Genomic DNA, 65,240 nt, shown 5'->3' with positions numbered 1-65,240 from the left:
GGCGCACTAGCCTTGCTCTAGCCTGCAGAAACTGAAGCCGAGCCAGCTGGTTACCAGCGCTCCTGCTCCTGTAAGCTGGGGATGATTCGGGTCTTTTCTAACCTCAGGACACAGTGTCAGTCATCTGTTAAATCTGTTACAGAATGCTGGGTTGGAGAAATTCCTTTAGTTCAAGCAGGCACTGAGGCCGGGTGAAGGGTCAGCAGAAGCAGTTTATTAACGTCGACGGGCCCAGTGGAATCACTTCCCAAGACTGGGCATCTGATCCAGGTTTTTTACAATATTTATGGGTTCATCAGCATCATGCACTGACAGCCGCAGCATTGGTGGGCTTGGTTGCAGCCTGCGGGACTCAGGACCACCCATGAGAAACTTGAGACCACACTTATGGGGAACCTGAAGCAGAGATTTGGATGACTGCCCGGATATGCCAATACCTGTGGGGAACCAGACTGGGGTTACAGTAACTAGAGATTAGGACATCTGCCCTCCTCAGGGGTCTTGTCTCTCCCTGGTCTCTGGTCACCTCCTAACTTCCTCTTCACATCTTTGACCTGCCAGATTGGGCACAAATCCTCCAACTTGACATTGGCTTCATTTTATTTTTCCAAATGTTGTCCTCCCACTGTTTCTATGAACCCTTGCCGTCTGGGTAGCAGGTGCTTGCAGAACCAAACGTGTGGCTCTTCTACACTTATAGTTTGCATGACATTCCAAAATCTTGTTACAAAATTTAGGAGGCTGGCCGGTGCCATGGCTCAATAGGCTAATCCTCCGCCTTGCGGCACTGGCACACCAGGTTCTAGTCCCGGTTGGGGCGCCGGATTCTGTCCTGGTTGCCCCTCTTCCAGTCCAGCTCTCTGCTGTGGCTGGGGAAGGCAGTGGAGGATGGCCCAAGTGCTTGGGCCCTGCACCCCATGGGAGACCAGGATAAGTACCTGGCTCCTGCCATCGGATCAGCGTGGTGCGCCGGCCGCATCACGCTGGCCGCGGTGGCCATTGGAGGGTGAACCAACAGCAAAGGAAGACCTTTCTCTCTGTCTCTCTCTCTCACTGTCCACTCTGCCTGTCAAAAAAAAAAAAAAAAAAAAAAAAAAAAACCAGTAAAATTTAGGAGGCCTCATGAATACTTTCCACACTGGGGATAAGGTAATAAAGTTATTTTATTTCTTGACAATGCTTGAAGTACAATATATTCATATAATTATATGTTGTAAATAAATCCTGTTGGGATGTTTTGGTATTTATTAAGAATGTCACTTGCAGTTCTTATTTATTTACAGAAACAGGAATGTTAATGCAATTTGAATGCCCAGAAAAGGGGACAACTGACACCTGAAAGGAGGGATTAACCTTTGTTGTACCCAGTTTTCTTTTCAATCCTACAGACTTGTTCCATGCAACTCTCCTTTGGCAGTCAGGAAGTCTCTTCTGTGTTTGGGAGGGGGTCCCATGACCACTGCCTGTTTCAGTGGTTTGCTGGACAGACTCCAAGGACAGTGCATATAGTAGTATTTTTGAGAAAAGATACAAAGCACAAGCAGCAAAGAGAAAAGACTCATGGGAATGGAGGTCTGGCAGAAACAGTGCAAGCTTCCAGGGGTTCCCTCTCAGTGGAGTCACACAGGACAGAACTTCATTCCTCCAACAACATTGTGTAACAAGTGTGAAATTTCACCCCAGGGAAGCTCATTAGCAACTCAGTGCCCCGTATTTATTTATTTACCAAACCAGGGACTGATCACATAGGCAGCCTTTGCCTGGCATGGACCAAAGTTCCAGGTTCCGAGAGGAACCATATGGGCACTGGTTCGAGTCCTGGCTGCTCTACTTCCAGTCTAGTTCCCTTCTTTGTGCCTGGGAAAGCAGTGGAAGATGGCCCGAGTGCTTGGGTCCCTGCTACTCATGTGGGAAACCAGGAAGAAGCTCCTGGCTTTGGTCTGGTGCAGCCCTGGCTGATGCGGCATTTGGGGTATGAACCAGCGGATGGAAGAGCTCTGCTCTTTCTGGTCTCTCCTTCTCTCTCTGTAACTCTGACTTTCAAATAAATCAGTCTTTTAAGCAGATACTACTAGAACTTTGTCTATTTTATGGCATTTATGTAATTTTTCTTTGTATCACAATAATTTACATACCTTTCTCATTTTGACTGTGAACTCCTTAAACTCAGAGACTGTAAATATCACAATATTTATTGAATTCTTACATCATGAAAGCGCAGGATACATCAAGGGGAAGAAGTTCTATTCTCAAGAGGCACACAGACTAGAGAGGAAAATATTGCTATTTTCCCAATGATTCTCATTTCTCTAATGCTACCTCTGTGTCCTACAACTCCACTTAATCCTGACACTAAGAGCCTGGCATTATCACAGACCCCATAAATTAAGGATTGAGTCCCATAAGACTTCCCCCACTTCTGACACCAACCACAGATGGAATCCCCAGGTTACCTGCATTTCTTCCTGGCTGAATACAACCATTAAGGTCCCGTGACCCTTGCTAAGGTTTAAACATTCCCTAGTGACTCACATTACTCAAGAAAGCCCTACACATAGGAGTTTATTATATAAAGGATGCAAACCAATAACCAGATGGAGAGGTGTGTAGGGCAAGGTGCAGAAAGGTCCCAAACACAGGAGTTTCTGTCCCCATGGAGTTAGAGTGTGCCACCCTCCCGATACATGGTCACCAACCCAGAAAGCTCTGCTAAGTCTGTTATTCAAAAGATGTTGTTGAGGCTTCATTGCATGGGTATGATTCATGAAACCACTGGCCACTGGCGACTGAACTCAATCTCCGCCTCCCTTTCTGCTCTGAGAATAGGGGTGGGACTGAGGGTTCACAGTCTCTTCTCTCATGGGTTGCCAGCACTTCTCTTGAAATGATCTGAGGGCCCTCCTTGAGTCATCTCATGAGCATAAACTCAGGTGTGATAGCAAAGGGTTCCTTATGAATAACAACATACAGTCCTATTTTCTAGAAAATCCCAAAGATTTCTAGAGTGTTATGCCAGGAATCAGTGGCAAAGACCAAATGTGTGTATTTTTTTGTTATGCCACAAGCTCCCAAGGTACCAGGAAGACTAGGCCACTGTATCCCCACGAAGTAACATTTCAAGAAGATAAAAGACCCAGAAATTTGAAGGTCCCTCTACTTCATAATACAGAGGGACAAATAAGGGGCTACCTGGCCCTGAACAGATTTTATTACATTCCAAAAAGTTAGCTTTGAGTGCCCAGAATCCTCTCCCATCCTGTCTCCTATAAGCAAGGGGTTTTCTCCCTCTTTTTAAGAAGTGTGGGGGAGACAGCTGCTGCTTTCTCCTGCATAGAAGCAGAGGAAATCCACTTTTCTCCATTCTTCATCTGTGGTGAGATTTTGAAGTTTGTTTTTATAGGAATGACTTTCACTACACTGCCCTGGAATAAGAACTGGGGTGAGGGGAACCATATATATCCCTTTTACATGACCAATAATAAGCTGTCTCTGATCTAAACACCTATATTCAGGATGAATATGCACAGAGGGTACAGGAGCAAGTGGGGAGGAGGCATCCAGTTCAGACTTCCTGGCCCAAGAAGAGCTGGAGAATACAGTGTATGTGAGAGTGACAAGAGGTCCAAGAAATAGGCAGGTGTGGGGTTCTAGGGAAACTTGCAGGCCTCTAAGAATTGGGGAGCCATTTAAGAACTTTAAGCAAAGTCAGGGTGAAAGATGAAGTGATTATTAAAATAATACAAGTGAGAAATTAATCTCTGAATTTACAAAGCGGTAGAAGGGCCAGGGAAAAGGGAAGCAGAGCGGACAGGACTTCTACCCTGATGGACCTGTCAGAGGAGGTAGCAGACGGTGTAAATTCCTCATGGTCTCTTTTCCTCAAGGTCAAATCTTTATTGTGGGGGAGGCTGAAAGGGCAAATAAAGGAGGAATAAACAAAGTGGCGCATAAACACAAGTCCTCCTGTAGGTTTGCACTTTACTGAAAGAACAACCAGGGCCAGGCATCTGGCCTGCTGGTTAGCATGCAGCCTGGAATGCCCATGTCCTAGCCTGGAGTGTCCTGAGTTCAAGTCCTGCCTCTGCTCCTGACCCCAGCTTCCTGCCGGCGTGGAGTCTGGAGGAGAGTAGGGATGACGCAGGTGACTGGGCTCCTGCTACCCACATGGGTTTCTGGCTTCCAGGTTTGGCAAGAGTTGGGAGCCATTGTGGGCATTTGGGAAATACCTCAGTGGATAGGAGCTCTGTCTGTCTGTCTTGTCTCATTCTGTCTCTCTGCCTCTCAAACTTTAAGAATAATCATTTAGGCTGGCTCCATGGCTCAATAGGCTAATCTTCCGCCTGCGGCGCCGGCACACCAGGTTCTAGTCCCGGTCGGGGCGCTGGATTCTGTCCCAGTTCCTCCTCTTCCAGTCCAGCTCTCTGCTGTGGCCCGGGAGTGCAGTGGAGGATGGCCCAAGTGCTTGGGCCCTGCACCCCATGGGAGACCAGGAGAAGCACCTGGCTCCTGCCTTCGGATCAGCACGGTGCACTGGCTGTAGCGCGCCAGCCACAGGGGCCATTGGGGGTGAACCAACGGCAAAGGAAGACCTTTCTCTCTGTCTCTCTCTCACACTGTCCACTCTGCCTGTCAAAAAAAAAAAAAAAAAGAATAATCATTTGGCATTAGGGTTATAAAAATCACTTTATTTCAAGTGTGAAAATATAAGAAATGTATATAAACTTTAATGGTACTGAGGCATCCAAAGTTTAAGTTCTAGCTTTATGAATGTACTTAAATTTAATTGAGACAATATTTGTAGCAGGCATAAATATAAAGAATATTAATCCTTAAGAGGATTCAAAGGCAGGAGAATACAATACATTCTGTCAACGCTGGAAGGCACAGAAATGTCACTTTTCTGTACACTTTCTGTGCTGTAGACTCCCGGGCACTCTGCTGTCTACCAGAGAGTGGTATGGGGGACCATTCCGGCAACCTCCGTGCTGTTGGCAGTGACTGGAAATGGCCACATGACCCATTCATGACCAATGAGACATGAAGAGAGCTTTGTTGGGAGAACCTGAGAATGTGTCCAAGTCGAAGTAGACACAGAAGTGACAGCTCAACCTCTTCCCTGGGTGGCTGCCAGGTCTCCATGGGGCTGTGGGACACCTCCCGCCACCCTGCTGCCACTGGGAACGAAGCCAGCACTAACCCGGGCAGAGCTCAGAGAGGGGAAGAACACCGGGGCTTGGTTCCACTCGGGACCACCACGATGCTGGGGCCTACCCCAGTTGAATACAGGATTACAAAATTCCTTATTGTTTAATCCCATGAACAAGGGTTTCCTGTTACTTGCAGCCAAAACTTCCCAACTGAAACAAGAACTAAAGGTAGAGAAAAGCTGACAGATGCTTCTCAGGTATTGGGTGTTTTCTAAACACCTCCTCCTGAGAAACCAGTATCTGCAGTCGTATTTTTATTTCATTTGCAGTAGGCATAATTCTCCCCTCTGAATTGTCATTAGCCATTTTGAAACCATCGCACGTAACCATCTGTACTCACGTGACTACTGCTGACACAGGACAGAGAGCAGAGGAACAGCAGCAAATAGGTAGTTCTTCTCTTACAACCAGTCTCCAGGACGTGGCTATAAACATCTTTCCCACAGGAGACCACAGAGGTGTCACATGAAGTGAAGAATCTGACATCTTCCAATAGGGTTTGTTTTTTAAATAAAAACAACTAATCACTTTTTGAAAACTAACATAGCAAACCCTTCACCTACTTGCCTCCTGGCTGTCCTGGGTGCAGTTGTGTACATTTTTCATAATCTCAAATAAAAATAGCACATGCACAGTGCTGAGTGTAGTGGTTGGTATTATTAGCTATTATTATCGGCAGCGTTCTACTTAGAGGGAGAGTGTTCTAGATTTAGAGAGTCTAAATCTAGCGCCGAGAGTGTCCCAAGGCCTCCGAAGCGCCCACTTGTTAGTTTGTAATCCCTCTACTCGGCTTCCTCTAGCATGAGTTTTGCTTTACCCAGATCAATGCACTTGAATGCATTCAGTCTCAGGACTAACACATGCCTTTCATTGTCAGATGCAAGCAGCGACCTTGGCATTTCTTATCACAAAAAAACCATAGGAGAAAGGTGGCAAGCCCAGTGAACTTCCTGGGCGGAGAGGTTTTTCTGTCAATACTGGCAGGGTTTGGTCATCCACCATCCTCAGAGTTTGGCCATTGAGTTGGACAGATCTGCAAAGGGAAAGGTGGGAGTGAGTTAGCCAGATCATGCCAGTCCCCTGCCCCCTGTGAAATCCAGATATTTTTTTTCAGAACCAAACTGTCTTTGTGTGGCAGCCTATATTGTGTAACTTGTATTTCAACACTATGTCAGTTAGGTACTTGATCTAGATGATCTTTTTTTTTTTTAAGATTTTATTATTTATTTGAGAGGTAGAGTTACAGACAGAGAGAGGGAGAGACAGACAGAAAGGTTTTTGATCTGTTGGTTCATTCCCCAAATCAAATGGGCGCAACCGCTAGACCTGTGCTGATCCAAAGTCAGGTGCCAATGGCTTCTTCCGGGTCTCCCACAGGTACAGAGGCCCAAGCACTTGGGCCACCTTTCATTGTTTTACCAGGCACAGCAGAGAGCTGGATCAGAAGTAGAGCAGCCAGGACATGAATCTGTGCCCATATGGGATGCTGGTGTCGCAGGCGGAGGCTCAGTCCACTACACCACAGCACAGGCCCTATCTAGATGATCTTTAAAATAGAGTGGAGTGGTTGTGACAGAGACCACATGGGACACAACGCTTGAAATATTTACTATCTGGCCCCCTGCAGAAAAGGAAACACAAGTAATCTATCTTAGGCAATATGATGGCAGGATAAAAAGGTTAAACACGGTCTAACTTCTGGAGCTGTGGTAATTTTCTTTGATGACACATAATTGAGAATATTTTTATGTAAGAGATAACATGTGAAGCAGAACATACATTCATTAATTTAACATACAAATAGCAGTGGAATTTCCACCTGTGGGACATCTACAACCTCTCTCCTGGGAGGTATGCATCCATTTTCTTATGTTAGTAAAATATTTTGGTAGAGTGTATATTGCTAGAGTGAAGCAAAAAGAATTTTGTTTTGCTAAAAACACAGAAAAATTTGGTTTCTGTGTATTTCACTGTTGGAAGGCAAATTCAGAAATGAAGAGAAAATGTTGTAAGGGTAAGGGTCCTTTTTTGGTTTTGTTTTGGTTTTGGTTTTGAATTTGAGAGACAGAGGGTGAAAGAGACAGGGAAGAGAACGCTCCTATCCACTGGTTTACACCCCAAATGCCTGCAACAGCCAGGACTGCACTGGGCTGACTCCAGGAGCTGGGAACTCAATCTAAGTCTCCCAAATGGGTGGCAGAGACTGAGCCACTTAAGTCGTCACTGCTGCAAGCTCAGATCCTATACTGGCAGGAAGCTGGGATCTGGAGTGGATCTGAGACTTGAATCCAGGCTCTGAAATGTGGGACACAGGTGTCTGAACCACCAGGCCAAATGCTCATCCCTAAGTGCTACTTTTTATTCATTAATTTGATCATTAATGCATGTTAATGACAACAAATTAATTTGATCATTAATGCATGTTAATGACAACAAATCCAACATGGATAATAGCTTATGTGTAAAAGCTTTTGTTCTACTGATAGTTACTTCCTTAATCCTAAATGATACTTATATCCTTGTCTTTTTCTCAAATCATCTTTATAAAGGTTAACACATTTTTATTGCTGAAAGCTTATTTACAATTGATCAATACCAGAACTAGATTTGTCGTATATGTAATCCATGTAGTATCAGCAGAACTTGTAGCAGTACCTTTCACACAGTAAGTATTATAAAAGTATTATCTATCACCATCATCATTATTCAGATAAATACATTTAAGAAGCATAACCTGTTGTGATAATCATTTTCAATATTTTGATGTATATTAATTCCATCATCTCTTTTCTATGTACATATTTTTACTTAAACAAAATAGGTGTGCTGTACATATATTTTTTAAAGATTTATTTTATTTATTTGAAAGATAGAGTGACAGAAAGAGAGATATCTTCCATTTACTAGTTCCCTCCCTAAATGGCCATAACAGCCAGGGCTGGGCCCGGCTGAAGCCAGGAGCCAGGAACTCTATCCGGGTTTCCCATGTGGGCAACAGGGGTTCAAGTACTTGGGCCATATTCTGCTGCTTTCCCAGACACATTAGCAGGGAGCTGGATCAGAAGCAGAGCAGCCAGAACTCAAACGGACCATCTGATCTGGAATGCCAGCTTAACCTGCTGCCCCATATTGCTGGCCTCCTCTACATATTTTCTTTTCTTTTTTTTTTTAAAGATTTTATTTATTTATTTGAGAGCTACAGTTACAGACAGTGAGAGGTAGAGACAGAGAGAGAGGTCTTCCTTCTGTTGGTTCACTCCCTAAATGGCCAGAACTGTGCCGATCTGAAGCCAGGAGCCAGGAGCCAGGAGCTTCTTCTGGGTCTTCCACAAGGGTGTAGGGGCCCAAGCACTTGGGCCATCTTCTGCTTTCCCAGGCTATAGCAGAGAGCTGGATGGGAAGAGGAGCAGCCAGGACTAGAACCAGCGCCCATATGTGATGCCAGCACCACAGGCAGAGGATTAACCTACTGCACCATGGCACCAGCCCCTGCATATTTTCTTAAAACTTGATTCTTTCTCCCTTAATATATCTCACCTTAGCTCACACTACTCAACATACATTCAATACATCATTTTAATGGCTGCACGGGATTCTATGGTGTGAGTATAACTAGCTTATTTACCTAATCTTCTGATAGTAGATATTTTGTTTCAGTGTGGCATTATTATATGCTTTTCATTCTTAAAGATCTCTTACACCTGGTCCCCACCAGGTATCAGCAAGCAGAAAAACTGGTTTCCCTTTAACCTTGGATGGATGCTCCGCTTCCGGGTTCTGTAACTTAAGATACACTAATACTACCCCGAGAGGCCAACAAGCCTTCAATGCTGTTATACTCAGAACCACACAGTGTGGATATATATATATATTTTTTAATCACACCAATTTCTATATGGGGGAGGGGATGCAATGCCATGACAATGATTGGGAAACCACAAACAAAAATATGTCTTGCGAATATCTCTAAATGATAGTAGGAACAGTCTGTCCTGGGTTATTCAGAACCTTGCAGGAGTACACACACAGTTTCATAAATGCTTTTGGAGGAGATACTTTGCAATTTTGGAGGGTGTTTTGGAGAGGGTGTTTATAGGGCTATCTGATCACCGTGAATCGTTGTGGGTAAGGTGAGGAACATGGCAAGATACTACTCCACATGCTGCATGGTTTAATCAGCTATAAACAGATCTTTAAATATGCCACAAGTATACTGATGTGAGCTGGGGGTATGCTGATTATCCCCACGTCAGGCTGGGAAATGAGAACAGGGTTTCATTGACAGAAGCATTGTGTTTCATATTTTGAAGTCAGTAACATGATAAAGAATAAGAAGACATGTTGGTCAACTTGCAGACGAAACAAGGTTTTAAGGAATTAGCAAGCAACAAGTTGGACGTACTGGGGATGCTAGGCAAAATATATTGGAGAGAAATATAAAATGTTGCTTTTATATATTTTAATAAATACGTTTGCTTAAACAACTACTGGGGCTGATGTGGTGGCGCCACAGATTATGCTGCAGCTGCCTGAGACAAAGGCATCCTGTATGAGTGCTGATGGGAGTCCCAGCTGTTCCACTTGCAATCTAGCTCCCTGCTAATGCCCCTGGGAAAGCAGTGAAGATGCCCCAAGTACTCGGGTCCCTGACATGCACATGGGAGACCCAGATGAAGCTCCTGGCTCCTGGCTTTGGCCTGGCGCAGCCCTGGCCATTGCTGACATTTGAAGAATGAACCAGCAGATGGAAGCTCTCTCTTGCTGCCTCTCTCAATCTTTCTCTCTCTCTCCCTCTCTTTTCTCCCTCTCTCTAACTTTGCCTTTCAAATAAATAAAATAAATCTTAAAAAACAAAAAAAAAAATTATGATGCAGGACCCTCTATAGGCAGGACACAAGTTGTTCAAATGAAAAATAATTTAAAAATGATCATTGTTTAATCTTCTGCAGTCTTTTTTTTTTTTTTTTTTTTTGGACAGGCAGAGTGGACAGTGAGAGAGAGAGAGAGACAGAGAGAAAGGTCTCCCTTTGCCGTTGGTTCACCCTCCAATGGCCGCCGCGGCTGGCGCGCTGCGGCCAGCGCACCGTGCTGATCCGATGGCAGGAGCCAGGTACTTATCCTGGTCTCCCATGGGATGCAGGGCCCAAGTACTTGGGCCATCCTCCACTGTACTCCCTGGCCACAGCAGAGAGCTGGCCTGGAAGAGGGCAACCGGGTCAGAATCCGGTGCCCCGACTGGGACTAGAACCTGGTGTGCCGGCACCGCAAGGCGGAGGATTAGCCTAGTGAGCCGCGGCGCCGGCCTGCAGTCATTATTAATATGAGCAAGTGTATAGCTCACATATTCATTATACTTTTTATGGGATGATATTTTTTGCCAAAAAATTTTTTTCTTTAAGGGACAGCAAGAGCAAGAGTGAAAGAGAGAGAAAGTATATTCATCTGGTTCATTCCCCAAATACACACAATGGCTGGGGCTAGGCCAGGAAGAAGCAGGAAGCCAGGAACTCAATCCAGGTCTCCCACATGGGTGGCAGGGCCCCAATTACTAGAACCATCAACTGCTGCCTTCCAGGGTCTGCATCAGCAGGAAGCTGGAGCTGGGAGAAAAGCCAGGACTGGAACCGAGACACTCTGATATGGGATGTGGGTGTCCCAACTGGTGTACTAATCTCTAGGCCAAATGCCCACCACTGTTTTTGCAAAATTTTAAAGAGATGAAAAAAGTAATACACAGTGACCAAAGAGAATTTAGGAAAAAAGGATATCCATAATTTCACTGATTTTCCAATTGGAAAGCATGAAATGAGTGATGAAATACAGCAAGAAGAAGAATCATTAGAGAAATTCAGCATATTTAGGCTGGAGGGGAGACAAGCCGAATGTCACTCAAATACAAGAGTTGTGCTGGAGAAAATGAGAGGCTGTCAGGGTCAGCACTGTGGCATAGTAAGTTAAGCTTCCACCTGGGGTGCCGGCATCCCATATGGGTGCCAGTTCATGTCCTGGCTGCTCCACTTCCGATCCAGCTCTCTGCTATGGCCTGGGAAAGCAGTAGAAGATGGCCCAAGTCCTTGGGCCCCTGCACCTGCATGGGAGACCTGGAAGAAGATCCCTGCTCCTGGCTTTGGATTGGCTCAGCTCCTGTTGTTGTGGCCATTTGTGGAGTGAACCAGCGGATGGAAGATTTGTCTCTCTATAACTCTAATTCTCAAATCAATCAATCAAAAAAAAAAAAAAAATGAGAGGCTGTGTTGCTCCAGCCTAGAGGTAGCAAACTCAAATGACCACGAGGGTCGAGGAAGTTAAGCTGTTACTCACCTCCTTCAGAAAAGCTTCTTCCTCAACAGCATCAGATACAAACATACTAAAAACCAGCCATCTCACTGAATAGAGAAGATCATCTATCACCCAAAGGTGCATTATTTACAAGAGGGAAGAAGGAAAATGGCTACTTATGCCATGATATTTATTAAAAATATGCAACCCATTGACAATATCCACGAAGGCCAGTATGGGGAGGCACGTGGGCAAGTCCTAGACACTTCCTTTTCCTACAAGAGGCTCTATGATTATAGAATAGTGAAGTAAAGCCTGGAAGGGGGGAGAATTAAGGAGTGTTGCCCATTGTTAATAAATGAAGGGACAGGCGTTGGCTCCCATGCTAATGGCCACTGAGAACATCTGCCATGTAGCATTTGAAAAGAGGGTAGGAGAGGATGTGAGAATTTTGTAGTCTTCATTTATTAAGTTCCAATAATTTGAGAACACTCATGATGGCAACCATGAGTTCCCTGCAACACACACTGGACAGGACCCTTGCAGTGTTTAAGAGCCTCACTTTTATAAGATGTCTTCAGTGGTTGGGTTTTTGTTTGTTTGTTTGCCTTTTTTTTTTTTTTTTTTTTTTTTTTTTTTTTTGACAGGCAGAGTTAGACAGTGAGAGAGAGAGAGAGAGAGAGAAAGGTCTTCCTTCTGTTGGTTCAGCCCCCAAATGGCTGCCAAGGCCGGTGCGCTGAGCCAATCCAAAGCCAGGAGCCAGGTGCTTCCTCCTGGTCTCCCAGGCAGGTGCAGGGCCCAAGCACTTGGGCCATCCTCCACTGCTTTCCCGGGCCACAGCAGAGAGCTGGACTGGAAGAAGAGCAACCGGGACAGAACTGGCGCCCCAACTGGGACTAGAACCCAGGGTACCGGTGCCGCAGGTAGAGGATTAACCTAGTGAGCGCCAGCCTCAGTAGTTGGGTTTTAAAACCAAAATGCATTAGAACCAACTTCAAATAATCCACCTAGAAGTACATATCTCAACATTTCCCCCTTATTCTAACCAATAAAAAATTAACGCTGTAAGATAATCATATCCAGTTCATATGGTAAAGTATTTTGCACCAATACCATCACATATCCCTTTAATAACAATTATGTAGGCATGTTTTGTTTTAGTAATTGTGTTACCAAGGAATTTTAAGTCTTTTTAGGGCCATTAATCTAAAAACATTGAGTGGATCTTGATATTTTAAGTTATTTTTAAATGTAAACTGGTCTGTAAGATAACTCCTAGTATGTGTTCATATGCTTCTTCTTTGGACCCTCAAAAAGGGTTACACTTGTGTTAATAAGTATTCATACATTTGTGTTAATATACTTGTATTAATAAGTATTCATACATACATTTCCTAAATACTGAGGACTGTTAAAACTTGAAATGACTGACTTGTTTTTTATTTGCTACTAAAACTCTATTCCAATCAACACCAATAAAAGTGCTGAAGGTTTGATATGAAGAGGAAAAGTCACTTACTTGGAGAGTAATCCATCAGGGCCCAAAGGCTTCAGAAGGTATTTATCCACTTGTTTGTTAAATAAATGAGATGGTAACAGCAAGCGCTTGGTGACATTGTGGAGGTTCAAGGCATACAGAGTTAGATCGCCTTCTTTATACCTTGGGCTAAAAGCAAATAGGTTAAGTCAGGAAAAAAAATCCTTGCCTAATCTAGGCAGTGAAGAGCTCTATTGCAAAGATCATCCCAGTTCTCAGCACAAGGACAATGGCCCTGCTAGCACTCTCCATCACAGATGACCACAGATCACCCACACAATAAAAAACCTGCACTGCCCCTTCCCATCATCTGAGGTCTGGGCTGCTTTGCCAGGCTGAGCGGCTAGCAAGCCAGCTCGACCCCACATCCAAACATGGGTAAAACGTGACTTTTGTGGGTTCATGTCAATTCAGACGACAGACCGTGCACAGTCCGTGCAAACAGGGGCTTGTCCTGGACTTACAAAAGACTGAAACAAATAAGAAAGGTAAAATCTATTGGTACTTTGCAGAAAGTGTCCATTCAAAGCATCCTCCTCCTCCTTCCTTGTGGGGCTCACAATTCCGAGTTCCCACCCAGCTGCCAGAAATGTGAAATGGCAGATGACTTTGAAACCTGGAATTAGTATTTTTGCATCATCCTATCAGGAGTAATAGATTGACACTAAGAAGAAGAGAAAAATCTTTGGGATTTTGGAATACTTTTTGCTACTTAAAGTCAGAGCATGGGGCTACAAAAATCCCATGACCTCTCAACTCCAAAAATTATGGTTACAACTTTTGAAAATAAGATTGTTACTGTTCCCTTTCTTCTTCCCTACCCCTCCTCTTCCTTCTTTTCCGTTATTGAATTTATCAGGAATGATGCAAGAAAGTAAATATGAAGGCATTTCTAAAGTTCTTGGAGGGCTAGCACTGTGGCATAGTGGGTAAAACTGCCACCTGCAGTGCTGGCATCCCAAAAGTGGCTGCTCCACTTCCGATCCAGCGCTCTGCTATGGCCTGGAAAAGCAGTAGAAGATGGCCCAAGTCCTCGGGCCCCTATACCTGCATGGAGGACCTGGAAGAAGCTCCTGGCTCTGAATGGACCCAAGTCTGGCCATTGCAGCCATTTGGGGAATGAAATAGTGGATGGAAGACACCCTCTCTTTTTCTCTGCCTCTCTGTAACTCTGCCTTTCAAATAAAAAATAAATCTTTAAAAAAAAAAAGCAGCAAATCCTCCCACACCATGATATTTAAAAAAGAAAAAGTTCATATAATTATTGATTCACATTAATTCAGTCATTTATATTCAATGAGTTCATTATTCATATTTAAATAGCTACTTTTTATATTTGTTGTATTCTTATTAAAACTCAGTAGGAATCTTTGCTGGACTACAAATGCCTATATTTGAGCCAAAACAATTTTTTTTAGTTAAATTTTGGTATCATATCACTATAAATAAAAAAAAAGGAACAAAGAACAAACAAGGACAATGATACACAGTATAGACAGAGGCAGCACAGTGTTCAAATGGGAAGTTAATGTGCTTATTAAAACTACTCAACTGGTAAAGTCATGTTTCCTACTTACTGGTTGATATTTGTGCAATGAAGGTAAACTCGAAGTCTGCCTCTCTCTGGGCCTTTCACACTTGCCATTAACACGGTGGTGCCCACCAGTTTCTTGAACAGAAGAGAGAGCCAATAATCCTGGTTGTGGTGGTTGGAGAGGGGAAGGAAAAAAATTTATATTATTGTTATTTAAAACTTATCTTTACTTATTACCTCATTTAACAAGACCAGTGGACAGCAAATAGTTATCCTACGAGGGATGTGACTGGTAACACAGGGGTATTTAAATAGGATTTGCCTTTTTAATTTTAATGTTTATTTTTTGGTGCATGAGACCATCATGACTCTGAGGGCCCATTCTTGTTTGTTCCTTTCATGCCTGGGAGTCCATGTTTCCATAATTCAGAGAACCACAGTTAGGAAGAGATATATGCCAAGAATGCAATTCATTGCATAGAGAATTTAAATATTCTTGGTTGTCTTTCATTCAAGAATTAAAGCAAAGCTCCAAGCAGCACCTTTAAATGCATATACTCATAAAGACATAAAGACCAGTTTTTGAAATAAATCTTCTAAGGGACAATTTCCTTATAGCTGCACTAATAAAGCCACGTCAACAAGAGACAGGCACACATTCCGTGCATCGCGTGCTTCCTGATGGAAGCTCACATCACCTATGAAGAATTCTCGCAAAAATCAATCAAACAAAACAACCCGGAGTAAGTTCAAGCATATAACCACCAGTGTGCAGGAAAGATGGGGGAGAAAGGCTAGGCCAAATGATAGCACAGGAATACATTTAGCAAAATCGAGAATATGGGAAACACTAAAGAACAAATTGCCTAATTCTCAAGATTAATAAATTCCAAGGGGAAAAAAAACAGAGGGTAATTTAAAGTTGAACAGATTTAGGAGACCTATCAGCCAAATGGAATATATGGACGTTGTTTGGATTCTGACTCAAATAAGCAAATCATTCACAATATTTTGGACAATAAGGAAAATGTGAAATGCTGACTCAATGTAAAGATTCAAATAATTCCCCTGTGCATTATTCTTAAATGCCATTTCATGCTATAAAATCAAGGTCTTATTTCTTTGGGCTACATCTATATTATCCCAATTTTTATATAAATGTATCTGTCAGCTGGATTTTTTGATACAAGTTATATTTCCTGATTTAGCACCAGATGCAGTTGGAAGTAGAGTGCAAATGAGACTTTAGTCATAAATATCTTGTAGGTTATTAACAAAATAATTCTTAAAGACTTTAAAAATAGATACATGACACTGTCTCATTTTCAGAATGAATAAATGATGCTTTCATGACACACAGTTTTGAAGCTTTGGATACTGTAGGCAATCTCATTTATTTTGTAAAACATCTTTAAGGCAAGTTTGTTTTGAGTCATAAAATTTCAAATTATCATTTTCTCTAAAAATAAAAAAAAGAATCCAAAGCACACCCTAAATGGCCCACACGTAAACGGTATTCCTAGCTCTTTGATTCCTCCTTTTGAGACACCAAAAGGTTGCAACGGATGCTCTCCAAGATTTCTTCCCACGCGTCATCTCAGGGTCTCAGCTACTTCTTGAGCAGACTGTCACAGAGAGCCACACCAGGGGCCCAGAGTGTACCTTAACCTACTCACGGCAAGAGGACACTGACGGCCACTCACAGGCAAAGGGACAAAGTTTCTGTCCACCAACTGGTAGTTTCCGGCTCCGAAGAGCGCTTGCCGCATCACCACCTCCACGCCCATGCGAGCCGCCACGCCCAGTTTATCCAGCCACCTGGGACAGAGCGAGACCCAAGGAAAGTCATTCCGTTCCAATCACACACACACACACACACACACACACACACACACACTACCATGAGCTTTGCATCTCTGGGAGAGGAATTAACAGCAAACCGGAAAAGTGGCCTTAGTAAGAAGCACGCCCGTCAAGTGCATGGTGAGTGTGAGTAGGTGCAGAATCCTCGCCTTCACGTCGTCCCCCCACCTCGTCATAACCGCAAACCCTAGAACCCCGCTGAGATGCGGGGGGGGGGGGAGCCCCTGCAGGGTGAGGCACCTTCCACAAAGCAGCGCAGCCACAGCCTCACCCCTACAGACCATTCCTCACCCCTGGTCCCCTTCCCCTGCATGTGGGGTGAGGGCAGAAGAAAAGCTGCCGTCAGCAACGGCGAAAACGGGAACGAAGCAGAATCACGCGTCAACCGCTGCCTGCACCTCCGTCTGTCCGGTGCATCCTCTAACCCCCTGCCGCGCACCCTGAACTCCTCCCTCCCTGTCTCTACTCCTCACGCTTGCAGGAGCGGAAAGGAGTTGTGCCTTATTTGGGGTTTCTAGGAATGAGGATGCGAGGGGAGGGGAAGGAGCAAACGCGTTCCACGTGAGGATGCAGAGCTATAGCTTGAGACTGTAACAGTTACTGAATGGAAGTCGTTGACACCGAGGTGAAACTGTATCTCAATGAGGTAGGTCTTCCAACTCAGGGATGGCGCTCCTGGGGTGACCTCCTAGCACAGGCTCTGAGCTTTGTGAGAAGCGAGGAGCACAGGCCCCTACACAAAGTATCCTGCTCAGAGCCAAAGCTCTAGAAGCTTCCTCTTTTAGGGCAAGGATGTTCTGGCACACCAGTAGCCCATAATGGAGGAACAGATTCTCTCGAACAGTTCTTTCTTAGACTAAGTCATCTGGGACACCTGTTGAAGATGTCCAACAAGCTGTAACTAATCATTGTCTAGCCAAATCCCACTTCTGGGGCTGAGCCAAAGATCCCAGTGATGCAGGATCCCCGCAGCCTGGTTCCCAAGCTCAGCGCCCTTTCACTCACATAAAGCCAGCTGCAAAGGTGTCGGACAGCAAGGGCGCTCCGCCGCCGTAGGCAGAGCTTGTTTCTCCCAGCCAGACCTTCTTGCCAGGTCTGGTCTCCTTTACCACCTAGGCAAAGCACAGTTTCCATGGTGATTGCAAACAAGCCCACCAACTATGGTACTGAAGAGGAACAGCGTTCAAACCTTGTATCCCCAAACCCATTCATACGATAGAGTTACAAAATTATGTCCACAGCCATCTAAGTCGTGGACAGTGTGGACGGAATGTAAACAGACCCATTGTTTAGGGTCTCTGGTAGTTAATCCTACTGAAAGGATATTGGAGGCGTGTTCAATTTCTAATCAACACACATGGGTAAGACCCAATGCCAAGTGGAAACTAACATAGTGCTTGTTGTCCTGGCTGTCCCACTTCCGATCCAGCTCCCTGCTAATGTGCCTGGGAAAGCAGCAGACATAGACCAAGTACTTGGGCCCCTGCACCCATGTGGGAGACCAGGAATAAGCTCCTGGCTTCTGGCTTCAGATTGGCCCAGCTCTGGCCATTGTGGCCATTTGGGGAGTGAACCAGTGAGAGACTTTCTCTCTCTGCCTCTCTCTCTAACTCTGCCTTTCAAATAAAATAACTCTTAAACAAAAAGCCATAGTGCTTGTCCTTTGAAATTAGGAAACATGTAAATATGTACACCTATAGAATGTAGAACTAGCTAGACTATAAAATAATGACTCTAGTTTTACATTAAAAATAAAAAGACTGTTACCTGGAGTACTTTTTGCACAGATACAATAAAGGTGTCCAGTACATCAGGGTTTAGGAAATCTTCTTTGGTTGCAATTCGTCCATTCACATAGTAGCTAAATAATTCCAAAATAATTTCAGAAAAAAACCCCAAACTTTATTTTCTGCTTTTAAGTTAACTGCTTACCTTATTCTCCTTCCAATCTCTCCCACCTCTGTGTAATATTAAAAAATTTAAAGGACAGAAGTTCTACTAGGTAGGGAGAGACCGAGAGGAAAGAAGAGGAGGAGTCCATTCTATCCAAATAACTAGAAGTCAGTGCCTCTGTCTTAAGAACACACAAACACAAGTGTGTGTGTTAGTAGGTTACCTGTTCTTTAGCAAGCAATTCATTTCAGCTATTTTTATCTTCCATGGGTTCATGGGCAGTGTAACTTGATTATTATAGAAACCACCACATTATCTAAAATAACTAAATTTTTGTGTTTTTTAAATATTAAAATTCTAGTACAGTTTTTTACTTTATAAGAAGTCAACTTTAAAGTGGAATTTTTGAAAACGAGGTACTGGGTGAAAGTAATATTCCTTTCCTGATATTAAGAACAGGAACCATACTTACTGATGCCATGTAACTGAATCAATCACTGCTCCGCCAGCCTTCAGGAAACTAGAACAGAGATTCCACTGTTATCACTTAGTCGTTAGACATACCCATGCAATATGTGCACAAGACTTTCACTCCCTAGAAATGGCCAGGTAAGGATCAGATGAACATGAACTCCCTAATTCTGATAGCAAATGCTCTCACGGGTGCCACCTGACCCAGAATCCCTGGCATTCTGAGCCAACATTTCTCCTTTTGGTGAACCAAGTAGCCATGCAGCAAATTGCTTAATTGCGCATGGGCGACTGAGGATTCGCGGCAGAGAGGAGCTGTTTTCCAGAAGAGCGGCTCTGCGTCCTCGAGCTCTCACCTGCTCAGCATCTTCACAGTCTTCCCTCGAGGCTGACCCACATCAGGACCATAGAGCTTCGCACTGCTGGAAGTAAACTTCTCTAGAAGTTTACGGAGCTCAATAAAGTCTTTTCCTAACTGCAATCCATCGATGAAAATACCAGCCTTCTTCCAGAAACTGTTAGGCTCTGAAAGATAGCGGGTCTCAAACTCATCACTTACCTAGAGATGTTTTATTTAAAAGCAAACACAGCAAAACATTTTCCAAATTACAAAAACTTAGCATTCAAAGTCAAGTCAAATAAAACCCCAAGGTATAAAGAAGATGTTCCAGAAAAAAAATTTTAATTATGTGAGGGTACTTCAAAAAGTTTGCGGAAAAAGTAATTAAAAGATGTTTGTTTTGGTACAAAGATTTTGAAATCCATGCATAGTGCTTTCGTCATATACATTTCCATGAACTTTTTGAATTAACCTCATATAACTGAGGTATAAGGATGTGTTAAATAATTTGAAGTTAATGCATAATAAATAATTTGAAGTTAAACCAATGAATAACAGAAAGTTATCTGTATCCAGTATTTAATAATTTACTCTTAAAAAGAAACACTGGAGCCGGCGCCGCGGCTCACTAGGCTAATCCTCCGCCTAGCGGCGCCGGCACACCGGGTTCTAGTCCCGGTTGGGGTGCCGGATTCTGTCCCGGTTGCCCCTCTTCCAGGCCAGCCCTCTGCTGTGGCCCGGGAGTGCAGTGGAGGATGGCCCAGGTGCTTGGGCCCTGCACCCCATGGGAGACCAGGAAAAGCACCTGGCTCCTGGCTCCTGCCATCGGATCAGTGCGGTGCGCCGGCCACATTGCGCTGGCCGCGGCGGCCATTGGAGGGTGAACCAACGGCAAAAGGAAGACCTTTCTCTCTGTCTCTCTCTCTCACTGTCCACTCTGCCTGTCAAAAATAAAAAAAAAAAAAAAAAAAAAAAAGAAACACTGGGCTGAGGAAGACATTTAATACTTAGAACAGCTCTTGTATGTGCGGATCATATTACTAAATCTCATTTTTCACTTTATATCCAGTTTCACCTGCTGATGCATGGAAAATCAGTATAAATATATATTGAACAAACGTGGCAGGCTTAGTCATTAACATTCTATTTAGAATGTATAAGTTCCTTGCAGGAAACAGTCCAGAAGGAGCCAATCAGGAGCTTGACTGGGTAGAATTCTAGACAGTCTGAACGTGTAATGATGGTTGGGCTGGGGTTCCCGAGGCTGACAAGATGAGAACCGGAGAAGGGAAGGGAAGGGTAAAAGTAAACTGCCTGCTTCCCAGTTCTGCTGAGCCCAGTTGGCCAAGCATTATAGGCTGAAGTGACTCTGCAAAGCTCAAGGGACCCTGGGAGTTGGGAAGGCTGCTGGCTCCAACAGCTGCTCTCACCTCAAGTGTAATCTAAACTGGGATAAGCAGTAGATTCTGAGTTACAGAAAGGACTTTTCTACCACATAAAGTTCCAAAAGTTGCCCTGTTGAGCACTGGCGAGAATGTGCCCAGGCAGAAGTATATTTTGCGAGTACTAAAAAAGAATGTCACAAATAGAAAGAAACACTGCCAGTGAGGAATCTCTTCCTTAATGAGGTGCTCCAGGGAGTACTCACCATTGCCTAGTTCCCAAGAAATGTTGTAACTCTTGGAAGAACAGTAGTCCAACAGCAACCGAGCATTAGAGCTGTTCCACTGCAAATCTGCTGTTCTCAGTAGCGCGTTTAGACCAAAGATCAAGTGCAGTCCTGAGCAATTTGCAAAGGCGTGCAGCATGTCCACTGAGCTTTCTACGAGAAAAATACTGCGACTTAATGGTTAGGGCAGCACCCACTGTGAAAAACAGATCTGTTCTTCATGATGGACTGCTGTTTGGGTTGCTGCCTCAAAGGAATTCCAGTCCTACTAAGTGGTTATAAAAATATGTGAAGTGCCAACAGAATTAGGCCATTTAAAAAAATCAGTTTGATGAGTTTGCTTTAGCCATTGGAAGTCTAGGGAAGGTACCAGAAACTCTAATCTGGCACTTGTTTTTTGTTCAAGTGGCTTGGGTGAACTGGGGAAACCACAATTTATGGCTCAGTGCCCAGAATGCAAAAGCCAGACAGCTATTAGTCAGCATAAACCCCAACCTCCATTATCTAAATATCTCTACTCACAAACAGCTACAAAAGATTTTGGTAATTTTAATCACATTTACAACAATTAAAATTTATATATTTATTTGTGAGCCAGAGGGCGAGCTCCCATGTACTGGTTCCCTCCCCAAATGTCTGCGATGGCTAGGACTATACTGAGGCCAGAAGCTAGGAGCTGGGAACACAACGCATGTCTCCCATGTGAGTGGCAGGAACCCCTTCCTCAGCCATCACTGGCATCTCCCAGGGTCTGCAGTAGCGGGAAGCTGGAGTCAGGAGCCAGAGCTGGGAATTGAACTCAGGCACTCCAGTGTGGGATGTGGGTGCTTCAACCGCTAAGCTGAACACTTGCTCCTATGTTTAAAACAATTTTTGAAAAATTCCTGTATATGCCATATGCACTTAAAATGAAGAAGATTTTATATAGGATAATTGACCTAGGGCCTTAGCATGTGGTTTCCAAACTATGTGCCAAGGTACCCTGGAGAGAGCCACAAAACATTTACCAGTGTACTTTGTCAGATTGAGCAAACAAAAATGACACCTGGTTAAGCTGATCTTCAGTTAAATGAGTAATTTTTAGCTTAAGAATGTCCTATGCAACAAGTGAGAAATACTTAACACTATAAAATATTGTTGTGTATTTGAAATTAAAATCTAACCAGGTGACTGTATTCAAGGGGGTAGTGTAGGATCTTTTGTTTGCAAGGGAGGAACACCACATCTATTGGGCTTGTTTAGACCTAAAACAACAAAACACTTAAATATTTCTGTTGGCCCAGGTATGCTGTGAAAAAAAGTTACTTAGACATTAAGGTGCCCTAAGAGCTTGGGAATGTGCATACTCTGCTTTTTAAACATTACTGCTGTATAATCATTTTTTCAGAGTGGCAACAGCATGATTTTAATAGTTGTCTTTAAAGTAATTATCAGGGCCGGTGCTGTGGCATAGTGGGTAAAGCTGCTGCCTGCAGTACTGGCATTCCACCTGGGCGCTGGTTCGAGTACCAGCTACTCTACTTCCAATCCAGCTCTCTGGTATGGCCTAGGAAAGCAGTAGAAGATGGCCCAAGTCCTTGGGCCCCTGCACCCATATGGGAGACCAGGAAGAAGCTCCTGGCTCCTGGTTTCAGATCGGCCCAGCTCTGGCCATTGCAGCCATTTGGGGAGTGAACCAGTGGATGTCTCTCTCTCTCTTTCTCTCCCTCTCTCTCTCTCTTGCTGCCTCTCTGTAACTGCCTTTCAAATAAATAAATCTTTAAAAATAAATAAATAAAGTAATTATCATGGGGGCAGATCTGCTTTTGCGATTTTTTAAAATCTTATTTATTTGAAAGGCAGTGACAAAGAGAAAAGGGAAGAGGAGGAAGTAGGGAGAGGAGGAGGAGGAGGGAGCTATTTTCCATCTTTTGGTTTACTTTCCACATGCCTGCAACAGCCAGAGCTGAGGCAGGCCAATGCCAGGAGTCAGAAACTCTATCCAGGTCTCCCCTGTGGGTGACAGGGACCCAAGTACTTGGGCCATGTTCTGCTGCTTTCCCAAGTGCCTGATACAGGATGCAGGCATATCAAGTGGCAGCCTAACCTGCTGTACCACAACATCAGCCTTTGTATTTTATTTTTTTAAAAAAGATGCATTTGGGGGGCTGGTGTGGTATAGCGGGTAAAACCGCCACCCGGAGTGTCAGCATCCAGCTCCCTGCCGGTGGCTAGGGAGGTTTTTTTTTTTTTTTTTAAGATTTATTTATTTAAAAGGCAGAGTTACAGAGAGAGAAAGAGAGACAGAGAGAGATCTTCCATCCACTGGTTCACTCCCTAGATGGCTGCAACAGCCAGGATCGGGCCAGGCAGAAGCCAACAGCCAGGAGCTTCTTCCAGGTCTCCCATGTGGGTTCAGGAACCATCACTGCCACCCTTGCAGGCATGTTAGCTGGAGCTGGGTCAGAAGCAGAGCAACCAGTACTTGAACTGGCACTCAGATATGGGATGCTGGTGTCACCAGGTGGCTTACTTTACTGCACCACAACACCTGCCTGGATTTTTAACTTAAAATTTATTTGAGAAACACACACAGAGAGACAAAGACACAGAGAGAGCTCCCATCTGCCGGTTCACTCCCTCAAATACCCACAATGGCTGGGACTGGGCTGGTGCTGGGGCCAGATGTCACCGCTGCTCTCCCAGGGGGTGGCACCACCACCAAGCTGCCTGCTTTGTCCTCCCATTCTGGGAGGGGAAGGGCAAAGGGGCGTGGCAGGGTGGGACCAGGGTGGCCAGGCCTGGCTGTAGCCCCCACCTGCAGGCCGGTGCTCCAGGATGACAACTGCCTGCAGACTCTGCCGTGGCATCTGACCTCGTACAGCCTGAGCATCGTGAGCAATACCTGTAGCACACTCTGGAACCTGTCTGCCTGCAGTAGGTGGGACCAGGGGCTGCAGTGAGACCTGGGCGCCATGCTGTGAGCACACTGTGAAACCTGCTGCCCTCCAGGCACAAGATGATCGCCAGGTGGCTGCCATGGCCTTGTCCAGGGAGAGATCTTAAGCTCAGTAGTCAAGATGCGGGTAAGACACCTGCACCCCACAATGGAGGGCCTGGGTTTGATTCCCAGCTGTGGCTCCTGGCTGCAGCTACCTGCTCATGTACACCCTGGGAGGCAGCAGAGATGGCTCAAGTAATTGGGTTCCTGCTCACCCACCATGGGAGACCTGGATTGGGTCCCTGGCCCAGGGACCTTGTGAGCATTTGGGCAGTGAAAAAAATGGATGGTTGTACTCTCTCAACCTCTCAAATAAATACATTAATTTTAAAAGCAATGTTCTCTGTATATATACATTAATCTAGTTTAAAAAATCTGGCAAACATATCTTTTCTCCTTAAAAGTATTTTTTGTTATTGTCTTATTTCTAATTACTGAATTACTTGGATGATCATAGCAGTGAAATCCCAGGCTTAACACAGTGGATAAGGTGGCCAGGCAGAAACATATGAGGAAATTGAGACCCATGAAAGTATTTTGCCCAATATCACCTAGCTATTTGGTGGCAGTGTTAGAGCCTGTTACAAAGGCATGTCTTGATCACCCTCGTCACAGCTGTATTTTATGCTTACAAATCACAGAATCACATTCTAGAAAGTTCCCTGGCTCGGGAATCCTAAGACCTGAGCTTCAGGTCTTGCCTTCCTGCTTAGACTCCAGTGTGATGAGGGCTACTGTCTTGACCCACGGGGGCCTCAGCCATGGTCAACCGACCCAGCACAAGCACCATCATGTGTCTATACCCTATCAAACCCAGGTTGAAACCACACAGGTGAAAACATGTTTGTAATCCATGAAAAACAAACAAACAAAAACTTATGGATACAAGCATACTTCAGAAAGTTTGTGGGAAGATGGAATTTAAAGATGAGTTTATCTTTGGTGGTACCAAAGATATTTGCAATCTACGCATGATTTCTTCATAATACATTTTCCATGAACTTGTTGACGATCCCTTGCACATGGCACTGTGATTGCTTAGTGTGGGCAAGGGAGGATTATGACATTTTCAAAAAGCCTAGAATGTTTGCATTTTCGAGTATCCAACTTGCATTTACCCTGCCTATGTTTTTTCATTCTCCAAAATGTGCTTGGAATTAAGGTAGCTGAAATTCCATCATACACTCCCTGTAACACAATAAACAGTAACATCTCTTGGAATAAAGCCAAATCCACTCTTTAAAAAAGATGAAGAGGAGCAGACGTGTAGCCTAGCAGTAAAGACGTGGATGTCACACATCAGCGTGCCCGAATTTGACTGCTGGCTCTGGGTTCTGACCCCCACTTCCAGCCAGCGCAGACACTGGAAAGCAGCACGTGATAGCTCAGGTAACGGAGTCCTTTTCATCCAAGTAGGGGACCTAGATTTCCTAGTTTCTGGCTCCAGTCCCAGCCCAACCTTGTTCATTGCTGATGGGAGTACTTGCTCTCATTCTTTCTCTCTCCCTTTCTTTCTCTCTCTTTCCCTCCCTCCCCTTTTCTCTCTGTTGGTTTCTCTATTTCTGTCTCTCTGCCTCTCAAAACAAATACACAAACAGAATAAGAAAAACCACTTAGCCTACTTCTTCCCCCAAATAGGAAAAACAACAGGAAAACTCACAACTAACATCCCATTCCTAATCACTTTGCAAACTCCAAGCTCTGACTGCTAGAATGGAAAGCCCTCTGGATGAAGACCATCTAGACAACACATTAAGGACTGGCACAGATTCTGTCAGTTACACTCCACCATGTAAGTTTAAAATGGTGTCTAGCATCCAACCTGGTGCAGGGCTGATGAGGAAGGGAGGCGGGAAAGGAGAGCAAAGTAAGGAAGTAGCTCCATCAGCATGGTTAGTTTAATAAGGGAGGCCTCCTTTCTGCAGGCACACCCAGAGTCACATCTGTAACGCTGCTTCCCAGTCCTGCCCAAACAGGTTTACGGTGTGAGTCTATATTCTTGCGACAAATGTTTTGTCAGCTTAGAAGCTGACAAATGGAACACATCATCCAAGAGCGCTTATATTAGGAACTTTACCAGTACCTTCCGGGACACCTGCTTTCAGGGTACAGGCCACTAACTGAGCCATGAGCATGTCTTTGTCACGACAGACTTTTGCTATCTCTTCCTTTGTACAGTGCCCTCCAGGTCACTCAGCCATAGATTCAGAACTACATGTAGAAGCCCCTCGCAGCTTCTGTGATACCTGTCACTCTGAAGAGTGAGTGCTCAGATGTAGCACAAGACAGTTCTATCTTTTCATGACTTGCAGATTCAAATGGGAAATTTCAGACCAGAACTCAAATGTTTCCAAATACAGTTAACTTTTTTTGCACTTGTTACGCATTTAGCCATTGCCGGTAGGATGACCTGAGTTGTAATGACCCAGCTGCCTTTCCCCTGGTGTGTGGAGGTCCAAGTCCCAGAAGCAGGAAAAATGCTGCTAATGTACCATCTTGGTAACAGAAAGATCACAGGAGGTAGCCAGCTGTTTTCAGATAAACTGGAACAATGTTCAATGTGACCAAAACCAGACGGACTCCAATGATTACCTAATACTGTGGGGTCTCCTTCTAGCGAGTGTGCATCATAATGTTTTATTACAAATGAGACCTGACTACTGTTGATCTCTTGTATTTTTATTCTCCTTTTGATAATTTTATCATCCTTTGGTGATGGCTTTGCCCATGCCAAATTCCACCCATCAGTCAATCATGTTTATTGAAGTGTCAGAATAGTTTTGGGAACTATATTAGCATATAAACTATTTCCTGATTTCTCTTGCATAGTTCCACACCTTATTAAATAAATATATATGTATGTTTAAAAATCTGATACACTGGAATCAAGGTGGTACACAATAAACTTTTATAAAGATAACTTATTTTACATAATGTACTTTAGAAAAATGTTAACTTAAGGAAAGTAACTTCAAGTAACTTATTTTCTAAAAGTCAAAAGATGACAGTCCCAGGGGCTACTGTTGTGGTGTAGCAGATAAAGTCACTGCCTGCAATGCCAGCATCTGTACAGGCACCTGTTCATGTTCTGGCTGCTCTGCTTCTGATCCAGCTCTCTGCTAATGCACCTGGGAAAGCAATGGAAGATGGCCCAGGTGCTTGGGCCCCTGCACCCACCTGGGAGAGCCAGAAGGAGCTCCTGGCTCCTGGCTTCAGCCTGGCCCAGCTCCAGCTGTTACAGCCATTTGGGGAATGAACCAGTGGATGGAAGATTCTCTCTCTGTCTCTCTCTCTCTCCCCTTCTCCTTCTCTCTCTCCCTCTCCGCCTCCCTCTCCGTCTCCGTCTCCGTCTCCCTCTCCCTCTCCCTGTGTTTGTGTGTGTGCTTTGCCCTCTATCTGTAACTCTGCCTTTTAAATAAATAAATAAATAAATGTTTGGGGGAAAGAACCATATAGTTCCAAGAGTATTTCCTTAAATGAGATCTGGGGCAAAATCAATCTTCAAATGAAAATTATATATCATAGTTAAATAAGGGTTGTTTGTTTCATTTGCTTTAAAGTCCTGCATGACAAAGTCATCCTATTTCGAAGACAGGAAAGCTGTTTCAATGAGCGGAGAGAAGTTCCTGGTTAGTTTTGGGGCTGGAATGATTTTGGGGCTGGAACACCAGCACGGTGCCATTTGCTCCTTACTTGAGTAGGTGCTGTTCTTGAACTCTCTCTGATACTGTTCTCTGAGTAGCAGTTGCTCCTGGAAGGGCCATTCCAACTGTAACCTTTTCTCCACATCAGAAGGAATGGGTCCAGATTTGCAGGTATCTGCAAGTGGAAGAGGTAACTTAGAGAATCCGTTTTCACAGGCAGAGGGTTAAATCCTATACATATATTTAGTTAGCTATATATGTGACAGAGCAGAATAAGCTTCTGGTTATTAGGCATGAGATCACAGAAAGATATCAGGATACTTTTTTAAAGGTCCATGGAAAGTAGAGTTAAAAAATAATTTGGGGGCTGGTGCTGTGACGCAGTGGGTTAAAGCCCTGGATTGCAGCGCCAGGATCCCATATAGGTGCCAGTTTGAGTCCTGGCTGCTCCATTTCTGATCCAGCTCCCTGCTAATGTGCCTGGGAAAGCAGCAGAGGATGGCCCAGTCCTTGGGCCCCTGAACCGGTATGGGAGACCTGGAGGAGGCTCCTGGCTCCTAGCTTTGGATTTGTCGCTCCCCCTCTTCGTGGAGGAACGACACTAAACCCTGACTAGGCTTCATATCCGAGTCACGGCACCATTATGTCACTCCCCCTCTTCGTGGAGGAACGACACAGGACCCTGTGCTGTTCTTCTGTCTGCTCGGCCTTCCCCGGGTTTGCTGCTGGTTCTTCCCGGGTTGGCTACTGTCCCTTCCACCTCCGTGGAAGGGCGGTTCCCCCTGGTCACTTTCCCCACTTCTGCAGGGGAGCGGCACACCACTGGCCGGCTCTCTCGGGGGCTGCACAGGTGTTCCCCTTAGATGTTCCTGGTGCATGTTGTCTCTCTCCTCCTTTATAGTCCTCTTCCACCAATCCCAACTCTGCTACCCACACGCCGAGTACGCTGCTCTCCTCCAATCAGGAGCAAGTCCTACAGTTTATTGGTTGAACTGGAGGCAGCTGTGTAGAAGCTGTTTACTCCTCTCCCAGCACCATATTGTGGGAGAGCAGATGCATAGAATAAGTCTTAATTCCAGTAACTTAGTCTAGTCCGAGTTGCTCCCCACAGGATTGTCTCAGCTCCAGTCATTGTGACCATCTGGGGAGTGAAACCGTAGAGGGAAGACCTCTCTCTGTGTGTCTCTACCTCTCTCTGTAACTCTGTCTTTCAAATAAATAAAATAAATATTTTTTAAAAAATTTAATTTTGGTGCAAAAAAATTCTAGAAATCCATGCATAGGAGAGGTCTTCAAAAAGTTCATGGAAAATACGAATTGTTAAAAAAACATGCACAGACTCTAAAATATTTTTGCATCCAAGTAAACTTATCTTTTAAATCCCATTTCCTCACAAACTTTTTGAAGTACTCTCATATATTCTGCTGCACGGGCCAAAGCTGCAGGCTAACCAACCACCACAAAGGCAGGTGTCTTAGGAAACCCTGGCATGCGTGGGACAGAACCTCAAGTTATTTAACAACTTGAAGGATCTTCAGAAGCATGAGATTATGAGAGAAGACTAAGAAGTCACAGTTCAATTCTTCAAGGTTCACCTTCCTGTATGTAGAAATTTGTGTTAACATGGGCTCCATCTGCCGCTGGGTGAGTATTCTCTCCACTACGCAGGGGAAGACAGGGAATGCTGGCTTTGTCTCTGTAATTTTGGTGTTGTTGAAACTTCTGGGACCAAGACATGCACCCCTGGAAACCTCCACCACCAGCCTGGGCTTCTTTATCTTAGGACAGCAGGTCCCCAGGCGCTTGCTGCCAGGGCAGGCTGGCTGGCCAATGCCTTCCTGTCCGGGAAGCCCCACATGGTGACTTGCTGGCCCCGGTGCCCCATCCAACCCTGTGCTCACAAAGGGATGTTCCAGAGGAACTTGGATAATCATGGTAACCCCCACCCCATGCCACAGGATGAAGAAAATTGATGAGCAAAGGACAGTTTCCTGCCTCAACTCTAAGACCTCTCGAATGCAAGCGACTGGGGAGAAAGGGCCAAGTCCAAACAGAAACTGTCCCGACTTGGCCTTCACAGAGAACCCTCTTGCTTGCTCCCTTTATTCCCTATTTTTTCTAATTACTACTTGCTGTCAATGTTGGCCCAATAATGGATGAACTGTTCTAAAAACTTTCTAGAGGAAATGATGGAATATATGAAAGAATTAAATATTACTTGCTAATATATACATGAACAGAATTCGAAGGCACACACTCTAGTTTTAGTCATTATTAAGACAGTGATTTGGCTTCCATTGGATGCCTGATAGCACTAACACAAGACAAATCCTTGTGACTCCTCCTGTGGCAGCTGTCTTGGGGGAGGGCCTCGGACGTCCAGTATCAGAATCCCCAGACAAACTTAAGAAAATCAGAATCTCAGCTTTGAACCCCGAAATCCAAATATTCGAGCTCACTCTGGGTGGTGAAGGAGACTCAATAACTCAGTAAATTGCATCTTACAACCCGTTCTTTGAAGCAGAGTACATTGCCTTGTGCCCCTGTTGCAACTCTCGTCCACATTCTATTTGCAGAATAAATACGCTTCAGTCCATGGCTCTAGCTTTAGCTAGAAACACCCTCTCGGGAGCCATGCATTTCTACCCACAGGCTCCCTCCCAGCAGCCCCGTCCTTTAGCCACAGTGGCCACTGTGCTGTTTACAGCACAAGTGGCTCTCAGCTATGCCAGGCACACCTTCCTCGGGAGGTTTCACACCCACGTGAATTGCGTGGTGAGGAAACCTGCCCGCTGCTTCCTCGTTTTGTACAGGTGCAGGCACAGCTTCACCCCTTCCTCACGGTCAGATTGGAGCAACAACACCTTTCTCCAAGTATTTTCGTGATGGACTCAAGTTCACGAAAACATCGTTCATCTGCCAAGTTTTACCCTGGTTGACTTGCGATTGCCAGTAACTTCTCTCTTCGAAGGTTGGTTCCTTGTGGGGATCAAAAATGAGAAAGTCTGTCTTGGTGCCACCAAACCTCAAGTATGCAGGAGACAGGCCTCTGGCCAGAGTACGAAGCTTTGGAGAACTGCAAGAGAGGCAGGCAAGAAAGGATCATTATTTTTTCCAAGACCATGAAGTCAAACATTTTTACCTATTTCTCTCTTGATGAGCCTATTTCTTAACTTGCAGCTGTGCAGGGCTTGGAGGGAGATGTCACTGGGCTCTATAGGAAAGTCATCTGGGTCTGAGTCTCTCCAGCTGAGGGTTGTTCTTTCAAGCACCTGAAAGCAACTCAGAGCGCTCATTCTGGCGAGGGCTCCTATTTTAACTTTACAAATAGGGTGGTGGTCAGCACATCTACAAAATCGCAAAACCTTCTAGGATTGGTGGAAGGAAAGAAACAAGAGTGGAAACCAACGGAAAGAGGACTGTCTCTTTGAAGAACTACTTGTCCCAATCTATGGGGATGGTTCAAAGATCAGTGGTTGTCAGGGCCTGGGGATGGGAGCGAGGGGAAAGGAGTGCAAAGGTGGAGGCAAAGAGGCAATTCTGAAGCCACGCGAGGGGCTCTTTCCCCAGACGTTGGGATGGGGGCTGGGGTAGTTAGAGAAGGTTTTCCAGGGGGAAATGGCTTCACTGTCAGATATCAAAACAAAATCACCTGGATTAGAGAGAGTGGGGTGGGGCTAAGGCAAGTGTCCCCGGTGAAGGGGAAAGTCTGTGCGAACACCAGGGGTGGAAGAGAGCATGGGGCCCTGAAGGGGCTGAAGCTGGTGCCCAGGGACAAGGAGCTGGGGTGCAGAGAAGCTGGGAAAGATCAGACTGGAGAGGCAGATGGGGCTGTACGTCAGGCAGTCTGCAGACCACAACGCCAGGAGGAGCCTTTCCATGGTGAGCCACGGAAGACCAGGCACCTGGAGTGACTTCACCCGACTTTTATTTCAGAAAGGAAACTCCAAGCTGCAAAGAACTGAGCAGAAGGACCGAGACCAGTCATGTTCATGTTCATGTTCATGGAGAGAGGAAGGTATCTTTCATCTGCTCGTTTACTCCTCAAATTCCCACAGCAGCCCAGGCTGGGCCAGGCCAAAGCCAAGAGCCTGGAACTCCACCTGGCTCTCCCACTTGGGTGGCAGGGACCTAAGTACTTGACCGAACACCATGGCCTCCCAGGGCACACATTAGCAGGAAGGTGAATCAGAATCAGAGAAGCCAGGATTCAAAGCAGGGACTCTGATATGGGATGCAGGTATCCCAAGTGGCATCTTAACTACTGTGCCAAAGGCCCACCCCTCAAGACAAACTTAGAGGTGGAAATGGATTCGGTAATTAATTGGATGTTGAGGAATAAACAAGAATTACTTCTGGGAAGCCCTGTGGAAGATGGTAACATCATTCGCCAAGATGAGCAACAGGTGATAGATTGTAGATGGTTTTAAAGGGAGAGGGGGCTGCTGTAGAATTTGAGAGGCCAGTACAAATGCCCAAACTCTTCTCTGCTCAGGCCCTTGGCCATGTGAATTGGGGCTCAGGGACAAGTTTTGGCTGCGGATATGCATGGTTGGGTCCTCAGGATAAAAGTCAAACTGGCGGGCCGGCGCTGCAGCTCAATAGGCTAATCCTCTGCCTGCTGCGCCTGCACACAGGGTTCTAGTCCTGGTCGGGGCGCCGGATTCTGTCCCGGTTGCCCCTCTTCCAGTCCAGCTCTCTGCTGTGGACCGGGAATGCAGTGGAGGATGGACCAAGTGCTTGGGCCCTGCACCCGCAAGGGAGATCAGGAGAAGCACCTGGCTCCTGGCTTTGGATCAGCGCAGTGTGCCGGCCACAGCGTGCCAGCCGCAGCAGCCATTGGAGGGTGAACCAACAGCAAAGGAAGACCTTTCTCTGTGTCTCTCTCTCACTGTCCACTCTGCCTGTCAAAAAAAGTCAAACTGGCAATCTTTGACCCACAAGTCTTGAGACACAGCCCCTAAACCAATGTAAGACTGTGCCTTAGAGAGAGTCACCCCCAGTTGGCCTGGTTCCCTGGCCTTTGGCCAGGCGTTGCTTCTGGCCCTTGGATTTTTTGATTGCTTTTGGTGATAAAGAAAACTCATTTAGATATGTGAAGCTGGAATTTGTAAGCAACTGAGAGTGGGGGAAAAGCTGGAAAGTGGAGGGAAAATAAGCGCTTGGAAAAGACTCTGGTGCCCCCAGGATGACCTAATCAGGGTCAGCACGTGGCACAGCCATTAGGCTGCTACTTGGGATGCCTGTGTCCCATCCTGGAGTGCTCCTAAGTCCAGCTTCCTGCTAATGCACACCATGGGAGGCTGCAGACGATGGCTCAAGTAGTTGAGCCATCCCATGTGGGAGACCTGTGGGTGGGAGACCCATGTGGATGGTCTGCCACCCACGTGGGAGACCTGTAGTCGCTGGCTCCCACCTTTGGCCTGGCTTACCCCTAGCTGTTGCATTTGGTGAGTGAACCAACAGATGGGAGACCTCTCTCTCTCTCTGGCTCTCTCTCTCTCTCTGTCTCTCTCTCTCTTTCTGTGTGTGTTTGCCTCTCAAATAAAATAAATTAATAAAAATGTAAAGGAATCTTTAAACAACTGACCTGGGTCAGATGCCTGAGCACCAGGGCCTGGTTCCCGGAGGTGTGGATGGGCCACACTGGGTCACTGTCCAGCACATTACCCTGCCTCTGTGTCCTTCACAGCACTCGCCACTCTCTGACATTAGCTTCCTCCCTATTGCCTGGATTTCCTGACTGCCTCAGCCCACATCCCTGACAGCAAGGACCTTATCTGTCTGGTTTATCAGAATCTCCCAGGAAACCAAGCACACAGCTGGTGCTTACTAAATATTCATTAAGCGCATGAACAACGGAGGGCAATTGGAGGCCCAAGAGCATTTCGGAAACCAAAGGAAGCCCAATGCCAAGGCTGCTGTCCCTTAAGGGGGATCCTGTGTTTCAAAGCTTTAGTGTAAGGACCTTTCTGTTAGTTTCCTTTGCAATGGAATTTGTTGTTGTTGTTTTGAGAACACAATACTGATGCCCTCAGACAAAAACCAGATTTAATACAGCTGCAAAACATGTAAAACTTAGCTGATCAAAGATATAGTATTTCAATCATAATGATGAAGATGGAGCCAAGGGGGAAAAACACCTATGACAGTGACATGGGAGTGACAAAATAATGTAGAAAAGCAGTTGTAGCAGGGCCGGTGCTGTGGCACAGCGGGTTAAAGTCCTGGCTTGAAGTGCCGGCATCCCATATGGGCGCCGGTTCTAGTCCTGACTGCTCCTCTTCCGATCCAACTCTCTGCTATGGACAGGGATAGCAATGGAGGATGGCCCAAGTCCTTGGGCCCATGCACCCACGGGGCAGACCTGGAAGAAGCTCCTGGCTTCAGATCTGTGCAGCTCCGACCATTGTGGCCATCTGGGGAGTGAACCAGTGGATGGAAGACCTCTCTGTGTCTACCTCTCTCTGTAACTCTGTCTTTCAAATAAATAAAATAAATTTTTTTAAAAAAAGAAAAGCAGTTGTAGCTATTCTAACTTTTTAGGGAAAAAACAAGCCTGTATATGTCTTTCTTTTATCTTATTGCAAGACTAAGTTGTTCTGACACAAAAGCAGAAGTGGTTTGTTAATATGCATTAAAATTCATGATGAAGTAATTTTTTTTTCCAATCCCAGATTTGAGGGCCACCAGGTAGATTCCCCAGAGAGAAAATATTGGTGGGCTAAGGTTAAGTCTGGGGTTTTGGCAGGGAACACAGTGGGGAGGAGGCTTGGGGAAATTATCACAAGAAAGATTCATTGAGAAATCAAGAAGCCCCAGTGAGATGGGAAAGAAGTCGAGAGAGGAGGCAGCTGTCAGTTGTGGAGAGAACTTACTTTTACCAGGGAGTAAAAGAACTGAGGGGGAAAGGCATTGTGGTCCAAGAATGGGAAGTTCGAATTTGAGATTTCCGATGTTGAGAGGTTAAAAGGTGACGGAAAGAATCAAGTCCCGGTCATGGCCGTGGCGTTGCTGGCTGAAATGGAATCAGGCAGCATCTGAAATAAGCCTGCTCTTTGAAACACAGTGCCCCGCTCTTAGCGTCTGCCGATTGCCATGGTGTAGGTCGTCCCACCGTGGCTGCCTTCCAGACGCCAGTGCGAGGTCACTGAACACAAAGAGATGCAGACATTTCATGTGGTGGTGCAGCCTGGCTCCATTACTGCTGAGGGTGGAGGAAGGAAAGCTTTGCGGGGTGGAAAAGTCCAGACAGAAGTGATTCAGAAGGATCTGAAGTCATCCAGGACAGTGAAAGACCCGGAGGTCGGGAGGAGACCATGAGGTCAGTGCCAGTCTTCAACCAAGAGGGAGGGGAGGGAAACCCCGTGGCAAGGAGAGGGAGTGCCAGCCAGGTGTGGCACTGGCCACCCACCCAGCGGAGTCAGGACGGCCATCTCTAGAGCCCTCAGCCCTCCCCAAACTCAGCGTCTTATGCAGGCTGTGAAGGTTCTTCCTCTTAACCCCGAAACCAGCCAAGGGGACAGGCGTCCTTCTTTTCCTGTTTACAGATACGGAATCTGATGAAAAGGAGGTGGGGGAATTTGTCCCCAGTAACAATGCAGAGTGGGATTTCATCACAGTAGTTTGGAATTCAAACGAGTTGGGCCACTGTCCCTAAGCTTGTCATTGGCCATGGAGACTTCCATCAGCAATAGAAGTAGTCTCTGGTCCTTTCCAACGCTAGTTACCAAAACTCGTGTTGAACACGGGCAAGCACTTCTCTAAATATGAAAACCAGCTCTGTTAATGAAGATGCAGGGGTCTGATTACTGAAAGTCGTTACTGATAAATATTTACCAGACTGGTCAAAGGAGGTGACCTTTGCTGAAGAATGATAAGCAAACCCCCGGGAAAAGCAAGCCCGGCCGGGTGCTGTGTCGCTGCCGTGGCTGTTCAGCACTGCTTTTGCCCTGAAGGACTCGGGGTCTCCCGGCAGGCCAGGTGTGAGTGAGCTGTTTCGTGTACAACAGCGCAAACTGAAACCCACAGCAGCACCGCACGGTCCAGTAGAGCTGGCTGTGTGTGGCTGACCCCTGTACACTTGAAGGGGACTTAGTCCAAATTGAGGGCTGTGCACATACAGTATGCACCAGATTTAACAGACTTGGTTCCAGAAAAGGAAAGTTAAATATGCAGTAATATTTTTATGCTGGTAACGTGTTAAAATAATGTGTTATATATGTTGAGCTAAGTAAAATTATTAATTTCAATCTTTTTTTTTCCTTTTTTTAATAGGGCTACTAGAAAATTTTAAAACTAAGGGCAGGTATTTTTAGCCTAGCAATTAAGCAGCTGGTGAGGATGCCTGCACTAGATTGCCCAGGTCAATACCAAGCTCTGGCTCCTGCTTCCTGCTAATGCGGACCCTGGGAGACAGTGATGATGGCTCAAGAGATTGGGTCCCCAACACCCACAGAGGAGATCTGGATTGAGTTCTCAGCTTCCAGCTTTGGCTCCAGCCCAGTTCCTGGCCATTGTGGGCATTTGGGGAGTAAATCAATGGGTGGGAGCTCCATTTCTTTCTTTCCTTCTTTCTTTTTTAAAAATTTATTTATTTGAAAAGCAGAGTTACAGATAGAGAAGGCAAGACACAGAGATCTTCCATCTACTGGTTCACTTCCCAAATGGCCACAATGACAGGGGCTAGGCCAGGCCAAAGCCAGGAGCCCAGAACATCTTCCAGGTCTCCCACACGGGTGCAGGGCCCAGGGACTTGGGCCATCCTCTGCTGTTTTCCCAGGCCATAGCAGAGAGCTGGATTGGAGGTAGAACAGCCAGGACTCGAACCTGCACCGATAAGGTATGGACAGGAGCCAAGCCTGGAGGGAAACTCCGGCGGACAGGAGCAAAACAGGTTTTATAACCAAAGAAAGCAGTTCCACCTACTGCATGCTCTGCTCTCCTGGTTTTCTCATTATGCTCCAGTCTCTAACAAAAAGGCAGGGGATCAGGGAAGGAAGGATGCCATGGGAAACAAACAGACGCCTGAAGAAGAGCAAGTTATCACCCTCACGAGCTGACAGAACAGCAGTTCTGTGTTGGGGACCAGGGCTGTGCTGGTCAACTGGGGTGAGCCTGACTACGCAGTGCACAGGCCTGCACCCCAGCATCCTGCAGTGAGCTTTCTTTTTTGGACCAGTTTCTCCGGGGCGAATCCCTGCCCTTCCCTGGGGAGGGATGGGGCCCAGGCCAGCTGCTGTAGAAGAGGATGTGTGTCCTCAGAAGCTAGATCAGGAATGCCTCAGGAGGGTACCTCACACCTCTTCCCCGCAGCCTCCCCCACGGCCCCAAGCTAAACCTGGGGCCTTCAGCTCCACAGTCCCTGGGGTTCAGCATTCTGCAGAGTATTTGTCCCATCCCCAGCCAGCTGCTGCCCAGATCAGCTTCCTGTCACCCAGGGGAAGGGCAGAAGGCAGGGACTCCTCCCTTCCAGGACACTTCCTGTCCAGGGCCGCAGGGGAAATCATAGAGGTTTACTGTGATCAAAGCAAACACACAAGAAATGAGTGAATGACTAGCAAATGCCATTTCCCAGGAAGAAGCAACTAGTTTAAACATTGCCTTTGGGTGCTAAGTACTTATCAAATCAAATCCTCATCATAATCCCAAGAGGCAGGCTTTATTTATTAATTAATTATTCAATTAATTTGAGATGGTTTATTTTGCTAATATTTTTAATATTGAATTATCAATTTATTTTTATTTGAGGCCAGCACTGTGGCACAGTGGGTTAAGCATATGGCACTTGTTCAATTCCTAGCTGCTCCACTAGTGATCCAGTTTCCTGCTAAAGCACCTGGGAAAGCGGTGGAAGATGGCCCAAATCTTTGGGCCCCTGCATCCTCAAGGGAGACCTGGAAGAAGCTCCTGGTTCCTGGCTTCAGCCTGGCCCAGCCCCAGCTGTTGTGACCATTGGGGGAGTGAACCATTGGATAGACGATCTCTCTTTGTCTCTCCTCTCTCTATATATATGTCTGACTTTCAAATAAATAAAAAAATTATTCTTATTTGAAAGGCAAACAGAGACAGAGATCTTCCATCTGCTGCTTTATTCTCCCAAATGCCTGCAATAGCTAAAGCTGGGCTAGACAGAAGCCAGGAGCCCAGAACTCAATCCAGGTCTCCTATCTGGCCCGCAAAGACTAGAGTACTTGCGCCATCACCTGCTGCCTTCCAGGGTGTGCATCAGCAGGAAGCTGGAATCAGAAGCAGAGTCCTGGACTGGAACCCAGGCACCCTGACGTGAGATGCAGGCATCCAAGGTAGAGTCTTAACCATTGCAGCAAATGCTTACTCCAGAAGCAAGTTTAGAAATTTCATTACACAGATCAAGCAACCAAGGTTTGGGGTGGCTGAGCAATTGTTGTAGAAACAGCGACCATAAAGACCAAGTCACTTAGCCTTGCAGAGTCAGGAGTCAAGCCGGGGTGGTCTGACTATCGGTCTCTCCCCCATCGGGCTACCTTATGGAATCCACAATGGCAGCTGATGGCAGGGGCTCAGAAAGGGCAGCCTTGAGTCTCGGAATGTGGCAGACAACGGGCTGGTTGAGAAGTGTCTATCTCTGTAGCCTCAGATGTCCCTGGGGTACATGGGTCAGGAGCCATGACCTGCAGAAACTTCAGGTGAGAAAAACTGTGCAGCAGATGAAGAAGCAGCGCAACCGGTGTCCTCATTTCAGGGACACATTTTTTTATTAGGGCTCTGCAAGTCACTGTAGTTATCTCCTAGGTCTCCTTGGTTTAATAATCAGATTTTTTTTTAATAAGAGGAACAAACTCTTCTTACTGTCTTTTGAGGTCGGTTTCATCTGACTTTTTTTTCCCTTGCTTGGTTGGTTTAAATCCTCCTGACAGAGTTAAAGGATGGAACCTGATCCACTGTCTTGCTTGTCCTACACTGCGAACTAAATCCAAGCACTCACAGCCCTCAGGTGCACCTGCCGGGCCTCCTTCTGGGGTGGGTAGGGGGCAAGTAGGCGGTTTCTTTTCCAGACTTCTCCTTAATACTTGTGTTTGGTTGGTGCTCAGCCCACACTTGAATGAATGAAGAAAAGGTTTGGAGTCCGGCTGGAGTGAGGGGGGCGGCGGCGAGTTGAGGGGAGGAGAGAGAGAAATTTCGGCGCAAAAGACAAGAAAGTGACTGGCGGGTGAGCACGGAGGACAGGATCGGAAACGGGACTCGGAGGTTGGCGCTTACCCCAAGAAGGTGAGGAACCGCGGCTCCGTGGCCAGGTTGGCGTCGATGGTGAAAGACAGGAATGCGGGACTCACCAGCTGCCGCGGGCGCTCGGTGGAGAAGTGCAGCTCCACCGCGTCCTCGGCCTGCGCGGGTCCCGCCACGGCGCCGTGAGGGACAGGACCGAGCGGTCCCAGGAGCAGCAGCAGCAGCAGCGGTGGTGGCGGCATCTCGGGCTCACCTGGCGGCCGCGAGAGCCGGAGCCAGAGTGGGGCCGCGCACTTCCTCGCGCCGGGCCGCTGCTGCCGACTCTCCCGTCCCGCCCCGGAGCCCGCCTCCCCGGCCCTGCCCGCATCCCTCCCACTAGCGCTCGCCTCCGCGCCCCGCCTCCGCTCGCTCCCACTTCCTTGCACACTTTGCTCCTCGGTGGCGGTCACTTGCACTTGCGAAATCATCCACACCCATCGGAGGGGCAGCACGCTCCGGCCGGCCGTTTCCTCCCGCGGGTCCGGTCCAGGTGGTCCGAGGCACCTTCCTTCTGATCCTCCTCCCAGCGCCTCCCACCTGGTCTGGTCCTCACCGTCCAAGTGTGCGGTGGTGGCTGCCCTTGAAGTTGGAGCCTTGGCCAACTCTCCCCGTACTGCATTTACTTCTAGCTGTTGGTCCGACTTCAGTTTGCTTTCGGTGCTTCCGTACATACGTTAAGTGTAGCAAGCGCCATGCACTTCGTGGCTGCTGTGTGCCCTGTAGTGAGAGCGGCTGTCCCTTTCTCTCTCATTCTCACAGCCCGTTAGGTGCAGGATTTCCTTTTTACGCCGGAGGACTCAAGCTCTGAGGCCTGGGTAATCTGTCCACGTGTCAGAATTGACATGTGAATGTAGTCACACGACCCACGCTGGCCGTGGCTTGGTTTAGCTGAACATAGCTTCCTCAAGGAAGTCTTCCCTGAACCTCCAGGTGTTGCAAGTCCCCTGGGACAGACTCTGAGAGCATCCTGCTTGCTGGGACACACCCGTTGGTCAGCATGATGTGACTCACCATTGGCCTCTTCTTCTTTTTTTAAAGATTTTATTTATTTATTTGAGAGGTAGAGTTACAGACAGTGAGAAGGAGACACACAGAGAGAGGTCTTCCATCCGCTGGTTCACTCCCCAAATGGCCGTGATGGCCAGAACTGAGCAGTTCTGAAGCCAGGAGCCAGGAGCTTCTTCCTGGTCTCCCACCTGGATGCAGGGGCCAAAGCACTTAGGCCATCTTCTACTGCTTTCCCAGGCCATAGCAGAGAGCTGGATTGGAAGAGGAGCAGCCGGGACTTGAACCACTGGCCTTTGTCCTCTTCTGCTACAGGGTCAGCTCCTCTAAAGCAGCGGTGGGGTTTGCTTTGCAAAGTGCACTAGCTCCAGCTCAAGTATGGCCCCAGGCTAGGCACTTGGAGCCATCCAGAGGTATTAGTTGAATAAGAAAACAAAACTGATTTTTCCATTTCCATTGCATCACCAGTGAAGCAACAAAGAAACATTGATTGTTTTGGAAGGTTTATCTAATTTGCATAGATGATCTTTTTTTTTTTTTTTTGAAAAAAGAGATTTATTTGAAAGGAATGGGGCGGGGGGAGGGGGGGAAGGCAGATATCTTCCATCTGCTGGTTCATTTCCCAAATGGCTACAACAGTCATGACTGGGCCTGGCTGAAGTCAGGAGCCAGGAACTCCATCCAAGTTTCCCACTTGGGTGGCAGGGGTCCAAGTACTTGGACTGCTGCTTTCTCAGGTGCATTAGCGAGAAGTGGGGTCAGAAGCAGAGCAGCCAGGACTGGAACTGACACTCTGATATGGGATGACGTGTTCCATGCAGTGGATTAACTCACTGTATCACAACCCTGGCTATAGATCTGTCTATTCTTAGGTAACTTAAAAGTTAGATACATGATTGGGGGCCGGCACTGTGGCATAGTGGGTAAAGCCACCACCTGCAGTGCTGGCATCCCATATGGGCGCTGGTTTGAGTCCTGGCTGCTCCACTTCTGATCCAGCTCTCTACTATGGCCTGAGAAAGCAGTAGAAGATGGCCCAAGTCCTTGGGTTCCTGCACCCACATGGGAGACCCAGAAGAAGCTCCTGGCTCCTGGCTTTGTATCGGCGCAGCTCTGGCCGTTGTGGCCAATTGGGGAGTGAACCAATCAATGGAAGACCTCTCTCTCTCTCTCTGTCTCTCCTTCTCTCTGTGTGTAACTCTTTCACATAAATCAATAAATCTTAAAAAAAAAGTTAAATACATGATTAGCTTTGCACACTGAACGAGGTTCATATTCTACATAGTTTATGTAAGAAGAAAAAATTCATATGTTTATATTAAACACCAAACTACCAAGAGTATAATCTTATGACAATAGTCGTGCAGATCCATAAACAGTAGGTAGACAGGCTGCCATCTGCTTGGATTGTGTAGTGACCTTTGGGTTGTCCTACCTTTGCCACTATGTAGAGGAAATATGGTCACAACCAGAAGCAAAGGAGGGAAAGCATACCCGACACTAACCTTGAAAAGCAGCTCCACCCAATTATCTGGTGAAGCATCTGTGCACGGTTATCTTGTCTAGGGAGGAAAGATGTCCTAAGCTCTGCTTCTGTAACCCTGGTCATAAATCTGTCCTATGAATCTTTCCCTGGTATCTCTTTTACAAACATATCAGACCCACTGAACATTGGAAGTGTGGTCCTAAGTCACGTAGGCTGCAATTTAAGCCCACTAACGCTGTAATAGCTAAGGTATGATGCTGATGAACCTATAAATATTCTAAGAAATTTGGGATCATTGCTCAGTTCTCAGGAAAGTATCCCAGTGGAGCCCACTGTGTTAATAAGCTGCTTGGTTCCTCCATTATCTCTGGTGCCTGTTTGAATGAAGGGAGTTTTCCCACTCCAGGTTTCTGTAACAAGGACACTGATTCTACATCCCAACACCATGCCCCTTCTTCCTGTAATTGTGCAGCAAAAGTCACACTAGCTTCTTTGGAATGTGTGGGTGGTATTTGAAAGGGGGATCATTGCAAGCTTTCCATGTAGCAAATCCTCAGGACATCCTGAGCTGTGGGCCAATACAATCTCTGTGCAAATGACTAATATTGAAACTGGCAAAACAAAAATGAGGAACTCAAGAGAGGCAGGCTGCTCATGTGATGAGCAGCTTGGCTAAGATCAACATTGATCAGGTAGTTTTTGGATCCTGACTCCAAGTTGGTTTAATACATTGTCTTGGAGAAGAGGATGATATGGGCATACGGGAGGAGAAATGTGTGCACAGAGAAATAAAAATAATGGTGCCATTTTGGAGACACCTTACTCTTTTTAATTTAAAGATTTATTTAATTATTTGAGAGGCAGATTTACAGAGAGACATCTTCCATCCACTGATTCACTCCCCAAATGGCCGCTATGGCTGGCACCCAGGTTACCTGTTATGCCACAGTGCTGACCCCAACACCTTACATTTTTAGGCTGAGTTGCAGCTTACAGACATCATAGCTAGAGCCTTTCTACCTGCATCCTGGCCCAGCAACTTGATAAGGGATGTGATTTGGGGCCAGTTTTCCAACCTCCAAGAATCTTGATTTCTTCATCTGTAAAGTGAGGATAATACATATTTCACAATTTTATTTGAAACTTGATTTCATATATTACAGAGCTAGCTCAATATGCAATATGAAGGACATGTCTAAAAGATGACAGGTTTTTTTGTTTTTTTTTTTTTTGTTTTTTTTTTTTTTTAGATTTTATTTATTTATTTGAGACGCAAGGTTACAGAGGGAGGGAGAGAGAGTAGAAAGGTCTTCCATCTGCGGGTTCACTCCCCAGATGGCTGCCGCTGGGCTGATCTGAAGCCAGGAGCCAGGAGCCTCCTCCGGGTCTCCCACAGGGGCACAGGGGCCCAAGGACTTGGGCGATCTTCCACTGCTTTCCCAGGTGCATTAGCAGGGAGCTGGATGGGAAGTGGAGTAGCCAGCACTCAGGCCAGTGCCCATATGGGATGCTGGTGCCACAGGTGGAGGCTTAACCTTCTAGGCCACCCCACTTAATCCTCACAAGAACTTTGTATAACAGGTTTAGACTCGGCTTTCTAATTCCAGGTCCCAGTTGTTTCCACAACATCATGCAGGCTTGGTGACTCACAAATTATGTGCTATATATAATGATTTAGAAACAAAAGCCATCAGATGAACTTGGGCAGTCCATGTGACTCACTTAATAATTATAATGTGGTATGACTTCCATGGGGCCCTTGGATTGATTTTTTGGTAGTTACGTTGAGTTTTTAGGGATTCACATAGAGTTTGCATAGTCAACAATGATAAAAGCACATGGATGACAACAGGCTGATTTCAGAATGTTTCCAGAAAATAAAAATCTTTTCATTTGTCTGTTTAGAAATTGAGATTTTCCTAACCTAAAAACCTCTTAAGGATGATAAATTTTTAGGTGGTGTCGGTTATCTTCAAACATATAAATAATTAATGTGCTGTGTTGTTTTGGGTTATTGGGTTATGATTTACTAAAGTTAAATTTTCGTTTAATTGTTTGGTGATCTATCTGTACTTGAAAACAAGGAGAAACTGAAAGAAAATCTTTGCTAGGCATTGAAAGGAAGGAAGGTAACTCCTTTGAGGGCATGCTTATGTAGTCATCTTTTTGTTTGAATATTTGTTGTATGCCACTGTGTGCCAACCACTGAGGTAGGCAGTGGTAAGCAACAAGTAAGAGTGGTTTCTGAAGTCTTACTGGGAAAATATATATACACACACACATATATATAATCACAAATATATATATATATATATATAATCACACAAATGTAAAATTGCAAGTGTGGTAGGTGCAACAAAGATGATCCTGGTGCTTTACAGATGTATGACGGAGGATTTCAATTTGGGATGTGGGGAAAATTGTCCAGTTGAGATCTGGAGAATGAGTAGAGACCCAGGCAAAAGGGGCCAAGGGGATGGTAGGTGCCAAGGTCAAGGGATTTGAGGAAACATAGTAAGAGGATTGACGGAAGGTATCTGGATCAGAGAGAGCAAGGGGACAGGTGGGGATATAGGGACAGAGATGGTGGAGACTTGCATTATCTCTGGAGCAGTGGGCAGCCATTGAAAGAGTTTCAAACCTGAGATGGGGAATGTGATATCATCAGATTAATTTTTTTAAAGATATATTTTATTTATTTGAAAGAGTTACACAGAGAGAGGAGAGGCAGAGAGAGAGAGGTCTTCCATCTGCTGGTTTACTCCCCAGATGGCCGCAATGGCTGGAGCTGCACCAATCTGAAGCCAGGAGCCAGGAGCTTCCTCTGGGTCTCGCACGTGGGTGCATGGGCCCAAGGACTTGGGCCATCTTCTACTGCTATCCCAGGCCATAGCAGAGAGCTGGATTGGAAGAGGAGCAGCCGAGACTCGAATCAGCGCCCATATGGGATGCTGGTGCTTCAGGCCAGGGCGTTAACCCGCTATGCCACAGCGCTGGCCCCCAGATTAATATATATATATATATATATATATATATACACACACACACATATATATATATATTTTTTTAAAGCTCATACCTTTTTTTTTTATTAGACAGGCAGAGTTAGACAGTGAGAGAGAGAGAGAGACAGAGAGAAAGGTCTTCCTTCCTTTTTTTCCGTTGGTTCACCCCCCAAATGGCCGCTACAGCCGGTGCGCTGTGCCAATCCAAAGCCAGGAGCCAGGTGCTTCCTCCTGGTCTCCCATGTGGGTGCAGGCGCCCAAGCACTTGGACCATCCTCCACTGCCTTCCCCAGCTACAGCAGAGCGCTGGACTGGAAAAGGAACAACCGGGATTAGAACCCAGCACCCATATGGGATGCCGGCGCCGCAGGCAGAGGATTAACCAAGTGAGCTACAGCGCCAGCCCCAGATTAATATTTTTAAAAGGCAAACTGTGAATGTTGCTTTTCTTCTGTGTCATAGATGCTTGCTTATAAGATGTGGATGTGCATTTCTCTATAGATGGAGAGTTCCTAATTTTCTTTTACCAAACTTATGTGCCTATGTGAGAGGACTTCAAAAAGTTCAGGGAATGGAAATAAACGATAAATTTATATTAATGTAAAAATTTTGAAATCTGTGAATGCAAGTAGTCTTTAAAGTTAATTAAAATGTATATTATGAAAAAAGCTATGCGGCCGGTGCTGCGGCTCAATAGGCTAATCCTCCACCTGCGGTGCTGGCACACCGGGTTCTAGTCCCGGTCGGGGCGCCCGATTCTGTCCCGGTTGCCCCTCTTCCAAGCCAGCTCTCTGCTTTGGCCAGGGAGTGCAGTGGAGGATGGCCCAAGTGCTTGGGTCCTGCACCCCATGGGAGACCAGGAGAAGCACCTGGCTCCTGGCTTCGGATCGGCACAGTGCGCCAGCCACAGTGGCCATTTGGGGGTGAACCAACGGAAAAGGAGGACCTTTCTTTCTGTCTCTCTCTCTTCACTGTCCACTCCTCCTGTCAAAAAAAAAATTAAAAATTAAAAAAAGCTATGCATATTTATTTCTCCATGAACGTTTTGGATTACCCTCATATAGACACTAGGAATGTATGTAACTGTGTCTGTAGGGAGTTGGGTGCTAGGAACCGGCAAGTGTGCCAGAGCATGACAGAGAAAACAGGAAGTGTCCCTAGAATAAGAAGAACTCATAAGCTCCAGCAAGCATGCACAATAACCAGGTGAATTATTAGATTTCAGGCTGGGGATTATTCAAAAAGTCCCCAGAGATGAAGTGCTGACTGCTGAATTCTGGTCAGCTGTCTCTGGGACGATGAAAGGCCACAGCAAAAAAGCAGAACAAAACGTATTGAATGAGATATTACTTCTTGTCATTCTAGGAACAGAGAAGGAAGAAGTCTAGCAAATGCATTCATGGAATAAGGAAACGATTGGCATAGCGAGATGGGGAGAAGGCAAGCTGTGCTGGTGTCATATGTAAGCTAGGCTTTCTTCTATATTCTTAACTTTTGGCAATGTGGCAGTTAGTTTTGGACTCTCTCAAGAAGTAAGTAGTTTGAAGTGAACAACAATGTTTCCTGAGTGCCAACTCCAAATCTGGAGTTAACAAAGAAGGTGGGCAGTGGAGGAAATGCTCATTTTGGTAGAACTGAGTTAGCACTGGTGACTGAGACCTTGTAGTGGTCACGGTTTGCATCCAGATTTGGTCAAAGTGAATGTTGGGGTGACCCAGGAACTGGGTAAACAATTGTTTCTATAACTTTCGTGGAATAGCTGGTTCAGACATGATTGTGCAGTTACTTAAGTGTATTGCATATATCATTATTTTATAAAATGAATAGAAACCAAGAAGTAGTACTGATAAGAAATATGGGTCTCATTAACTTACTTCATTTGCAATCAGGTGGGAAATCCTTAGTGGTGCTCATCGATATAAATCTTTATCCTCAATCTGAGGCTCTTCAGACTTAAGAAGGTCAAATATGCATTTATTTCTGAAGGGGAAACTTTAAAACTGTATTCAAGCAAGCTAGAAGTAACCTGATTTCAATCTCAAATCAAACAAATAAACTTATTAAAGAGCATGTATGAGGCAAACAAGGAAACACAAAGCATACACTGAATATTAAATAAGTTGTTGATTTTTTAAAGGTAGCATATGACTGTTTTTCAAGGATCCTTGTCTTTTCGAGATACCTGTGGGAGCATTTGTGGGTGAACTGATAGGATGTTTAGGATTTGTTTCACAACAGTCTCAGAGGGAGGAGAGACATAGGTGTGGGTGACACAAGTTTCACCAGGAGTGAGCAACTGTGGAAGCTGGGCAATGGGTGCCTGATGGTTGCAGCAGCTTACATGTCACAAGGATGTTTTCCAGGCCATGTGTTCTGGAATTTGATCTTCCTACCCTCCCATAGAAAGGTGGCGATCTATGCCCCTTCCCCCTGAATATTTGCCAGACTTACAAAGCACAACAAAGCATAACACAAAGGGCGCAATGTGACCTCTGAGGCCAGGGCGTGAAAGGCCATGCAACTCCTCTTGATTCTCTGGGTATTCTTGCTCTCCAGATGCTCCCCTGGGAACCTGACTGCCATAGGAGGAGAGGCCCAGGTCAAATGGAAAGGCCATGGGCAGATGCTCCAGTTCATAGTCCCCAGCCACACCCAGCCTTGGACTCATCCCAGCCCAGGAACCAGACATACGAGTGAAGAGACCGCCAGATGATTCCAGCCTCAGTGATTCAAGCCACACCATCTAGTCCAGTCTTTCCAGTTGAAACTCCAAATGTTGTGGACCAGCAACAAGCCAGCCCCACTAAGCACTGCTCAAATGCCTGCTCTTTGAAATCCGTGCACATGATGGCATGAGAGTGACATCCCAAGGTTTGTGGTGGCCACTCCAGGGATGGCGACTCTGGGGGAGTCTCCAACCTCAGCTTGGCTTGACTACCCAGGGCCAAAACCTACTTGTAGGCCCTCTAAGGGTCCAATCCATAAGTTTTTAAAATTTTACATGTTTTATTATTATGCTTAAAAATTTATTTGAAAGGCAGAGAGAAAGAGACAGACAGATAAACAGACAAATCTTTCATCTTCTGATTTGATCCCCAAATGTCCACAACAGCTAGGGCTGCACCAGGCTCAAACCAGGACCTCCGTCCAGGTCTCCCACATGAGCCATCACCTGCTGCCTTCTCAGGTATGCATTAACAAGGAGCTGCAATCAGGAGTAGAGCCAAGACCTCAGCCCAGGTATTCCGATATGGGATGTGGGCATTGAGTTGCTGTGCCAAATACCAGCCCCAATTACTAAGTTTTAAATTGCATGCCATTTTGAGTACTGTGATGAAATTCTGTTTTAAATTTCCAGTCACCTCTTTTGAAAAAGCAGCCAGCCAGGCTTATTATCACCGGGTGGATGGTGTGACAATGCAAAGAAAAAGGAGAAAGTTTCATTTCCAAAGACTTGCTCGTAAACCCACTGAGATTATGTGCAGTGCATCAGAGTTAACATTTCACCCCCTTGCGGTTTCCCAACGCTGCACACATCTTGACATACCTAGAAGATCACAGCGCTGCAGGACGCCCTGAGAAAGCTCATAGGTCAGAGCAAATCCATACACATGTGGTGAAAGATGGATTACATTTTGTATGTTATGTAATTAGGATAAGAAATGAAATGCAGAGTGTGTATGTGCTAAATATTTTATTTATATACAACCTCAAAATACTGTCTCTTCCATTTTTGAAATAAAAGACTTGACTTTGAGGATATAACATTTCATATACAGTGTGCTGGACATGCTTGTCTATTACCTTGAGAATTGAAATGATGATCTCTTCAAATGCTTGACAAGAACTTGACTCACAGAGGTAATAAATAACAAAAAAATCTACTTATCATATCATAGATTCATCCTTTTAACAAAAATACAGAATTAAGTATATTCACAAGATTTGCAGCCATCACTATCTAATTCCAGGACATTTTCACCACCCCTAAAAAGAAATCCCACATTCATTAAGTCAAAAGGAATCAAGAATATGTGGCCTTTCATGTTTGGCTTCTTTCATTTAGAGCAGTGTTTTCAAGGTTCAGTTGTGTGTAGCCTGAGTCAGCACTTTATTCCTTGTCATGGCTCAAGACTATGCTCTTACATGGCTGTTGCACTTGTATTTGACCAGTTATCAGTGGATGGACATTCGTGTGCTATTATGTACAATCCTCCTATGAACAGTCATATCTAGGTTTTTGTGTGGACATACTTTTAATTCTTTTGAGAATATACCTAGGAGTGGAATTTTTAAAAAATATATTTATTTATTAATATATCGAGAACAGATTTCATGTATTTCATAGATACAATTCCAAGAATACAACAATACTTTCCTCCCTCCCTCCCTCCTTCCTTTCTTTCTTTTCTTCTAATTTTTTGCAATAACATACTTCCAATTTACTTTATAATCGCAGGCTCAGTGCTCTGGGAGTGGAATTGCTGAGTGCAGGGCCCAATAATGGCACACTTACATTTTGAAGAACTGCCAAACTGCTTTCTGCAGTGACTGTGCCATATTGCATTTCCCTCAGTGATCTAGAGGGTTCCAATGCCTCCAAAGACCCGAAATTCATATGAGTTTTTATTACACGCGAAAAAATACATTTTTTGGGAATGTGACAAGACAAAAAGGCTTGGACTAGGAGCAGTAAATTGTAAACAGTAATTAGCAATTCATGGGGTAACTAGTGGAAGAAAAGTGCTATTTCAGTTTCAGAAAATCAAAATGCAAACATGGCATATTTGGGAGGTTGATCCCCTTTGCAGTGTAGTGGGTGTGAACTGATGTCTCATTGTGGACTTGACTTGCATTTTCTTTTTTTTTTTAATCTTTTTAAAAAATATTTATTTATTTGAAAGACAGAGTTACAGAGAGAGGTAGAGACAGAGAGAGAGAGAGAGGTCTTCCACCCGTTGGTTCACTCTCCAGATGGCTGCAACGACCAGAATTGCGCCAATCCAAAGCCAGCAGCCAGGAGCTTCCTCCGGGTCTCCCACATGGGTTCAGGGGCCCAAGGACTTGGGCCATCTTCTACTGCTTCCCCAGGCCACAGCAGAGAGCTGGATCAGAAGACGACCAGCCAGGACTTGAACCGGCGCCCATAGGGGATGCTGGCGCTTCAGGCCAGGGCTTTAGTCTGCTGTGCCACAGCACTGGCCCCTCAACTTGCATTTTCTTAGTGACAAATGACACTGACCATTTTTCCATGTGTTTAGCAATGATTTGTGCATCTTCTATGAGAAATGTCTACTCAAATCCTTTGCCTAACTATCTTTTTTTTATATAGATATTCTACTACTCAATGCAAGCTGCAGACATCAGTATGCTTTACTCCTAAAGACTTCAGCATTCAGGCTATTTACTAGAGTTCAAAATTGTGTATGGTTCATTTGTTTTTGGTAAAATTCACATAGAGTGAAATCCACAGATCTTAAGTGTCACATGGGATTACTTTTGACAAATGGGTAAAACCTAACCTCTATCATCGCTGAAAGTTCCTTCAATCCTTTGTTCAGTTAGATCCCTGTCCCTACTCCCAGAAGCAATCACTGTTCTCATTTTATCCATCATAAATTAGCTTAGGGGTGGGCATTTGGACTAGTGTCCATATATTGTATCAGAGTGCCAAGGTGTTAGACCAGGACCTGCTCCCAATTCCAGCTTTCTGCTAATACGCACCATGGGAGGCAGAAGGTGATGGCTCAAGTCCTTGGGTTCCTGACATCCACGTGGCTGACCTGGACTGAATTTCCTGGCCCCTGGCTTTGACCCAGCCCAGCCCCAGCCCCAGCTCTCTGTTTATTGCTTTTGTTTTGTTTTGTTTTTGACAGGCAGAGCGGACAGTGAGAGAGAGAGAGAGAGAGAGAGAGAGAGAGAAAGGTCTTCCTTTGCCGTTGGTTCACCCTCCAATGGCCGCCGCGGCCTGCACACCGTGCTGATCCGAAGCCAGGAACCAGTGCTTCTCCCGGTCTCCCATGGGGTGCAGGGCCCAAGCACTTGGGCCATCCTCCACTGTACTCCCTGGCCACAGCAGAGAGCTGGCCTGGAAGAGGGGCAACCGGGACAGAATCCGGCACCCCGACCGGGACTAGAACCCGGTGTGCCGGTGCTGCAAGGCGGAGGATTAGACTATTGAGCCGTGGTGCCGGCCTATTGCTTTGTCTCTGTTTCTCAAACAAAACAAAAAAGAAAAAAAATTATTTTGGTCTGCTCCAGAAATTTAAAAACAAATCACATCATATACTCTTTTTGTGCAAAACTCCTTTCACTCAGCATAATATCTATGAAATTCAGGCTGTTGCATTTAAGAGAGTTCACCCATTCTTTTTTTCTAAGTATGTATTTTCCATTGCATTACTGACTATACAGTAGCCTATTCATCCATTTTCCTACTATTGGACTTTTGAGGTTTTTGCTAATTTTAGATTATTATAAATAAAACTGCTAAGAAATTCTTCTCTCAGTCCTTTTGTGGACATATATTTTCATTTCTCCGGAGTAAATGGTCAGTGGTGAAACTGCTGGGTAATAGGGTTGGTATGAAACTACCAAAACTTTTCCTAAGCGTTTTCTCTACCATGAATAATGTGTGAGCTCTGGCTACTCTAACAGCCAGCCTGCAGGCTGTGTAAGGCCCATGAAATCATCTGGTCTGGTCCTGCCAAGGCAACTGCAGGTAGCACTTGAAATTCAATAAATCTATAGCTGGCTAATTTTTATGTTGATCATTCTTTCTAAAGATTTATTTTATTATTTGAAAGGCAGAGTTAGAAAGAGAGAGAGAAAAAGAGAGAACTTCCATCCTTTGGTTCATTCCCTAAATAGCTACAACGGCCAGAGCAAGTCCAAAGCCAGGAGTCAGGAGCTTCCTCTGGGTCTCCCACCTGCAGGCAAGGGCCCAAGGACTTGGGCCATCTTCCAATGCTTTCCCAGGTGCATTAGCAGAAAGCTGGATTGTAAGTAGAGCAGCTGGGTGTTGAATCAGTGCCCATATGGGATGCTGGTGCCGCAGGCAGTGGCTTTACCTACTACACCACAGTGCTGGCCCCTAAGTTGATAACTTTATATGGCCCATGATTGATGTTATAAATATTCAAATAGCCATTGGCAGAAAAAAGTTCCCCCAGTCCCACATCTAAACCAACATTTACTGTTGTCAGTTTTAAAAAATTTTTGCCTTTCTGGGGATGTATAATCTTACTTCATGTGGTTTAATTTTCATTTCTCTGATGACTAACAATGTTTTTATGCGCCTATTGATCACTGAATAGGTTCTTCCATGAAAGTGATTGGAAGTTTTGCTAACTGTTTAGCATTTTAACACGTGTGCCCTTCCCGCCAGTGAAAATAAAAAAGAATGTGGAATTCTGTGAATTCAGATGTGAAAATATCTAAAGAGCCAGATGCATTGGCCTGATGGGCTAGACTGGATTAGGGTCAGACTCCTAGAAATTGATTTAAGAATTAGCTCTTTAAGATTTTATTTATTTATTTGAGAGGCAGAGATACAGAGAGGGAGAGGGAAAACAGAGAGTGAGTGAAAGAGAGATCTTCCATCTGCTGGTTCACTCCCCAAATGGCTGCAACAGCTGGAGCTGGCCAATCCAAAGCCAGCAGTCAGGAGCCTCCTCCAGGTCTCCTACATGGGTGCAGAGGCCCAAGAGCTTGGGCTATCCTCCACTGCCTTCCTAGGCCAAGCCAGAAAGCTGGGTTGGAAGAGGAGCAGCTGAGACATGAACCAGCACCCACATGGGATGCCAGTGCTACAGGCAGAGGCTTAGCCCACTACACCACAGTGCCAGTCCCAAGAATTAGCTCTTGAAATGAATGTAGGTTAAGGTACCAGAAGCCACATGAGAATTTTTTGTGGGTCCTGGGCACTTTTGCCTTTGTAGGAAAAAGTATTAGAAGTTATATTTTACTAGTACATTGGTGTCAGATGCACGTAATGCAAGCTGGACTCATTACAACATGTTCATCATTATTAAATTTTTCTTCTGATTTTAAAAGAAATTAAAACTGGGACGTGTCTGGGAGCACCTAAAACTGTGGCTCTAAGCACTGTGCCATGCTGCTTATTGGCTAGGTAAGCCCTGTTGGTGGCTGTGCTCCCTTTAAATTATGGCACAAAATGTTGTAGGAATTATCAAGAGAACTAACACAACCCGGATCAGGGTCGTGAGAAAGCTGTCCTGGAGGTCAGCAGTCCATCCTAACGTACTGGCTGAAACCACTGGTTGTCCTGTGTCACCTCTCAGACATCTGAGAGAACAATTCCCAGAGAGTGGAATAATACAATCTCTCCCTTGGTGGGTGAGCATCTCTGAACCGCAGAAAAGCATCCCCAGTAGGGTTTGTGTTCATTCGCTTTCCACTGCTGTCACAAAACACCTGAGACTGGGCAGTCATACAGGAAGCGTTCACTTAGCTCACGGTCTGGAGGCTCCAGCACATGCTGCCAGCTCCTGCTTGGCTGTGACGGGGGCCTCACGGAGGGCGGCATCACAGTGGTGGGAGCGTGAGCAGAAGCAGTCCACGGCCAGACAGGAAGCCAGAGGGATTGGTTTTGTTCTTTTATATCTATCCCCAGCCTCGGGGACTCACTCACTATGAGAGGCTGGTGTTAATCCCTTCTGAGCGCAGTACACCCCAAGACCCAGCACCTTCCACAGGGCCTCACCTCTCAAAGGTCCTCCCACCTGGTAAGACTGCCACCTTAGGGATCACGTTTGTAACTCATGACCCTTAAGGGACATACTCAAGCCACATCCAAACCATAGCTGACTGTTTAGGGGAGTCACAACTATACCTGAACACATTTATGTTAAAGGAAGCATGGCTATTTCATGTGGAAGCAATTAAGTTTGGCCTATTGAAGCATTATCTTAGCCTTATAATTCCCAATTAAGTGTGTAACTGAGCAATTGATTAGGTCATGATTTAAAAGTGTTAGATGTTTAAATTATTCGTTTTTTTTTTTTTTTAAAGAAAAAGACTTTTCATTTTATTTGCAAGATGAATGAACCAGTGAGAGAGGGAGATACAGAGAGATCTTACGCCTGCTGGTTCACTCCCCAGATAGCCACATCAGTCAAGGCTGAGCCAGAAACTCCAACTGGATCTCCTACAGTAGTGGCTGATGCCCAACTACTTGGGCCATCTTCTCCTGCCTCCCCAGGTGCATCAGCAGGGAGCTGGATTGGAAGTGGAACAGCTGGGACTTGAACTGGTGTGCCTATGGGATGCCGGTATCACAGGTGGCAACCCAATCTGCTGTGCCACAACACTAGTTCCTAATTTATTCAATTTTTAACTTACCTAAGAACATGGCAAGGTTTTGTTTGTTTAAGCAGTACTTAAAAGGAAAATCATGGCCGGCGCTGCGGCTCACTAGGCTAATCCTCCGCCTTGCGGCGCCGGCACACCGGGTTCTAGCCCCGGTTGGGGCACCGGATTCTGTCCCGGTTGCCCCTCTTCCAGGCCAGCTCTCTGCTGTGGCCAGGAGTGCAGTGGAGGATGACCCAGGTGCTTGGGCCCTGCACCCCATGGGAGACCAGGATAAGTACCTGGCTCCTGCCTTCGGATCAGCGCGGTGCGCCGGCCGCGGCGGCCATTGGAGGGTGAACCAATGGCAGAGGAAGACCTTTCTCTCTGTCTCTCTCTCTCACTGTCCACTCTGTCAAAAAAATAAAAAATAAAAAAAAAATCCTACAAATGGATACTATTGTCGTGCCCAATTTACAGGCAAGGAAAGTGAGGTAGAGCTATGAGGCTTACCCAGATAACACAGTAGTAAGCAGCAGTAGAAAAGTGTGTCTGTCTTCCTGGTATAATCAAGCTTATTTCTAGAACTTAGCCACAATGATGCAGTCTGCAAAGCCAAGTGTGGCTCTCAGTTCTCCCAGAGAACCTGGGGCACACCAGAAGGGACTCAGGATGGCAGCCGAATGGCTGCAGACCCAAGGTTTACCACTGCAAAAATGCCACAGCCACCATCAATGATTAAAGTGCCCAATGGGTTTGTCATTTGTTCTTTAAGATTAGCTCACCACAAAACCCTATCAAAGCTATACAGCTGACTTTGAGATGGTATCTGGCTCATGTTCTGTTTGATTAAGACTGAAATTAGTTTGCTGCCTGTGTTTCTTTTGGGGCTACAAAACCACACACTTGGCTAACGTACTCATTTTTGGGTGATTAATGAAATGCTGTCTATGAAAATAAGCATAGCAACCCTGAATGACGACGACATGCCCAATGGATGTCCACAGATCTTCACGTCTCACGACCAAATGCAAATGTCACCTCTTCTGTAAGGATTTCCCTTTTGGCTTTCAATCCATATGCTCACGAATTGTTTTCTCTTCTGTGTCCTTCTCTGGGAATGCCATAACAAAGTCTTAAACAGTACTGGAGGCTGGAGAACCAGCCTCAAGGCTTTGCCACTGCTGGTTTCTTTGGAGGCCTCTCTCCTGGGCTTGTGGATGGCTGCCTTCTCCCTGCACGCTCACACAGCCATGTCTGCGTGTGCCCTAACCTCTTTCCTTCTTAGGGCAGCCATCTTAACTGGATTCAAGCTCATCCCAATGATTGCATTTTAACTGAATGGCCTTTTTACAAATGCTATCTCACATTCTGAGGTGCTGGGGATTAGGACATCAGCACAGGAACTCAAGGGGACAGGGCACAATTCAGTCCCCAACAACGTGCTTTGCCAACTAAACTCTTGTGCTCTCAGCAATTCTCCTACCAATTGCCATGAGCTATTTTGATAACAACACGCTAGCCCTTTGACTGCTACATTTGCTGTTGAAGGAGGGCAGGACACGCCACCTCAAAATATGCTGCTCTGGCATATTGACTATTTTGAGTTAAAGGCACTTGAAAAATAGCAGATGCAAGAAAATCACTCTGACCTTCCTTCTTTTTTATCAAAAGCAGGAGATGAAATTCCCATGTGAAAGGCTCTCCTCATATCAGAAGGAAAATATCCTTCCATCATCAAAGATGGAAGATTGAGGCCAAGGGAAATTACACAAATCACTCATATCTCCCCCGCCACTTCTCTACCAGTGAATGTCCCTCACCCAGGCCCCTATGCCTTGCCACATTTTCATAATTTACTACTTGTGCAATTTCAGCATATGAGTGCTTCCAAAAGTTCATGGAAAATGGAATTAAAACAAAAGCTTGTTTTAATTTTTTTAAAAATGTATGCATAATTTTTTCATAATACACATTTTCATGAACTCTTTGGAGACTGTGTACAAGCATCTGATTGTAACTACTTCTTTAGGTCTTTATTGTCCTTAGGAGAACTTGCGCTCCATAGGAAACTTATGTCAAAGGGCAGGCATTTGGTGCAGTGGCTAAGATGCTGCTTGGGACATGCACGTCCTTCATTGGAGGGCTTCAGTTTGAGTGTGTTAACAGGAAGCTGGATCAGAAAGGAGACAACAGGGACCCGAATCCGCACTCTGATATGGAATGATGGCATCACAAGCAGCAGCTTAAGCCAATGCACCACACTGCCTGCCCTGAAAAATCTCTCTCTTCCCCCTTCTCAAATAAATAAGTAAGTTTTTTAAAAAGTATGAGCTAGAAGAGTAAGAGGTCAATTACTTAATGATCAGTGCATAGTTTTGAATAAACATTTCTGAATGAATATCAAATTAACTGCATCTACATTCCCATTGCTGTTAGAGTTGTATAGAAACTATTCAGTTGAGTTAGCCAAAGGTAAGTGGTGACATTCTTTTCAGATGCTTGCAAATACTATAGGTGTGACAAGAAAATCGCTATCTTTCTCCCTTCCAAAAGAACAAACAAAAACAGGGCCAGTGCCATGGCTCCCTTGATTAATCCTCCACCTGCGGCTCCGGCATCCCATATGGCTGCTCCTCTTCCAATCCAACTCTCTGCTATGGCCTGGGAGTGCAGTGGAGGATGGCCCAAGTGCTTGGGCCCTGCACCTGCATGGGAGACCAGGAGAAGCACCTGGCTCCTGGCTTCGGACTGGTGCAGTTCTGGCTGTGGTGGCCATTTTGGGGTTGAACCAACAGAAGGAAGACCTTTCTCTCTGTCTCTCTCTCACTGTCTATAACTCTACCTGTCAAAAAACAAACAAAAATAAAAACAAAAGCAAACCTGTATCACATAAATTTGTAAGCTTTTCTCCCCTTGATCTGTCACAGGTCAATTTCATCCTGAGTGAAAAAACCCCAAAAGGGTAGAGTAACAGTTTTGCCTTCCCTCTACTGCAAAGAGTTTTCTAAATATATTTTGCATAGAGGGGTATTTATTTTTTTACAGAGCTACACACACCCATCTTTCCTTCAATTTACATTTCCTTATTTTTTAGTTTCTTCTTTGTTTTTCTATTTATATCTCTTTACAGTATATTGAATGCTTTCTGAATATACCTTTTTCTTTCATTTGGTGTTTGGTGATGTATCCTTTAACTATCTCTTGTCTTTTGGGGGCCCATTATGTGACACAGTGGATTAAGCTACCGCTTGTGATGTCAACAACAGCACTGATTCAATTCTTGGTTGCTCTACTTCCTATTCAGCTCCCTGCTAATGCACCTGGAAGACAGCAGGTGATGGCTGAAGTACTTGGGCACAGTCACCCACAAGGGAGACCCAGATGGAGTTTCAGGCTCTTTGATTTGGCCGGCCCAGCCCCAGCCACTGTGGCCATTTGGTGAGTGAGTCAGCAAGTGGAAGAGCTCTGTTTCTCTGGCTCTCCCTCTTTCTGTAATTCTGCCTTTCAATAATAATAATAATAATAATAATAATAGTAATTGCTCTGTTTGTGGCAATGTAAGAGTTTTTTGGGAACTATGAGGGGGTCTTCAAAAAGTTCATGGAAAATTTGTATTATGAAAAAAACTATGCATGGATTTCAATACTTTTGTACCAAAGTAAACTTATTTTTAATTCCATTTTCTATGAACTTTTGAAGTACCCTTACATAATGTGACTTATTTTCATTTTCTAATTTTTCAAAGATTTATTTATTTGAAAAACAGAGTTACAGAGATAGAGAAGAGACAGAGACAGACAGAGTTTCCATCTGCTGTTTCACTCCCCAAATGGCCGCAATGACCAGACTGGGCCAAAGCCAGGAGCCAGGAGCCAGGAGCTTCTTCCAGGTTTCCCATGTGCCCCCAAATGGGGGCAGGGGCCCAAGGACTTGGGCCATCCTCTGCTGCTTTCCCAGGCACATTATTAGCAGGGAGTTGGATCAGAAGTGGAGCAGCCAGGACTCAAACTGGCACCCATATGGGATGCCAACATTGCAGACAGCAGCTTAACCTACTGTACCATAGCACTGGCCTCATCTTTTGCTAATTTTCTGAATATTTACTTTCATATAAATTTTTATTTAAAATATATAAAATATAAATAAAAATATAAATGTTTTTATGAAAATATATTACATCAAAACTTACAATCTTGGTCATTCCTTCTTGATTTTTGTACAAATCTGAAAGAGAAAGAGACACTGGCTATTTTTTAAAAAAAATTTATTTATGCCCGCGCCGCGGCTCAATAGGCTAATCCTCCGCCTTGCGGCGCCGGCACACCAGCTTCTAGTCCCGGTCGGGGCGCCGGATTCTGTCCCCGTTGCCCCTCTTCCAGGCCAGCTCTCTGCTGTGGCCAGGGAGTGCAGTGGAGGATGGCCCAAGTGCTTGGGCCCTGCACCCCATGGGAGACCAGGAGAAGTACCTGGCTCCTGCCTTCGGATCAGCGCAGTGCGCTGGCTGCAGCACGCTGGCCACGGCGGACATTGGAGGGTGAACCAACGGGAAAAGGAAGACCTTTCTCTCTGTCTCTCTCTCTCACTGTCCACTCTGCCTGTAAAAAAAAAAAATTTATTTATTTGACAGGCAGAATTACAGTGAGAAAGAGAGAGACAGAGAGAAAGGTCTTCTATCCACTGGTTCACTCCCCAAATGGCCACAATGGCTGGAGCTGGGCCGATCTGAAGCTAGGAGCAAGGAACCTCCTCTGGGTCTTCCACACCAGTGCAGGGGCCCAAGGACTTGGGCCATCTTCTACTGCTTTCTCAGGCCATTGCAGAGAGCTGGATTGGAAGAGGAGCAGCCGGGACGAGAACTGGCGCCCATATGAGATGCTGACACTGCAGGCAGAGGATTAACCTACTGCGCCACAGCACTGGCCCCAACACTGGCTATTTTGACTCCAGGAACATCACCCACAGAGTGACCTAGGTGAGCTAACCCAGCTGCCATAACTTCATAACTTTCCTCATTAAAGTCCAAGCAGCCATCACCACTTGAACAGGTGCATGGCAGAACTGGGTTGTTTGGCATCAATCCTGACTTCTTCCAGCACAATTCCCTTTCCATGGGAAGAGCTTCCAAAGGAACTGGTCTGTGCCCAAGTGGGCACTCTTCCAAGTGCCACTCTTCCAGGCCAGCTCTCTGCTATAGCCAGGGAGTGCAGTGGAGGATGGCCCAAGTGCTTGGGCCCTGCACCGCATGGGAGACCAGAAGTACCTGGCTCCTGCCATCGGATCAGCGCGGTGTGCCGGCCGCAGTGCGCCGGCCGCGGTGGCCATTGGAGGGTGAACCAACGGCAAAGGAAGACCTTTCTCTCTGTCTCTCACTGTCAAAAAAAAAAAAAAAAAAAGTGTGAGGAATTAGATGAGCTAACAGGCAGTTAGATCAGGTCCCTGTTGGAGTGAGAATGAGGCCCCTGATTAAAACACACACACACACACACACACACACACGCTACAACTTTCCAAGAGCCCTGAGGGAAGGGGAGCCAACACACCTGACTGAAAACGCTGCACACTTCTGTGCGGAACAGACTAGTACAATTTCAGTTCTCTGATTGGTCCACGTAGCATGCTTCATTAGCATATAATGTCCATCCTCTGGTTCACATAGCATTCCTTATTAGCATACACTTTCAGTTCCCTGATTGGTTGTTATTTTGGCCTCTTGAATGGTTGCTATTCCTGCTTTCTGTTTGGTTGTTATTTACTCCCCCTCTGATTGGCTAAATCTGGATCTAATTTTCAGGAAGGGGCCAGTCAGAGGGAGTGGCCTCGTATATGAAAGAGCCAGTCCTCGCAGGCTTCACTGGCAACTCCTCTGTTGGGGTCCCCTTTCTAACTGCTGCAGCAGGATGTTTCTCACTTTCAGTAAATCTTGCTTTGCTCACCAACCCTGTCTGTGTGAAAATTCTTTAGTGTGAGCTGAGTTCACCTTCACCATCCCCCAACAAAAAGAAGGTGGTTTCTTTTTAAAGGTCATTTCTCTGTTAGGTCATTGGAGTGGGGGGGGGGGTGCTGAGGCCATATAAGTCTATACAAGTCTGGAATTCCCTATTGCTGTGCACTAACAGTTCTCAGAGATCACATGCTACTCCTAACCATTGTGCAGGTTTCTCTCTCTCTCTCTCTCTCTCTAAAGATTTATTTGCTTATTTATTTAAAAGGCAGAGTTAAAGAGAAAGAGAGAGAGAAGGAGAGACAGAGAGAGATCTTTCATCCACTTGGTCACTCCCCAAGTGGCTGCAATGGCTGGGCTGGGCCAGGCTGAAGCCAGGAACCAGGTCTCCCATATGGGTGCAAGGCCCAAGTGTTTGAGCCATTTTCTGCTACTGTCCCAGGCACGTGAGCGGGGAGCTGGATCAGAAGTGAAGCACCCCGGAAAAGAACCAGCACCAAGGACAAGAACTGCAGACAGCAGCTTAACCCACTACACCACAGCACCAGCCCCTCCTTTCTCTCTTGTACCAGCCCACCCTCTGCTCTCCTTGAATGACAGCACAGAGAATAGAAGAGGAGGTGGAATTAGGTTGGACGTGTTCTCCAGGCAGATTGTTGTGCTTGAGCAAGTGCAAACAGAGGCGCACCATACATTGGTAAAATTTGATGGTACTTCATTGCTGGTAGCGGAGAGCAGGCTCATGCCCTAAAGAACTCTTGACCCGGAAGCTCAAAGCAGCAGGGTTTATAAAGGCAAAAACCACAAGGAAGAGGTGGGGGGAATGCATGGTTGCCAGGATTGGAGGGGATGTGGAAATGGATGGTTACTAGGGTGAAGCTGACCTAAGGCCTATGGGAAACTAATATCAAGTACAATCTTGGCAATAGACAAATTATAATCTTAACATTAACCCAGAAGCAGCCTGTTTTAAGCTTGAGTGATCATGCTAGGGAGTTTCTCTGTTCTGCCAAATGGGATGCAGTGGACTGTTATTGTCTTGAGTTTTAGACCATAGTTAGTTTCAGACCAGAGTCTCTCAGTGGGAGATGCTTTCTCAAGATGGACTCTCAGGTGCTGTAAAACAGAGTCCCTATTGTCAAGGTGTTACTTCAAGATGATCAAGAGTTTAAAGGGAAAAAAGTGGCTTGGCTAATAAATCTGCATAAATGTCTTTCAGAATGCCATTCTTTACAAAATCTCCCTTTTTTTTTTTTTAAGATGAAATTTAAATTACATCATGGCTAGCTGAGCACAGAGTGATGGCTCAAGTAGTCGGATGCCTCCCATGTGGGGCATCTGGATGAGTTCCAGCTACTGGCTTCAGCCAAACCCCAACTGTTACAGGCCTCTGAAGCAGCTGATGGGAACTTTTGTCTGCCTGTCTCTCTAGCTTCAGCCTGGCTTAGCCTTAGGTGTAGCAGGCAACTGGGAAATGAACCAGCAGATGGAAGATGGCTCTCTCTGCTCTTCAAGTGAAAATTTTTGAATATTTTAAAGAAATTTTATTAGAGGACAGAGTCAACATTTGTTTAGGTGGAACCGCTTAGAAAAGAATGCTTGTTGCATAAGATAATCCAAACGCTACCAAGACTGGCATGAGGACGTGACCTCATGAAAATACTGGCCACCTAGAGATCCTTATAGATCACACACTGGAAACCAAGTGACTGCATCTTACTGCACGTCTATTAAAGTTTGTATTATTTGTGGCAGATTGATTTAAGATAAACATCTATGATGAATTACCATCACATTAATGTTATCACATTTTAAGGAATCATGATCATATGGTTGTGGCCCCAAAATGAGTCTAAATGTGAAATTTTGAAAACACTAGAGATAGAAGGGCAGTGAGAGACACCATTTTGGGTGTGTCTATGGCTTCCTCTAAGCAGGAAAAACTCAAACCTTAAGAGTTGCTTTGACGGCACTAAAAGGCAATTTAGAGCTGGCTATGTAGACCCTGGTTATAAACAATAGAAGGAGGAGAATCCATTATTGCAGTATAATTCTCATCATAAAAATATCAACAATATCAAAATGAGACTGGGGGTCTGGCGCTGTGATGTAGCAGGTAGAGCCACCACCTGCAGTGTCGGCATCCCATATGGGCGCTAGTTCGAGTCCTGGCTGCTCCACTTCCGATCCAGCTCTCTGTCATGGCCTGGAAGGCAGTAGAAGATGGTCCAAGTACTTGGACCCCTGCATCTGCATGGGAGACCCAGAAGAAACTCCTGGCTTCGCATCATCTCGGCTGTGGTCGTTGTGGCCAACTGAGGAGTAAACCAGCATATGGAAGACCTTTTTCTCTCTCTCCCTCTTTCTGTCTATAACTCTACCCCTCAAATAAATAAATAAAATCTTAAAAAAATGAGACTAGGCCAATGCCCAGGGGTTTTATTATCTTCAACAGTAACAATTGCCTAACAAAATATGCTTAACAAATCACTTGCCTAAAAAGTAAGAAAAGTTTATATTTCTATGTGATTATAGAAACAAGATTTTAAACAGTCATTGCAATATGTATTCTATTTCCATCTTTTGAGTTTAATGTAAATGTCTTGCAAATAGAAATGCTACAGCTTTTGAAAATGAAAATTATAAAGAAAAAGAGAAAGAACTCCCAGACCCAGGACCTGGAACCTCAACTAACCCAGCTCAACTTGGCAATATCAAATCGTGTCTGTCATAGTTGCATGGCAGTGGAAACTTGATTCTGAACTTTGAGCCAAGCTATTGTATGAGTTTTTTCTCTCTCCTGTATCCAGTAAATGCCAAATATTCTAAAGCTTTTTCCTGGTACAAAACAAAGGAATAAAAAGTCCCTCATGTCACCTGTATAATTTTAAATCACATACAAGGACACCCGGAGGCACAGAGCTGACTAGTAACTAGGAAAAGTAGCACTGACAACATTCTTCTAAGCTGTCAAGGATAACAACAGCTGCTAAGTGCTATTAGTGCCAGGAAGGCTTTGTTTGTAAGTGCATTCGCATCAAGTCCTCAGTTAACACAGCAGCTCAGGCCCATAGAACTGCAATGAGAACCATGAGGGAGGAAAGTTTTCCTGATGAAATGTATTAGTGTCAAGTAAATTTTTATGCCAATAGATGATATTATGAATTGCTCAAATGACACCCTTAAATGTACATTAACAGATTATGATTAATTGATTATGATTAAACAAAGAAGCTTTGTTTAGTTTATATGTGTGGGGAGCAACTCGGACTAGACTAAGTTACTGGAATTAAGACTTATTCTATGCATCTGCTCTCCCACAATATGGCGCTGGGAGAGAAGAAAACAGCTTTTACACAGCTGCCTCCAGTTCAACCAATAAACAGCAGGACCTGCTCCTGATTGGAGGAGAGCAGCGTACTCGGCGTGTGGGTAGCAGAGTTGGGATTGGTGGAAGAGGACTATAAAGGAGGAGAGAGACAACATGCACCAGGAACATCTATCTGAAGGAACACCTGTGCAGCCCCGAGAGAGCCGGCCGGCGGTGTGCCGCTCCCCCGCGGAAGTGGGGAATGTGGCCAGGGGGAACTGCCCTTCCACGGAGGTGGAAGGGTCGGTAGCCAACCCGGGAAGAACCAGCAGCAAACCCGGGGAGGGCCGAGCAGACAAAAGAACAGCGCAGGGTCCTGTGTCATTCCTCCACAAAGACGGGGAGCGACAATATGCTCCAATCTATAGCTTTTAAGGAGGTGTTCAGCTCTGTTCATAAGGATATCTATGGGGCTGACACTGTGGTATAGCAAATGAAGCCACCACCCACAGTGCTGGCATCCCATATGGATGCCAGTTCGAATCCTGGCTGTTCCACTTCTGATCCAGCTCTCTTCTATGGCCTGAGAAATCAGTAGAATATGGTTCAAGCCCTTGGGCCCCTGCACCCAAGTGGGAGACCGGGAAGAAGCTCCTGGCTCCTGGCTTTGGATTGGCTCAGCTCTGGCTATTGTGGCCATCTGGGGAGTGAACCAGCAGATGGAAGACCTCTCCCTCTCCCTCTCCCTCTCCCTCTCCCTCTCCCTCTCCCTCTCCCTCTCCCTCTCCCTCTCCCTCTCCCTCTCCCTCTCCCTCTCCCTCTCCCTCTCCCTCTCCCTCTCCCTCTCCCTCTCCCTCTCCCTCTCCCTCTCCCTCTCCCTCTCCCTCTCCCTCTCCCTCTCCCTCTCCCTCTCCCTCTCCCTCTCCCTCTCCCTCTCCCTCTCCCTCTCCCTCTCCCTCTCCCTCTCCCTCTCCCTCTCCCTCTCCCTCTCCCTCTCCCTCTCCCTCTCCCTCTCCCTCTCCCTCTCCCTCTCCCTCTCCCTCTCCCTCTCCCTCTCCCTCTCCCTCTCCCTCTCCCTCTCCCTCTCCCTCTCCCTCTCCCTCTCCCTCTCCCTCTCCCTCTCCCTCTCCCTCTCCCTCTCCCTCTCCCTCTCCCTCTCCCTCTCCCTCTCCCTCTCCCTCTCCCTCTCCCTCTCCCTCTCCCTCTCCCTCTCCCATAAAAAAAAAAGGATAGTTATAGGAACCATGTGATCTAGCAACATAACTGCTTTCAAGATCAAGTGAAATTCACAGGTGTTTGAGAATTCAGTTATGCCAGAACCTTCAGTATGTTCAGTGAGTACCACTGAGTATAGATCATTCAGTCTGGGGATGGGACAGAGAAGAATGCATGACTGTCAAATGACAATTCAATCACATAGAGATACTTTCATCAGCGAGTCTAATTACTGGTGCAAACCATGTGGACCTAAACTTATTTTCACTCTCAAAATGTTTCACGTGATTCTCCAGCACTTCCCCTTTAGAATCACCCCTGGGTTTCCTGAATCACATCCAGTATGCATTTTATACCTACAAAGTATAACCAAAGGGAACAAGCAGATGAGCTTCCGCAGGAGCTGGCGTTGTGCCGCAGCAGGTTAAGCCATTACCTGCAATGGCGGCATTCTATATGAGCACCAAGTCAAGTCCTGGCTGCTCCACTTCAGACCTAGCTCCCCACTAGCGTGCCTGGGAAAGCAGCAGATGATGGCCAAAGTGCTTGGGCCCCTGACACCTAGAGTTCCAGGTTCCTGGCTTGATGCCACTGTGGCCATTTGGAGGAGTGAACCCATCCAGGGAAGAGTCTCTCTCTCTCTCTCTCTCTCTCTCTATCTGTATAACCCTGCCTTTCAAATAAATAATTTTTTTAAAAAAAATCTGTACTGAAGTTTATTTAATATGTTACAAAAAATGGGGATTCCTTGGGCCCCCAGAACTTAAAGTGCCTGATTTTTTTTCTGCACCACTGCCTGGCCTGGTCACAAGCTGGAGAGTGGGGAAAGCTGGACTTCAGAGAGAATACAGCCCTCCAGCCAGATCTCTCTTGTCGTGGAGCAGGGAAATGAGCAGGCTAGTCAGGATTACAATTCCGGCCCTGTGATGGGCTTTGTCCCCGCCAACTGATTGACTATTAGCTGTTATTCTGCTCCCCAGAATAGTGCTTAAAAGACCCCGCTTCTACAAGCTTCTCAGGTTTTTCTCCCTTGGAGCCCCCTCCGGACAGCTGCCGCAGGAGCCTGCTGACTTAGCCAAGTCTTGCTATGCTCACTGTCCTGTTCACGTGGAAATTCTTCTATGTGAGACAAAACCGAGGTGAGGTCACCTTCATCATCATTTCCCCATAGCAGGTAGCCCAGGGACTCTGCTTTCGTGGATGGATTAGTGCCTTAGCCAACAAACACGACCGTGGAGGATCAGTTTGCTCTTCCAAGGTAGGGAACACATGTTATAGTAAGAGTTATGATCTCGCCCCTGC

The 65,240-nt window shown here is 45.7% G+C and overlaps 1 protein-coding gene across 2 annotated transcripts; it reads right to left on the bottom strand.

Annotated features, from left to right (window-relative positions):
* Window positions 1-4,664: 4,664 nt before the first annotated feature.
* On the bottom strand, window positions 4,665-38,972 carry HPSE (heparanase). Of its 2 annotated transcripts, none has more exons than XM_051819611.2 (12): window positions 38,659-38,972; window positions 30,348-30,493; window positions 27,467-27,592; window positions 20,773-20,946; window positions 19,141-19,309; window positions 18,786-18,833; window positions 18,188-18,281; window positions 17,426-17,532; window positions 16,261-16,375; window positions 14,601-14,719; window positions 13,006-13,152; window positions 4,665-6,240 (listed from the first exon to the last, which is right to left on the bottom strand). In XM_051819611.2, the coding sequence occupies exons 1-12, from the start codon at window positions 38,865-38,867 to the stop codon at window positions 6,081-6,083; spliced, it is 1,614 nt and encodes a 537-aa protein (XP_051675571.2). In that variant the 5' UTR covers window positions 38,868-38,972; the 3' UTR covers window positions 4,665-6,080. The 2 variants fall into 2 exon arrangements, with proteins under 2 accessions (XP_051675571.2, XP_051675570.2); XM_051819610.2 differs by having other exon boundaries at window positions 16,234-16,375; window positions 38,659-38,964.
* Window positions 38,973-65,240: the final 26,268 nt, after the last annotated feature.

This window comes from Oryctolagus cuniculus, chromosome 8 (assembly GCF_964237555.1).
Source record: "Oryctolagus cuniculus chromosome 8, mOryCun1.1, whole genome shotgun sequence".
NCBI classification, from domain to species: Eukaryota; Metazoa; Chordata; class Mammalia; order Lagomorpha; family Leporidae; genus Oryctolagus; species Oryctolagus cuniculus.
The sequence above is the reverse complement of the archived record's forward strand: the minus strand, read 5'-3'. Positions and strand labels throughout refer to the sequence as shown.

Bases quoted from the DNA above. Each gene is read 5' to 3' on its own strand.
- HPSE (XM_051819610.2), bottom strand. From the start codon at position 38,867: ATGCCGCCACCACCGCTGCTGCTGCTGCTGCTCCTGGGACCGCTCGGT. The intron at 19,310-20,772 runs GTGAGTACTCCC...GCTATCTTTCAG, and splicing joins TTCTTGGGAACTAGGCAATG to AGCCTAACAGTTTCTGGAAG. The intron at 6,241-13,005 runs GTAAGTGACTTT...TTCCCTTTGCAG, and splicing joins CCTGATGGATTACTCTCCAA to ATCTGTCCAACTCAATGGCC.